This window comes from Globicephala melas, chromosome 21 (genome assembly GCF_963455315.2).
Source record: "Globicephala melas chromosome 21, mGloMel1.2, whole genome shotgun sequence".
Classification (NCBI taxonomy): Eukaryota; Metazoa; Chordata; class Mammalia; order Artiodactyla; family Delphinidae; genus Globicephala; species Globicephala melas.
This window is the reverse complement of record NC_083334.1, coordinates 31,870,679-31,940,885: the sequence shown is the minus strand read 5'-3', so window position 1 is coordinate 31,940,885 and position 70,207 is coordinate 31,870,679. Positions and strand designations below refer to the sequence as shown.

At 52.1% G+C, this 70,207-nt stretch overlaps 1 protein-coding gene across 1 annotated transcript; it reads left to right on the top strand.

Moving 5' to 3' along the window:
- Positions 1-17,158: 17,158 nt before the first annotated feature.
- Positions 17,159-61,205, top strand: SFRP1 (secreted frizzled related protein 1). Its single transcript, XM_030834028.3, has 3 exons — positions 17,159-17,833; positions 23,025-23,102; positions 57,848-61,205. The coding sequence occupies exons 1-3, from the start codon at positions 17,308-17,310 to the stop codon at positions 58,168-58,170; spliced, it is 927 nt and encodes a 308-aa protein (XP_030689888.1). The 5' UTR covers positions 17,159-17,307; the 3' UTR covers positions 58,171-61,205.
- Positions 61,206-70,207: the final 9,002 nt, after the last annotated feature.

The window sequence follows — 70,207 nt, the reverse complement described above, 5'->3', positions numbered from 1 at the left end:
CGCTACGGGAAAGCCAGGCAAGGAGGCAACTTGAGGCGTTGTTCACTACAGTGGTCCCGGTGCCTAGAACAATGCCGGTTTGCTAAAGGATTAGAGATGCTCAGGGCAGCAGAGCGAGCGGAGCAGAGGCTGGAGCGGTGCAGATCCAGGACTGGGCTTGGGGTTCTCACCTCCACGCTGTGGGTGACCCCGGGCAGGTCCGGCAGCCTCCCTGGGGCTGGACGGCGGCAGCCCTTCTTCCTGTGATCCCAGAGCCCTGGGTGTGGTGGGTACGTTTGCGGCTCTCAGGCTTGGCCAGCAGACGTGCCTTGGCAGCCGGTGCCGTGCGCGCAGCGCACAGGTGCGCCCGGGGCTGCAAGGCTCTTTATGGAGCCACTGGAGCAGGCTTCGTGAGTGAGGAGAGGAAAGGGGAACAAAGGGCAACCTCCCAATTATTAATAAGGCAGCAGCCCCGTCCATCTTAATGAGACAGGGCGGAAAAACAGCGTTTGGGCCGTCAGTACACAATGAGATACAATAGAGACCTTGCTTTCTTTTTCAAAAGGAGGACAGAGACACAGACAGAAGGGAACAAGGAGGCCAGATTGGAACGCCGATCGGAACGTGCACCTCCGCGCCCCTCGTGGAAGGAGGCCCCCGCGCTGCAGCAACAGCTGTCGGGAAAGTGCCAGGGGTCCTCTGCTGGGGCGGGATGAGGCAGCCTCTCTGGCAAGTGGGCGTGGAGCGGCACCCAGCCTAGCGAGGGCCTTCGATCCCTGGGTGCACGTGGCCCAGTGCGGACCAGTGGCACAGGACCTGTCACCTAACGCGGGGCTCGTTTTGATGCGTTAATCTTTTCAGTTAGTAGCCCCCTTCCTCCTACCCCTACGCCCCTGGCCACTGTGCCGTGTCAAAGGTTTTCTGAGCCCCGCACCTGGGTCCTTCTACTCGTCAGCTGAGTGACTTTGGGCAAATTTCTTAATGTCTCACCCTCAGTTTCGTCAGAACTAACTTACCTCCCAGACTTGCTGAGGTTCTACTGCGCTCATCTGTGTACAAATGATTGTCAAAGTTCTGACACAAAGAAGGCATTGAGTAGATCTTCACCGAGTCAGAATCTGAATCTCATCTCAGCTGGTGGACAGGCAAATGAGGTCTCCAGGAGGCTGGGCTACCTTGAGAGTGGATCTGCCTCGTGTTCGCGCTGATCGCTCCCCACCCAGCACAGAGTAGCTGAATGAACGACCAAAAGGCCAGAACTATAATAACTTCATCAAGACAAGAGGCTGATCGAGGGTTGGTCATGCCCCGAAAGGTGGGGAATCGTCCTTCCTTCTGGAGAATGTTCCCTGGAGTCTGGAGGCCCCGCCAGCCCTGGGGTTCCCTCCCCCTCTACAGCAGGTCCCCCAGGCTGCGAGGTCCATCTTGAGCACCGGCCGCGCTCTTCTCCTTCTGGTGGAAATTCTCCATCTGCAGGAGACTGTAGGAAGGAAGAAGGAAGGCAGCACACATGGGCGTCAGAACCCGGACAAGTGGGCGGCGCAGAGGCTGGCCAGGAGCCCAAAGCACTCAGGTGGGGCTGCAGAGAAGCTGGTCTCTCTAGCCACGTCTACTTAGGTCAAGGTGTCCTGGGTGGGATATGGAAAGCATTTCAATGTCGGGGGAAGGGGAGGGAAGAGGGGCAGTTGGGGGGTCTGGTGACAGGCTGCAGAGTGTCCCGGGGCTGTGCCCTGCAGGGGCCCTACAGGCAGGGCAGGACGTTCCTGGGGAGAACGGGCCCCAGCCCTCACACGCGGCTGTCCTCCACAGGAGCCAAGGCTAGATCCCAATTAGAGCCAGGATTCCTGCAGTGATGGCTGTGCGCTGCCAGCACCCTCATTAGCTTGGCAGGAAATCCCTCCAGCCTCGCAGGATCCCGCCACATGCCCAGACACGCTCCCTGATGTCCGAACCCCCGGCTCTCCGCCTCCCCTCTCTTGCTGGGTGACACCCCACGGGTGCAGCATTTCCTCAGAACAAACACCCCCAGGACTCCGCAGGAAACGCAGGTCCCCCGTGTGTGCAGGGCAGAGTTCTCACCAGCCCTCCCCTCCCGGGACACAGTCCAGTCCAAATGGGAAAGGAAAGGTGTGTTTTGCGTGGCAAGCTATTACAGGATGAATTCCTGCAGCCTGGAAAGGGCAGCTGTCAAATGCTCTCATGATATGACAGGCATATGACCTCCCAAGGCTCCCCTCTTGGCCCCTTCCCATGGGTGGGTTACCTTGGGCACAGCTTGTGCCATGCCTGGCAGTGGCCGGGAGGGTGGAGGGGACCGAGGCGAGTTTGCTGGGAGGGAGCTCAGAGGCCCCGCATCCCCCAGGGACCATTGCATGACCCCCGAGCCTGCTTCAAACCCTCCTCTGCTGCTGCCCAGAGTTAGAGCAGGTGGACGAAGCTCAGAGTCTCTTCCTTAGGGGATGCAGAACGCAACGGAAAGATATCCAGACTGGGCCTGGGATGCCCCGGGAGGGCAGGCAGTCCACACAAAGCAGACAGGGGTGGCGAGAGGTCTTGGGGGGCAGTGAGGAGGGCACGTGCACAGGAGTGAGCAAGGATGCACAGCAAGAACCTTGCACGTAGTAGGAGCTCATTAAATACCTGTTGATTGATCACTGGCCCCAGAGTTCTCACACCAGCCTTCACTTCTGTGTGGTCTGGAAGATGCAGATATGACTATGACTCTATATGCATCATGAACTGGACAATGGGGGCAATTATCCCCCATGTGAGCCATCACTCACCCCGTCCCACACGAAATCTTTTGCAATAATTACCTGACATTTCAAATGAAGCAGGATTTTTAAAAACCTATGTCATTGGGACTAATATTAGAGACTCACGTTGTTCCTTTTGCTGAGAAAAATAGTTATGCTGCTCTCTTTGCCTATCCTTTTTACTTTAAAGTTAATATCTATACTTTCACTTTTTGTTCCCCCAAAGTGATATATGATCATTGTAGACATTTTAGAAAATGACGAAAAGCCAAAAGAAGATAGTGTAAATCCCTTTTTTTTTTTTTTTTTTTTTGCGGTATGTGGGCCTCTCACCGTCGTGGCCTCTCCCGTTGCGGAGCACAGGCTCCAGACGCGCAGGCCCAGCAGCCATGGCTCACGGGCCCAGCCGCTCCACAGCATGTGGGATCTTCTCGGACCAGGGCACGAACCCGTGTCCCCTGCATCGACAGGCGGACTCCCAACCACTGCGCCACCAGGGAAGCCCTAAATCACTTTTGATTCCAACAACCAGAGACAATGAGCATTTCAGTGTAGTTATTTTCAGTTTTTTAGCCGTCTTTTTTCCTTCTTTCCTTCTCTCCCTCCTTTCTTTTTTTAAATTGAAGTATAGTTGATTGACAATATTGTGTTAGTTTCAGGTGTACAGCAAAGTGATTCGTTTTTTCTTCAGATTATATTCCATTATAGGTTATTACAAGATACTGGGTATAATTCTCTGTGCTCCACAGTAAATTTGTTGCTTATCTATTTTATGTACAGTACTTTGTATCACTCACTTCTTTCTCTTCTTTCCAGTCTTTCGGCAAAATTTGTTTTTTTTTGTTTTGTTTTGGTTTGGTTTTCTTGCGATACACGGACCTCTCACTGTTGTGGCCTCTCCCGTTGTGGAGCACAGGCTCCGGACGCGCAGGCTCAGCAGCCAGGGCTCACGGGCCCAGCCGCTCCACAGCATGTGGGATCTTTCCAGACCGGGCCACGAACCCGTGTCCCCTGCATCGGCAGGCGGACTCTCAACCATTGCGCCACCAGGGAAGCCCTCGGCAAAATTTGAATCATACTATAGATAGGTTTGTATCCTATATTCTCCTCATTCACTCATTCATTCATTCATCATTAGTTCATTTGTTCATTCAGCAAGTGTCTCCTTCTTGAGTGCTTTCTAGGGACCAAGGCACTGTTCTGTGAGATGCAGTTGTGAACAAAACTGATACGAATCTCTGCCCTTGGGAAGCGTTGGTGATGGTATAGAGGGAGACAGACAATAAAAGCAATGAGAAAAATATGTGGGTGTTAGAAGAGCATAAGAGGTGGGTAGGAAGTTGAAGCAGGAAAAGGGGGTGGTCGCTGTGGAGAGGCTGGATGCAATTTAAATAGAGAAGACCCCCCAGAGCAGCTGATGTCTGGGCTGAACTGGCAGGACATATTCCCTCCCGAGATGTCCCATTTTCAATACCTAAGCTTTGGGTGCTTGAAATGACTTTCTCAGGCGCACCAAAAAATCTAGGCAAAATTCTTGTATCTTCCATATTGATAAATGCAGTAGCGAAGAAGAAAAATGCCAAGGGAAGTGCTCAAAGCTTATGGCCGAGTCGTGCATCTTTCCTGGGGGGGATCAGAGCACGTCCACGGCAGAGAAGAGAAGGAGCTGGGAGAAGGCAGGGCTGGTGAGGGCGACACGGTAGCACCCAGTCCGCACTGCCGACCGGGTGGCTCTCTCATCTTCCCATTTGGACACAGTTGTTATAGGAATAAAAAAAGAAATCACATCAGTGGGGACTTCCCTGGGGGTCCACTGGCTAAGACTCCAAACTTCCAATGCAAGGTGCACGGGTTCGATCCCTGGTCAGGGTACTAAGATGCCGCATGCCGCGCAGCGCGGCCAAAAAATTACAAAAGACAAAAAAAAACAAAGTCACCTCAAAACAGCTGTATCTCTGGTGGTGCCTTTGCTGTTTTCACATTCATCTTTTCACACCGATCTTTTGCACACTGATCTTTGCTGGTTATAATCATCACTAATATTTGCCCTGGGCTTCTGGGTTTTCTGGTGTTTTCAGAGCTCCTAACGCAGTATGAGATGTAAAGTAAAGGAGGCATGGTCAGAGTTTTCTTTCTACATAAAATTTCAAGGTTTGAAGGGGTCTAGAGCCTAAATCGCCCAACTGCCTCACAAATTAAGGCCCCGAGGCTCAGAGAGACCGAGAGGTAAGTCCCTCTGCTTGGTCAGGCTGGAAAACTAGACTCCTAACATCACAGAGTTGATGTTATTACGGCCCCATTCCCTTCCAGAAGCCAAGCTGGTTTTCCCTAAATAAAACTCGCAATACTTAAGATTGTTCTGGAGTTAACCACTGGTACCAGGACTCTCAAATTAAACAGAGAATCTGCCTTGCCTGTGTTCAGGGTGGCAGCGTGGTCACCTGTCTCAGGAGCGGCGTGGCTCTGACCAGGATGGGGATGGGCTTGGCTGGCTGGTGTCAGCTGCTGGGCTCTTTCTTGGCCACTGGGATGCTTTGAGAGTGGGTCCCAGGAAGTAGCCTGGGCTGGTGCCCATTAGCCAACCCCTTCTGAAGCCCTGAATATGGACTTTGTCTGGCGGCCTCCATTCTGCTCCGAATGGACTAAAGCCAGTCATTTGGCAAAAATCAGCTCAGTGGCCGCCATTGTTCTTAAAGAGGCAGAGCTGAAAGGGCTGTGGGACTAATGTATTCTATTGTGCCCCTTGGGCTGGCCTCTGAGCGTGGGGAGAGGGCTGCATTCCACAGACGCCCCTCCCCCAGAGCTGGAGCTGCTCAGGCAGCCTTTGGGGCCATGGGTGCCTCACCTCCCACGGAAAATCGGGGGGGGAGGCACCCCATCTGGAACCCCTCGGGTGGAAAGAAAGGGTCTTGAGAGCAGCCAGGAGCCCAGGAAGCGAGCCAGGGATGGGAGTGGAAAGGTGGGGAGCTTCCACGGAGCCAGGCACATCGCCCTGGTGGTCCAGCCCTGTCTCCCTCACCCCTGCTCTGCAGGGCACAGTCACCAATCAAGCAGCCCCTTCTCCTCTGCAATCCATTTCCCATCAAGAACATTCCACCTCCGAGGACAAGAGGGGTCACCGGATTTGTTTTGAGCTGCCTACAGATCTCTGGTTCCAAGGTCAGTTATGCCCGAAGCAAGAGAAATATGATGTGTGAAAGATAAGGAGGGAAGGGCTTGGAGACGGAGAGCCTGGGCTGACACATTTATCATATATGCCCTTTTAAGCACAGAGAAGGGGTCTGTGTGAGTCTGGGGAGACTACCTCTGGTTCCCTGTGTTTTTGCAAAGCTGGGCCTCCATCCCAGGCTTCCCCTCACTTTGGAGGGCTAGAAAGGACCTCAGCCAGGGGAGGAAGGAGGCAAGGCAGGGTGTGGTCCGCTGGTTTAGGTCTTTCCTAACAAGACAGAGGTTTGGAAGTGTGATTCCTCTGGACTTCAGCACCACCTGGTTCTTCCTCCCTGCCACCCCCTTTAATCTTTTACAAGTGTACTTATTCTCGTGACAGCAACCATTCAACCTTTGGGGGCGGTATCACGAGGCTGAGAGCCTCCTTGTTTAGGATAGTCGGGGGTGGACAAAATGATGGCGTGGGGAGAGAGAGAGAGAGAGACTTGTCTCCCAGCTTGACAGAACGATGGACCTGAGGAAGATGGGGTCTCTGTGTGCTGCAAACCACAGTGGGGGTGAGGCGGGGTTCTGGGGGGCTTGATCTGGGGCCGAGTTCCTAGCATGTCCCTTGGTTTCCCTGAGTTGCTGGACAATAGGTGGGCAGATGCAGCTCCAGGGTAAAGCATGTTGTCCTGACAGAGTGTGACAACCCGTCACCCACGCTCTTCCCACCACCACTCCCCCCAACTTTGCTCTGCATACACTGGCCCCCTCAGCCGTCTCTGATGTGTGTCTTTCTTTCCCATCTCTGTGGTTTTAGGGATCTGGGGATACCTCTTAGAAGACCTCTCTTCCCCACAGGACCCAGCTCAGGCAAAGCTTATGTCAGGAGAAAAGAGAGGATGGAATTAACCCCCAATCTGAAATCCCCACTGATTATGAAGAGGCAATTTCCTTGCAGTGGAGATGGAAATAAAACCCCCAATCTGGGACTGTGGGTGAGTTAAAATTATGCAGGATGCAGAGCACTTCATCCTCCAGAAAGAGTATTTTATTCTCCTGTCAAGGCGCCAATGATGATGGCAATAAAGGAAAACATAAGTGATAGTGGTAAGGATTATGTGGCAATTCAGGAAGTGGTCGCTTATATATTTATGGACCAACGTGGCTGGAAAACTTTTCACACCCAAGGAGTTCATGCAGAACTTGGAAAGCACTCCAAGGCTGAGAGGCTATACTGGGGAAGTTGTTACTGATGGGGCTTACACTGTGTTTTAAGCAGTTTGGTTAATAGACTACAGTTAAAAATCAAGAACGAAGGGGTTTGATGGACAAATTATGCTTTCCTGGGGGGTTGGGGATTATGGCTTTCTTGCAACACTATAAGTGTTAGAAGGACCCATAAAAGGCCATGCTTGTCTAGCGACAGATATTAAATATGATACAGCTTGGAGCTGCTGGAAGATTACAGAAGCCTCCAGATGCACAGCTGCTTATATTGCAGCATGTGGGGAAGAAAGCGGGGTCTGTCTGCCCCTGGCTGCTGCAGTCAGCCTCAGAGGTGCCAAGGGGCAGCGCTTCTGTGCTTCCTGCCCTTTGCTTTGTAGCACCCCTGCAGCGCTGCTTCCTTTAAGAAAGAGAGTTGCCTGTCCGCCCTTTCGGCCCGTGAGCTCGATTTCATTGTTGAAGGATTGTCTGAATGCTCTGTCCTTGGGGTGGCTGACGAGCCTCTCTGTGACTTACTCTCCTCTTCTGAAAAGTGGGGATCCGTAAGCCCCTTCCAGTTGATTGCTATATCGCGAATGCAGAGCAATGTGGGTGCCCATGTGTGACAAATCCACTGACACCTAGAAATAGGTTGTTTTTGCAGCCATCGGAATTGAAACAGGAGGAAGACAAAGCAACTTCCTAGCCTTGGAGGAGTTTCTTAGGATGGTACTTCTCAGTCTTAAATATGCATAATATGCATGTTGGAACCTTGTTAAGATGCACATTCTGATTGAATACGTCCGGGGTGGGGCCTGAGATTCTGCATTTCTCACAAGATCCCAGAAGCTACTGATGCTGCTGGTCTGGGGACTACACTGTGAATAGTAATGTCCCAGGAGACAGTAAAAATTGGAATGTTCAGCCTTTGAGCTTCCTGTCTGCTGTGAGAGCCTCTAAATGAGAGACCTGTATCACTTAGGTTTGTTTCTATCTGTATGAATGAGAAAACCCAAATGATTTTGGATTTCAACAAGTGAGGCAGAGAGATTATAGGTCCCGCCCAACAGGAATTCCAGGGTAAGCCACTCAGGTCATTGCTTATGATCCAGGTTCTTTCCATCTTTCTGTCCCTCCACTCTAGTGTGTGGGCCTTTATCCTCATGCTTGTGGTCTCATGGTTGCAAGATGGCTGCTGTACTTCTTGGTATCACATCTGAATTCCAGGCAGGCAGAAGAGTGGAGGGAGGGTCAAGGTGCATGCCTTCTAAAGTTATCTGGATTTTTTTTCCCCCCACTGCCCAGCTTGTGGGATCTTAGTTCCCCAACCAGGGATCAAACCCAGGCCCCCTGCAGTGGAAGCATGGAGTCCTAACCACTGGACCACCGGGGAATTTCCTAAGGCTGTCTGTTTTAAAATGCTTTCCAGGGTGCCCCAGTTACCAACCTGCACTTACTTCTTACTGCTCAGAGCTGGGTCCTAGGACCCATCTCATTCAGGGATCCCGTGTCTACAACATGGCAGGCAGTGGGCTGAGTACGGAAGATACAAGGACCAAAAGGATATAGCTTCTGTCCTCAAGAAGCTTCTGGAGGAGCTCCAGACATGTAAACAAGCAAATAGTATTTGAGGAGGGCTGCTTGGGTAGCCATGGTGCACAGGGGCAGAGGACTGCCCTGGCCACTTCTAGCAGGGGGACCCTGGGGAGTGGCCAGCCAAGAGAAGATGGGGAGCTGAGTCTTGGGTACGGATTGGGAAGACAGCTGGCCTGATGCATTCTGGGAATGGTGCATCTTCTCACGCCTCTATGGGAACCGTCCCAGTGCTGGGATGAAGCTGGCACGCCTGTAGGGCTGCACAGGTGGTTTCTGTCTGGCATACAATCTGATCAGTTGTGCCATAATGGGTTTTAAAATTTTTAATATCCCCCCCTGGAAAGACCACATAACTCTCAAGGTGTTCAGACCCTGAAGAGGACCGTACACAGAACTCCTGCCTCACATCCTGGACCAGCTCTCACACAGCCCTCTTTCTCTCTCTCTCTCTCCCAGGTGTAGTGAGCCCCCCTTCTTTGCATGGCTCCCAGTCTTTTCTCCCCTAGAGCATTTCTTCTGGGCACCCACATGCTGCCTGCACAGAGCTCTGTAGTCTCCTTGGCAACCCAGGACAGACCGGGTCACCCTTCCTAGCAGCAGGTCCAAAGCCCCCACTTCTGACCCCTGCAGGCACCCGCTACTCCATCCCGCTCTTCCCTGGTTCCAGGACTCACAGGAAGACCCCTCATATACCTGTCCACGCTTCAGACCTATCTCTCCATCGCTCCCTCTTTCAAAACTGCACTGCTGGTGGCGGTCCCACCGCTCTGACGCTCCGGGTCTTCTTCTGAAAAATGGGAATAACGAGCTGCTGTGCCAGCTCAGGGGCTTCTTGTGAGGTCCAGAGGCGATAATGTGGGTAGACTGCAAACTGGGAAAGACTGAAGAATGGCAGCTCACTACTGGGGCTAGGGGCTAGGGACCGGGGGGCAGTGTGCCTGAGCTCAGGGGAGCAGGGCCTCTAGGACGCGGTGCGTTATTCAGGCGGAGGGAGACTAGGAGAGGAGACCCCCCCCAGCCGTGGATGGAGATCAGGGGATGAGCGCCTTCAAAGCGCATGTGTGGTCACCACACCTGACGAGTGCTCACTCATCCTCTCCCCGCACCTCGTTTATACCAAACCCATGAGAAAGGCGGCTCGCGGCTCCTTGGGGAATGTGTCCCCGTTGGCCTTCCCCATCCCATCCTCGGAAGTAATCCCAGCGATTTACGGGCCTCCGAAGCCTGTGTCACTTCACTTTCACTGCCTGGATCACCGGAGGGGGGCTTTCCTAAAGAACCATTTTCCCTGCTCTGTGATGTCCAAGCAAAGCCCGGGGCTCTGAGCCAGGACCTGGCATTAGGTCGCACCCTGCGGAGCCCTCTCCAGCTTCTCTTTGCCCCTTCTCCACTCCCAGGTGCTGTCAGAGGCTCTCAGGAACCCCGGCCTTCTGGGTACCAGACCCTGTTTTTTTTTTTTTTTTTTTTTTTGCGGTACGCGGGCCTCTCACTATTGTGGCCTCTCCCGTCGCGGAGCACAGGCTCCGGACGCGCAGGCTCAGCGGCCATGGCTCACGGGCCCAGCTGCTCCGCGGCATGTGGGATCTTCCCGGACCGGGACACGAACCCGTGTCCCCTGTATCGGCAGGCGGACTCCCAACCACTGCGCCACCAGGGAAGCCCCCAGACCCTGTTTTTAACAGGGTTGTGTTAGGGTCAGTGCCCACGCAGGATTTGCAGGAAGTTCTCTTCTCCTCCGGAAATCGGCCAGTACATTCACCAACTTGCCCACCTTCCATGCCCATCTGCAACTGAGCAGCCTACTTGGTGCAGGCCCTGGGGAGAGGTGAGTTGGATACGTGTCTGTCCCCAAGGCCGGATATGAGGATCAAAAGGATGCAGGAGAAAGGCTCAACCCGCCATTGCTGGCTCTGAGGATGGAGGAGGCGACCTGGAGCCAAGGTATGTGGGCAGCGTCCAGAAGCTGGAAACGGCGGAGAATCCCAGAGCCTCCAGGAGGGACGCAGCCCTGCTACCACCTTGATTGTAGCCCAGAGAGGCTTCTGACCTCCCAAGCTGTAAGATGATAATACATCTTACAACAGTCCCACACTCTGTTTACAGTCTTTGTATAAGGCGCTGAGGATCAGTTCCTCTGCAGAAGGAGAAAACCATGTGAGTTATTCATTCTTACTTACTGCCTTGGTTCTCAGGAAACACAGCGTAAAATCGACGCTCAAGGGCATACCTCTCTTAGCCTGGGTCTTTCACACATCTGCCTCTCTCTACTACATATTTATGCATTTATTGGGGAGTGCAGAGCCTTATTGAGCACTTACTGTATGCCTGGCACCATGCTAGATGCTGGGGATGCAAGGATAAAGGAGACAAAATAAGATCCTCCAAGAGCTCCCAGTTGTGTAAAAGACACCCCAAAGCAAGTAGTTATAAAAGGTCAACAGGAGGAGAGAGAGGTTAATCCGATTGGGGTGAAGGAGGGAGGTGATGGGCCGAGAGGGAGTCAGACAAACCTGCTGGGGAGAAGCAATGCTAGAAAGATGAACAGGTGGGTTTGCCACATAAAATACAGGATGCCGATTTCAATTTAAATTTCAGATATACAAGAAATAATGTATAGTATAAGTATATTCCATGCAATATTTGGGATATACTTACACTAAAAATCTTTTTTTTCTTGTTCATTTGAAATTCAAGTTTTACGGGGGCATCCTATAGTTTCATTGCTAAACCCGGGAAGTTTATGAGCTGGAGTTTGTACGAAGGTGAAGGAGGGTGTTACTGACAAAACAACATGTGTAAGAGGGAGGGACTGAAGGGACATTGGAGGGCAAGATCTTGATATTCTTCTGGAGTCTGGGCTTTTTCCTGTGGACAATCAAAAAGTCTGTGAGGGTTTTAATCAGAAAACCAGCCCATTAGAGATTTTAAAAAGTTATGTTAAAAATGTGTGTTTTCGTTCCTTCTTTTCTGGAAGGCGGTACATAAATTCTACAATGTATATATCTATAAATAAGGTAGTATATTCAAAATTGAATACAAATTGCCAAGCCCAGTTTGACAATGCCTCTTCTGGGGAGAGAGAGGTGGGTCTACCTGAGCAGTGGGGCAGGCAGGGGCTGTGTGTCCGTGGCCTTGAGGTAGATTAGGGTGGGCACTAATGCTTGGGTGGCCTAGGGAGGAGAAATTACAGGGAGCAGAATTTCCCTTCAGGAAAGGAAGAACATTCTCATGAAGTTGCCTGAACCTGGTGGCTGTGTCCCCAAGAAGTGAAAGGGTCCAGTGGTGGTGGCTTGGTGCTCAGCCAGCCCCCATCAAGAGTGGTGCAGAGGTTTGGGGACTTCCCTGGTGGTGCAGTGGTTAAGAATCCACCTGCCAATGCAGGGGACATGGGTTCAAGCCCTGGTCCGGGAAGATCCCACATGCGGCGGAGCAACTAAACCCGTGCACCACAAATACTGAGCCTGTGAGCCACAACTACTGAGCCTGCGCTCTAGAGCCTGCGAGCCACAGCTACTGAAGCCCGCGCGCCTAGAGCCCGTGCTCTGCAACAAGAGAAGCCACTGCAACGAGAAGCCCGCGCACCGCAACGAGGAGTAGCCCCTGCTTGCCGCAACTAGAGGAAGCCCGCGTGCAGCAGCGAAGACCAAGCACAGCCACAGATAAATAAATAAATAAATTTATTTTTAAAAAAATGGTGCAGAGGTTCACCAATACTGTATTGGACACTTAAGAATGCATTTGGAGGGTAGCTCTTATGTTAAGTGTTCTTAGCACAGTAAAAAATGAATAAAAAGAAAGATGCAGAGGGGTGTTTGCCTGGGAGGAGGTGGAGCTGGACTATGCCTTTAACTCCAAATATTTATGATTCTTCCCAGACATTCCCAATCCCCTGACCTGACAGCAGGTCAGGCCAATTCTTTTTTTTTTTTTTTTTTTTTCGGTACGCGGGCCTCTCACTGTTGTGGCTTCTCCTGTTGCGGAGCACAGGCTCCAGACGCGCAGGCTCAGTGGCCATGGCTCACGGGCCCAGCTGCTCCGCGGCATGTGGGATCTTCCTGGACCAGGGCATGAACCCGTGACCCCTGCATCGGCAGGCGGACTCCCAACCACTGCGCCACCAGGGAAGTCCCTAGGTCAGGCCAATTCTTGAGTCAGAGGGAATTGGGAACCTCCGGGCATTTGCACCTCCACAGAGGCGGAGCAGAAAAGCAGCTCATCCAAGTGAGAACATTTCTGTGCTTTGTGGTGTCTCGTATGGAATGCCATTTTAAACGTTGCAGACTGTAGAACACAGTTAGGACTGTGTGCCTCCCTGACACTGGATGTTGAGAATCCACATATTTTATTTCCTGAGGTAGCAGGGCAGGCATGAATAGCCCTGATTTACAGATGAGAACTCAGCGCAGAGAGTCAAGTGTGAGTCATCCAGCCTGTAAGGAGCAGAACTGGGGCCATACTCCATACATCCTGGGTCTGAACGCAGACCCATCACCACCCAGCCACAGGCAGGAGACCCTCCGCCCTGCACACTCGCTCCAGGATGATGGAGAGGACGCCGAGTGTACCTCTGGAGAGTGTCATCAAAATCACTGATGATATGACAGTGAAACAGAATGGGAGAAACCGGCCGGAAAGGTCCACCCCGCAACCCTTGTTTTTTCGGAAGAGGGCAGGATGGAGCTCTGTGTGCAGGCGCCGGGGAGGCCCTGCAGTGACCCTGCATAGCCTGACATTCAGCTTTCGGCGACCCGGGAGACTGAAGAATGCCTCCTTAAGCTGGGGCTATGAAGCAACAGGGAACACGCTTCCACGTTTTTTTGTTTTTTTTTTTTTTAATAAGTTTATTTATTTATTTTTGTCTGCATTGGCTCTTCGCTGCTGCGCGCGGGCTTTCTCTAGTTGCGGCGAGCGGGAGCTACTCTTTGTTGTGGTGCGCAGGCTTCTCATTGCGGTGGCTTCTCTTGTTGCGGAGCACGGACTCTGGGCACGCGGGCTCAGTAGCTGTGGCGCATGGGCCTAGTTGCTCTGCGGCATGTGGGATCCTCCCGGACCAGGGCTCGAACCCGTGTCCCCTGCATTGGCAGGCGGATTCTTAACCACTGTGCCACCAGGGAAGTCCCACTTGCACTTTTTTGAAACGAAAACCACAAGTTTAAAGGTGTATTTTGCCCCTGTTCATTCAAGAAGGAAAGATGTGCCTGGCTCACAACTCCCATACTGGAGACCCCTGGTTTCTGAGAGCTCTGTCATGTCAATAACATGTTTAAAGAACCTTTGTTCTAGAACTTTCTCCTCCACACACACACATTCTTGCCATTAGGGCAAGGGAGACTGGGCTTTGAAGTGCAAAGTTTTGACAATATGACAAAGCACCACACAAACCCAACAGCTGCATATGCACCTCTAAAATATGAAGTGTTCAGGCTGCTCTGCCTGGCGCTGTTCTGGGGGAGGGGGAGGGGGGGAGGAGGAGAAAGAAGAGATTGTGTTTATTCTTAAAAAGCAGTAGGTCAACTTAGGGTAAATATTCAGGTATCAAAAACAATGGCTAGGGCTTCCCTCGTGGCGCAGTGGTTGAGAGTCCGCCTGCCGACGCAGGGGACGCGGGTTCGTGCCCCGGTCCGGGAAGATCCCACATGCCGCGGAGCGGCTGGGCCTGTGAGCCATGGCCGCTGAGCCTGCGCGTCCGGAGCCTGTGCTCCGCAACGGGAGGGGCCACAGCAGTGAGAGGCCCACGTACCGGAAAAAAGAACACAAACAAAAACAATAGCTAAAGTGTTTAAAATTTATTAGATTAACAAACTTGCTCAATTATATTATTTGATTTAATTTAAAATTTATTAACTGATAGCTGTTCCACATATTATTTTAGAATTTATAATATTTGTACTGTTTCAGTAAATTTTCACCAGAGTTGTCTGCTCAGAGCTAATCATTTATTCAATTTTCCACTTACCCTCTGAATATCTGGATTTAGAAATCATTACATCTCTTGTTATATATGAGATGACCTTATAAAAATTAGTGCTAGCTTCCTCCTCAATTTCAAGAAAATCAAGACATTTTCTTTAAAAACATTTTAAAAGATTACCTGGGCAGTCACGCTCAGTGCAGTTCCAAACTCCATGGGCACTGATTGGTGGTGGGCAGTCATTCTCCAAAATCCTAGGCGTGAGTTAAAGTCTGTCAGTGGGACAGACCTGAGCCTTTCCTTTCCAGCTGGGCCTTGAGAGGAGCCAGAAATGTACTGAGTTTAGGATTCTGGGGTCTTACATCCACACTCCCTGTATTTCTCAGAACAGTCATGTCCCTGGCTTGCCCCAAGAGGCCTCTCGCTAAGGCCATTTGTGGGTGATCAATGAGAAACAGCAAGACCTAGGCTAGGCCCTCCCATGAACGGATTTGTGAGATTTACTCCAGACTCGAGACCCCCCCACCCCCACCCGGCCCCAGGACTGGTGGAGGTGTAGTCACTTGGACTAGTTTCCAGAATTTTCATGGTGGGCAGACCCAAGTCCTCCCACCATTTGGGGAAACAGTGCAAACATGAGTGAGAGCTGGGCAAAGCCTGGATCCAGAGGTGACAGGATGTTATCTGCTAACACAACTCTTTGCAATGAGTACGTAAACAGACACATTTGTCTTGGGACTGAGGGCCTGCCTGGAGGAGAGAAAAGGACCCCTACCAAACTGCATTTTTCTCTAACTGCCCCTTGAATCGAGTCACAGTTGCCTGGTTTCCTGAGGTCTATTCTGTGTCTGTGAAGAATGTCTTCCCCAGCTTCTGGGGCTGAGCATTACCAATTGTTTAGGGATTAACCCTTCGCCACCCAAAGTCTTGCTCTCCCGCCATCTCTTTGCCTCCACGCTGCCCCTCTCATGTTAATGCACCTTTCATTGGCTTAGAAATGACAGGGAAGGTGACCATTGGCAGTTGCTTCCTGTGTGCACAGTGGAATCACCATCTCGTTAGGGGCACCAGGGCTTTAAGAAAATAGCCTCGCTTCTTCAGAAACTCTAGTCGTTTGACTTGGAATGTGTCCATCAAGAAATTTGGTCTGCAGAATCTAAAGCAAGCTTCCCCAGAGCTTTACAAACAAGCTGGCCCAGCAAGGCAGCGCCTCCTCCGGTGTCTGCCTTGAGCCCGGAGCTCTGTGGCCATTTGCCACCTGGGGAGGTGCCACACTGCTCAGATGTGGTCTGCAGCGTTCTTGGCCGCCCTCCACCCCACATTTCAGGACACAAGCAGTGTGGAGACCCAGTTAACCTCAGGAACTGCTGTTGCTGTCTTCTGCCCCTGGGGTCAGTCGTGGTCACACTTCAGGTCCCTGAAGCTTGAGCCTCCCCCTCAGGGTCCCGTTTGAAACATACAAAGAATCCCCAGGAACTCTGAGGTGGCAGTGGCAGAGGGACTTCATTTCCCGGGGGGCTGGATGGGAAGGATGGGCTGTTTCTGCTAAGACTTCCCTCTTGCCTCCTGCTTTAACGGAACCCCTGGTTTTTGACTTGAAGTTCCTGGGCCAGCTCTGAATGTAGCATGTGTGCCTGAGTGATGGACTTGATATTTACACAAGCCACGCTGATAAGTGCACATGTGTTTTTAATGTTTTGGCTTTCTAGACCACAAACATGTCAATGTGCATATGCGTGCACACACAGACGTGCTCTTGGGCTGGGCCTTGAGTAGGGCTCTTTTTTTTCTTCTTCTTTTTCTTTTTTTAAACTGTTCTCGCAGAGTTAACACCTTTGTTAGCACCCTTTCCTGCCTCACTGCCTCCGGGTTGTCGGAGGGCCGTCATCCGGTTATCCCACCTGGAAAGGCGCTGCCTTTTTAAGCCAGCAAACAGCCCGACGACACCTTCGCCTGGCCCTTGCGGGAGCGGAGCCCCACGGGCTGGGGATTGAAAAGCAGACCTCCTTTGCCACAGCCTTCCTGAGCCCCGGTCTGTCGGAAACAGCCCATCTTCGTCTGCAGACACAGAGAACAACACCGAGGAGGTGGACTGCTGCATAAAGTTAGGGAAAACTGTTTGAAAAAAAAAAAAAGTCTTGATTATCTCATGGATTTGCAAGTACTGTTAAGGTTCCTTACTTTCCTGCCATCTGACTCAAGTTAACAGCAGCATTAAACATCGTCTTTACCCACCGCACGCTTCTCTTCGTCCCCAGTCTCTCTTCCTTTTTTTTTTCTTCTTTTTCTCGTTTCCCCCCCTTCTTCCTTCCTTTATTTATTTTTTTGGTTTTGTTTTTTAAGGGGTGTTGACCCGCGCTGAGTTCTAGGGAGCCGACCCCTCCCGCCCGCGAGCCGATTGGCCGGCCACGCGGGTGACTGACGGGCGGGCCCGGAGCGCTCGCGGCGGCCGGCGCTGATTGGCCGGCGCGGCTCGGAGGGCTCGGCCGCGGGAGCGCCGGACACTCGGGTCCCGCCGCCTCGGGAGCCGGGCCGCACTCGGGCCGCGCGCTCGCCTCCCCGCGCGAGCTCCCCAGGGTCGCCCCGCCAGCGCCTGGCGCGGGTGCGGACGGCGCCTTTTGTGCCCGGGGGCTCCTGGAAGTTCGCGGCGGGACGCGCGCGGGGAGGCGGCCGAGAACGCCCCGCGTCGCAGGGGCCGGGGCGCCGAGCATGGGCGGCGGGCGCTGGGCCGCGGCGGGCGCGCTGCTGGCGCTGGCCGCCGGGCTGCTGGCCGCGGGCTCGGCCAGCGAGTACGACTACGTGAGCTTCCAGTCGGACGTCGGCGCGTACCAGAGCGGGCGTTTCTACACCAAGCCGCCGCAGTGCGTGGACATCCCGGTGGACCTGCGGCTGTGCCACACCGTGGGCTACAAGAGGATGGTGCTGCCCAACCTGCTGGAGCACGAGACCATGGCCGAGGTGAAGCAGCAGGCCAGCAGCTGGGTGCCCCTGCTCAACAAGAACTGCCACATCGGCACCCAGGTCTTCCTCTGTTCGCTCTTCGCGCCCGTCTGCCTGGACCGGCCCATCTACCCGTGCCGCTGGCTCTGCGAGGCCGTGCGAGACTCGTGCGAGCCCGTCATGCAGTTCTTCGGCTTCTACTGGCCCGAGATGCTCAAGTGCGACAAGTTCCCCGAGGGCGACGTCTGCATCGCCATGACCCCGCCCAACGCCACCGAGGCCTCCAAGCCCCAAGGTGAGGCGGGGGGTTCCCGGGGCTGTCCGCGCTGCGCCCCGGGACTGGGGACGTGCTCTCGGCCGTGCCTGACCGCCTTGAGAGCTACCGGCCCGTCCGAGGTGGTGCCTGGCGGGGCGAGCCCCGCGCGCACCCGGTCCGGGTCCTGGAGCCGCTGTCCTGGGATCCAGTCAACGGTGAAACAAAGCCTTAGCTCTGGCTCCCAGAAGAGCGCTTCTGTCCCTTGCGAGGGAACCGAGTGCCTATCGGAGTTTTGAACCCCCCAGACGGGATGCGCCGGGGGGGGGGGAAAAAAAGCCTAAACCCCAAATCTGGGAAGCTCAGAAAGGCCGAGCAAATGCTAAGGTGCAGCTTTGTTTATTTGCTTAGGTTTCAGGAGGATTTTTTTTTTTTTTTTAACGCTTTCCTTAGCTAGTCATTCAGCCAAGTAGCTCCAGGACTGGTTCAGAACTGGCCGAGAAAAAAAGTTCAGAAGTTGCGAGGCTTTCTGTTTCTCTACCCCTTTCAGTTAACAGCTTCGGGAAGGTTTGGGCGGGGGCGGGATGGAAAGGCTCTTCTCCCTCATTCTTGCATACCCCCTGCTTCTCTCATTTACACAAATCCTCAGGTAATTAGAAAGATAAAATTGTCATTAGCTCATGGCTCAGCTCCCCTTGGGGAGCGAGGCTCCGCAGATTGGAGGCTTTCCTAACAGCCCCAGGGATGAGCCGGAGGTACATCTCTGAAACCCCTTCCACTTAAAGGGCAGTTCTTGGTGGGGGTGGGGGGAGGAAAAACCATCCTGGGGAGGCAACAAAACAGAACGAAACAAGTTAACAAGCAAATAAACCAAAACAAAACCCCACAGAACAAACAAGCCAACGAAAACAACCCAGCACTGTGGCCTGACTTTTAGAGGAGTGAATTCAACCCCAAATTCTTCGGAAGCGGAGTTGAGGCTCAAAGAGGTAGAGGTCCATACCCAGGGCGCCGAGCAGAGCGGTCCGCATCCCAGGGGCTTTTGAGGAACGGGTTTAGGGTGGGGGGAACCTGCTCATGGCTGACTCAGTTCATCTCCAAGGGATGCCAAAGCACAAAGGTCCCCCGAGGGGCGTACTCCCCAGAGTGAGGGCGGGGTAGTCCCGGGAAAGGGCACCCGGAACTTTGAATGCCTTGGCTTATTCCAGGGAAGGAGGAGGTGGTCCAGAGGGGCGGGTGTGGGGTGGCAGGTCTGGCGGGTGGGCAGGGCAGCGGCCCGCCTGCGGGGGCAAGGTCTGGGTCCCGCTGCTCCCCTTTCCTGGGGGTCTGCACAGAGTTCACCTTCGGGGAGGCGCAGCCCTTTGAGAACGGGAGCCGAGCCGTTACCTGGAGCGGACAAAGCGCTTTGTGTTCTGTCCGCGTGGAACCCACGGGATTTTCCTTCTCCCCGTCGGCACTGCCGGCGGGCAGACTAGCCCAGCCCTGCCCCCGGAGGCCGCGGCCAGCTCTGCTGGGGCTGAGTCCACCCCCCAAGTGCCCCTTTCTGGTACAATCAGCGACAGAACACTTCTGAGGGGGAAGCCCTTCTGACGGGAAGGTAGGGGTGCTGGCTGGGCTGCCTACTTGTGAAGGGACGAGCATCCTCCACCTCGATGCCCCAAAGGCAGGGGTGGTGGGGTGGTGGTAGGGAGACCAAACCCGTGCCCTCTTCTTGGAGGCTTTGACTCCTTGGCTGTGTCCCACTGGGCTGCTCCTGAAGTCTGCCCTTTGCACCATCTCCTCTCCTCCCTCCATCCCAGGAGTGCTCAGGTCGTCACCCTCCTGAGACCAGCTGCACACAGAGAACAGTTATGAAGGGACCAGTCCCGTGTGGGACTTGGGACCCGGTTGTCCCCACCGAGTCTTTGGTGACAGGCTCTGGGGGAGGCTCCGCTCCTGCCCAGGACTGCGGGCCCTCAGTGGGAGGGACCCCCTATAGGAGTCAGTCCTCTGGGGCCGAGAGGCCACTGACTGTCAGCTGAGCCTGGAGGTGGGAGGGCTGTGTGTGTGTGTGTGTGTGTGTGTGTGTGTGTGTAGGGCAGGTGGAGACTGGTCCTCGTAACCTTACGGCTGGTGGCTCCAGCATCAGAACTGGTACTTTTGGAGGAGACCAAGTATACATGCCCTACTTTTATTCTTTATTTCTTTTTATTCTGTAAACTTAAAATGGAATTTTCAAAGCAGCGGCATATCTCTGCATGCCGCAGGCTGGTTTCTGTTCACATACTTGGACAAGCACCGTTTGGGGGTATTGGGCAGGCCTTTGGGGCCGCATGTTATCAAAGATAAACTTGATAATGAGACTGAGTCAAAAGACACCCCCCCACACCCCCAAAGGCTTCAGCCCAAGCTGCTTCAGCATCTGTTATGGGAGAGGAAAAGTGTTTGTTTGTTTGTTTTCAGGAAAGTTATTTCTAAATCTTGCCCTTGCATTAGACCTGTATATTCCCAGGCTGATAAATTGTCGTTCCTCCTCCCAGCCAGGTTTTACTGATTCAAGCTCTGCGAACGAGCACATACCTTTAGTTTTATTTTGTTGTTGATTAGGCATGTTGTGCGTTAAAACAGCCTGGCTGTTTTAGTCACAGATTGCAGAGGCCACGGGGCACTCATCCTTCCCGGGAGCCTTCCTTAGGGTCCCTTCCCTGTATTGAAGAGCTGGCCAGGGAAGACCTGCTCTGTGTGTGTGTGGGGTGTGTGTGTGTGTGCCGTGTACATGTGTGTGTGTGCCGTGTGTGTGTGTGTGCCGTGTGTGTGTGTGTGCTGTGTGTGCGTGTCTGTGTGTGCTGTGTTCTCTGTGTGTATGTGTGTGTGTGCTGTGTGGGGGTGTGTGCCGTGTGCATGTGTGTGTGTGTGCTGTGTGTGTGTGTGTGTGTGCTGTGTGGGGATGTGTGTGCCGTGTGCATGTGTGTGTGTGCCGTGTGTGTGTGTGTGCTGTGTGTGCGTGTGTGTGTGTGCTGTGTTCTCTGTGTGTATGTGTGTGTGTGCTGTGTGGGGGTGTGTGCCGTGTGCATTGATTTTTAAAAATCCACTTACTCTTGATTCCAGTGTTGGACTTTCCCGTCCTCTCCCTTAACTACTGATGAAACACAAAACCTTTTGGGTTTTGGTTCTTTTGCTTTAAACATTATTTTAAATACACCTTAAAACAGCCATTTAGTTCTGCCGCTCGATGGATGACTGGGTGGATTTCCGCTGCTCGGGCCGCTCGCAGGGCCCCCCAGCACGATCCGGAGAGGCCGCAGATTAACAGCGCCCTACACAGTCTAGAGCTGCTCCCCAGTCGGCTGTGGGTGGGGGCAAGCCATGCGAAGGCGCAGAACTCACTGCAGCCAGCTCCTGCCCGGCTGGGAGACGCTGAGGGCCAAACGTAGCTGAGCCCGGGCCGCCAGTCGGGTCGGGGAACTCAGAGCGTCTAGACAAGGTGATGTGAGCGAACCAGGGGAATCCGGTGTTTGTATTCAGATAGTCCTGCCCTGCAGGTTGTTTGGTCAAGGTCACATTCATAGAACTTTGCAACGTGATAACTTCCACTGAAAAAAAATAACCCAAACAAGGAAAGCCCCAAAGCACAGTCCACACTCCCGAAGTAGATACCACGGTCCTTCCCACATTGCGGGATTTCCTTTCCGTTTTTCTCCCCGTGGAAGCAAGAACCATGATGCAAAATTCTGGGTGAGTTTTTCCCTTTTGTCAGAAACACAACCTCTGGAATCCGATCTTAAGTTCTGGCTGAAAAGCACATTTTCAGCATCCGGGCCAAAATATAGCCCCATGGTCTCCTGCTCGGGGCGTGACTGTGGTTCTTGCTGCAGGACTCTGGATGGAGGGCGGCCCTGGGCACAAAGTAAAGGTGGGACAGGGATCTGTCAGTAAAGACTAAGGTGTACGGCCTCTGCTGCGCCTCGCAGCGACCCTGCTTGGAAGTGGGGCAGGGGGGTCGCGCATCACTTCCCCAGAGCTGGGGACCAGCTGCGTCCTGGGGGCGGCACTGGCCCCGGAGGGCTGTACAGCTCCCTTCTCATCCACCGTGGGAGGCTCTGCCTGTTTCTCTGAGCCATAGAAGTGCTCGAAGGTGAAGGAGATGCCGCCAGAGGAGCCACGAAGACGGAGGGGTTGGAAGAGGATGAAGAGCCTGAGTCGGAGCGCCCTGTCCTCCCTGGGGGTGACTGCTCCCCCCCCCCAGCGTGGCCGGGCATGGCCTCCACCAGTGCTGCCGAGGTGGAGGACCCTTAGAATGTGCTCGTGCTTTCCCGCATCATGGATAAAACTCCAAGTTGTCTGATAGATGATGGAGGTGACGGTGGGATGGCGGCGGTGGTGCCAAGCCGCCTTCCCTTCTGGCGATCCCACTGGGCCGCTCTCTCCCTGCCCTTCCACGGAGCCCCCTTACCTCCCAGGGGTCTCTCCAGCATCAGCAGCATTTGGCTGGGAGGACCCGCTGGCCCTGGCCTCCGAGGCCTCCCCCTCCCCCGGGGCCTCAGCTGCCCCCGGTGGCCCCCATCCCTGCAGCACACACACCTCCTCTTCAAAGCCTTTCACAGTGTGAAAACGCCTCCAGAGGGTCTCTCCCATGTCTCGCCAAGTCCTTCCCTTGGGCAGCAGGGCTGGTGCCGTTCCCAGCCCCCACCAGCTTCTCCTGCTTCCCGCCCCTGGCAGGAGCTTGCTGCAATAGCCCTTCTGGGGAGGGGTGTTCAGGGCCTGTGGTTGGAGTTTGTGAGTCGGGCTGATTTTCTTTCTTGGCTCCTGGAGAGCTGGTTGGACGGATCGGCCGTCTTTTGGGGAGTTTGGGAACAGGAAGTGGGCAGGAATCAGAGGGGGGTATTTCAAGGAGAGGGGAGAAAGAACCGGGGGCAAACAACTGGGGTAGAAGTGTTTGGTTACAAGTCAGCTTCTCCTAGGGACCCACCACATCCATCAAGCCACGACTCAGGACCCGCCCCATCCAGCCCCACATCATGTTGGTTTTCATAGTTGTACCATATTCAACAGCTCTAGTCCCCAGATTTTCAAGAAACTATGCGTCTGTTTTGGTCTCCAGGACTCGTCTTTTCTCAAGTTGCCCTATCAGGAATTCCAGAAGACCTTTAACTCCTTCCAGCCTGGTCCCTGGGCTGATCCGGGCCCCAGGGGCAGGTTCTCCCCGCGTTCCACCGCAGTCACTCAGCTCCTGTTCTCCCCTTGCCCTTCCTAGGCACGACGGTGTGTCCTCCCTGTGACAACGAGCTGAAATCTGAAGCCATAATCGAGCATCTCTGTGCCAGCGAGTTTGGTAAGAAAGCGCCCCTGGCCGCCTCCGGGAGGTTGGGCATCCCTGGCTGCTCCCATTCTGCATCCGTGGTGCAGAGCCTGTGGGAGCATCTTTTTGGAGATGTGTATTCTCTCCCTCCATCCTCCCCGGACGGCTGCTGTTCTCAGGCAGATGGAAGGCCAGATAGGATGGGGAACCGGCCGGTTTTTATGAAAGTCAAACTTGGCTTCTGTTCTTCCGTGTGTGGGATCACTCGGCGGGTTTGGGGGGACCTTCTCGAGGAGTGGAGGGAGGCAGGCTTGGGGAGAGCTGTAGAGGAGCTGGGGGAAAGCAGGCGGCTTGGGCTGGCCTCTCGGCACAGCTCTTCTTCCATCCACCCCTAGGTGTCAGCACCACTCTGCCCAGGATCTGGGAGGGGAGTCTCCATGCGCTTAGGGCATTGCCGGGGCGGGCGGGTAGTGGGTGCGGCGGCTCTCAGGTCCTTCCAGGCCAGGAAACTGACAATCCCACAGTGAGGGGTTTTCCTTCCCTTCTTCGCAAATCACTCCGGGCTAAAAGGCAATTCTGGATGAGCACTTGCAGCCCTAGGAGAAGGGCTGGATGTGGCCCCGGGGGCTGATCTCAGGGAGCCTCTCAGGGACAGTCCCCGGTAGTCTGCCCCGCAGAAGACCGAGCTTCACACACCGTGGGCGGCTGTCCTCCGGAAAAGTAGACGTGAACTGCATCCTTTTGAAGGGCCGACTCCCTCCAGCCTCTATTGTATATGGATGCTGAGAAGTGCCTGCTGCCAGGCCTGCTTTGCCAAGGACAGGTTCTCACGATTCTGGCCATTGTGTCCCCGAGGCTGGATTTCTTACAGAATTCCTCCCAGGGAAAGCATGATGGTAGGTAACGTGAGTGTTTACGTCCATCCAGGGCTACCTACTCCAGGTTTTCACTAACCAAGCATAATAAAGTACGTGAAAGGGCCTCGTGCTGGCAAAGTGCCGTGTTGGAGAGCTGCACACGTGTATGTGCGCACTTGTAAGCTGAAGGAAATGGTACATGTGACAGGTGTAGTCTCAGGTATTTGTCATTGTGACTGAAGGCGGGAAGTGGCGAATTCTGACCCTTTGCCACGGAGAGCTTCTTGAGAATGCACACGTTTTTTAGTGCCTTATTTCTGCATTAAGTATCTCTCCCTGCCTTCTTGGTTCTTGGTGAATGACCGCTGGGACGATTTCGTCTCCCAAGCATTCCACTGCTTGTGTTTGAGTCACATCCTTTGTTCTGGTTGCCATTTTAAATGAACTCAGATAAATTGTAGAGGGACCTGCAGCAATGTTCCCAAACTCTGATGACCCTTCCGTCTGACGGCGGTGACACTTGCTTGTTGACGCTCACACCCTTGCTCCATCAAGGGGAGCCCAACGCCCGGCGAGGCTGGCAAGGTCTCTGCGGCAGAGTCTGCGCGGCCCCAGCCTGTCCGAGTCACAAGCTTTCCTTCCGCAAACGGCGCGAGATTCCTTCCCAAAGAGGCATTTGGGCATCGAGAAAAAGGCCAGAAATAAAATCTCTCAGAAGTCCTGATGAGAAGCCTTTTGCTGCGTGATTGGGGGGGGTGGGGGGGTGGCAGGAAGAATCTGCTCGGATGTGGCTGTTATCCCGAAGCATCCTTCCTTGCGGGGGGCCGGAGGCAGTGTGGATAATACTCAGGGGCCACATGTAGATGTCACTGACCCTCTTCCGATAGTGTAAATCACCACACTCACTTTTAGAAGTAGACTCCCTGACGTTTCAGCAACTCCAGGCAATCGTATTAGAGCCCACTCTGAAAGGTAATATATTAGCTGATGTTCTACGTTCAGATGACTTCTCCCGGGATGACTTCTCCCGGGACTGCGTGTGCGGAGGACGCGACTCAGATTCAGTGTGTCCAGTCATTGACTGAGCCACGCGTCCAGTCGGTCACTCAACATTTCTTGAGTGCAGAGCTCTGTGCTAGATACCGTGTCCTCAAATACGGACCTAGAATAGACGAAAATTTCATTAAAGAAATTTCTTCACCTCGACCAAACACGAATCGGTGATTTCCTAGAGAATCGTGGTGTCATAGAACTCACCGCCTGAAGGGGGCGCCGTGGAGACTCCAGGCGAAGGATGTTCGGCAGCCGTGAGAAGAGAATCTGCACCTTCTCGTTCAGATTCTCAGTAACCCACCAATCTGCTTTTGTTGGGGGCTTTAGTGGCAACTCGTTAAACTAGAGCCGTTCGCTAGACATAGGCTGAAGAAGCAAACCTTGGGAAAGAATTTGAGTGTGAAGGTTGACCTTTGGGTGAAGGGGAAAGGTGTGGAGGGGGCTGCGGTAAGCCTACTGGGGAGGGACATCCTCTCCCCGCGGCAGTGGCTCCCTGCGTGCAGGCGCCAGGGGTGTATCTTATTTTAATAACCAGTCAGGGCCTGGGCAATCTGATTGGCTGTTTGGGACTGTGTTCCTTTCACCGGGAGATTATCTCCTTCTTGAGTTCCTAGAACTTTTGAATTCTCCTGGATCCTCCAGGTCATCCTATCAAGTCCACTTATTTCACAAATAAGGCGTCTGACTTGCCCCACTGGAGTTCTTTTACTCGCTGTCATGCTGCCTTCCCCCCTTAGGAGAAGATGAACAGCCGCTGGGCTCCCTCCTGGAGGCATTTATCTCCTCCTTGCTTGGGTGTCCTGGACGCCAGGCTTCTTTATCTGAATGCAGGAGAGACTTTTATGGGTTTTCTGCGTGTCATGGTCTCATAAGGCAGTAAATAGGATTTTTTTTTCCTCTCTCTCTCTCTCTCTGCAGGGGCTGAGCTCAGCTCTGCCCTTCTCGGCACCCTGGAGAATGCAGCCTTGTTGAGAAACTTGTTTCCTAGCTCAGCTCATTTCAAGTAAGGGAGGTAGTCAGCCACGCTGATGGGATTCAGTTAAGAGACAAAGAAATGCAGCAGGGCAAGCTGACACACAACAGAGAAGAAAAAGAATGCTTTACTCCCTACTCCAGGGATCAAACTTTGCTTTAAGCGGCCCTGACATCCCCTGTGGGAAGACATCAGGTTGTTGGAAGGCTCCCTGGGAACTCCAGGAACAAGGGGTGCTTTCCTTCTGGGTCAGCACGCCCTCGCCCTCTCCTGCCAGTGCGTCCTCAGACCCCTGCCGCCCCCGTAGAGCTGGGCCTGCCCGGTCTATCACCGGCTCCCCGGGCGGCACAATTTTTTAAAAAATTATTTATTTATTTTTGGCCGTGTTGGGTCTTCGTTGCTGCGCGTGGGCTTTCTCCTAGTTGCAGTGAGCGGGGGCTACTCTTCTATGCGGTGCGCGGGCTTCTCATTGTGGTGGCTTCTCTTGTTGCAGAGCACGGGCTCTAGGCGCGTGGGCTTCAGTAGTTGTGGCACGAGGGCTCAGTAGTTGTGGCGCACGGGCTTAGTTGCTCCGCAACATGTGGGATCTTCCTGGACCAGGGCTCGACCCCGTGTCCCCTGCATTGGCAGGCGAGTTCTTAACCACTGCGCCGGGCGGTGCATTTTTAACTCTCTGGCAGGTCTGCTTGGTTCTCTCCACCCCTGCACTGTACCTCCTCAGTTCAGAGCACATATTCTGCCCCCAGCAGGGAAAAGCCTCAGTAGAAACACCTGTGGGCTGATGCTCAGGAATGCAGCTGGATCAGCCTGGATCAAGCACCAGATGTGTGACGGCCAGAAGTTAGACGGTGCAAAGTCTGTGGATTCAACATGGCGGCCAGGCTGCCTGCTGGGCTTCAATGAGAACACCGGCCCTGCTGCTTGTTTTCTCGCTGCTTTTCCTGCTCCATGACAGCAGGGTGCTGCTGTTCTCCCTTCGACGGGTCAATATATTATTTGCAAGCTGCCACACTAATAATCCTGCTGTTAACAACTCAGCAACTCTTTCCTTCAGCTCAGCTTATCCCAGGGATGGGGGATCTGATTTATAATGGCTGTGCGGTTAGGATCCTGCCTCTGGCCACTCTCTAGCTTCTGGATCTGTAAACACCCTTGAGCTTTCCTGGTAGAAATGTGTGGGATAATATACTTCTGCTAAGACAGTTCAGAGCTTCCTCTTGTACTGGCTTCTCCTCTTTTTTTTTTTTTTTGAGAGTTCAGGTTCTCCTTTTTTTTTTGAGTTCAAGTGGCCACTTCTTTAGCCCAGTATTTTCTGGTTGTGGAAAAAGATTTCTTGGCCCCTAGGAATTTTCCTTGCCTTCTGGAAGTATTTTTTTCCCCGTTTATATGTTTCCTCATAAAGAGTAAAACTGTACACTGCAACACTAAACTGAGTCAAAGAGGAAAGAGAAAAAAATTGGCTCTCACCATTAGTGTTTGGGAGTATTTCCCAGAAGAAGCATTCTCGGCGGTTTCTGGACCTTCACTAATTTGTTCTCACTCTGGCTCACTCTGCTTTCAAGGTGTTTTGGCTGGGCTGCTGTTTGGAGGTGCATTGTTTGATTTCTTGCATAAAGGAGGCTCAGCCTTTCCAAACTAAACCTTGGGTTTCCTCCCACAGAGGAGGAGACGGTAGCTGCCAGCATGGTAATTGCAACATCTGTAAGCTGCTTGAGAGCAGAATCTGTCTCTGATACCATATTTTACCTAACGGTAAGACACCCATTGATCGCGGGATACACCATCCATCACGGGAGATGCCCCGCCCACAGAGAAAACATACTTCACATTAAAATGTGAAGAGAATCTGTGTCTTAGAATGAACAAAACAAGGCCTGTGTGTAGTTAAATCGTCCTTGATATGGTGTCTTATCCGCGGTAGGCATAAAATAAAAGTTCGTTGGACATGTGTGTGAATGATAGTGTGTGGGCAAGGTAGGGAGATGGAAATTCGCCTTTTTTTTTTTTTTTTTGAGTGGTTTAATTTCCAGTTTATTTTCTGTTAAAGTAACTACAACCTGGTTTTATGTTGCATCATCTTAAAATTCACAAAGATGAATAATATAGGAATTTTTAAATCCAAAAATATTATAATAGTACGCATGTGAGTACAAATCCTAGATTTTCTACAGTGTGCATGGAAATGCCTTTCCTTAATGTTCACAGTTGTTAAATGGGAACAAGTACATTTATATCACAAGATTAGGTTGTATTTAAGTGAGAAAAACAATGTAAAAATTATGTAATATTAAAATGTTCCCAGATGACTAGCAATTGGGATAATTTAGACTTACTTTTTAACTTATTGTACGGGTCGCCTTTATTTGACCTAACCATTGTATATCCTCCTTTTTCACTATTATCCCATTCCACTAGTACTTATGGAAAACCGGTGAATAGACGATATTATTCTGGCAGTAGACGCACCTTGTAGGCAAAAAGTAACAGAGCATTGGTTTTATTTTGTTTTCCAGTTTTCTTTCTTTTTTTTTTTTTTAATGAAGTATAGTTGATTTACAATGTTGTGTTAATTTTGGCTGTACAGCAAAATGATCCCGTTATATATATACATCTTTTAATATTCTTTTCCATTATGGTTTATTATAGGATATTAAATATAGCTCTCTGTGCTGTACAGTAGGACCTTGTTGTTTATGGCTTTCCTTTTTTGTAAAAGGAGAAAACGTCTTTCCAAACGAGTATGTGTAACTTGTTTATTAAATTCGAGGGAAACTGCATCCCTGTTTTGGGTGACTGAGTGTATATGTTAAAAAAAAAAAAAAAAAGCCCTAATATCTAGAAATCTAGTTCAGTCAAAGTAAAATTAAATAGACAGAGGAAGGAACTGTAACCCCGGGGTGGAGTTGGTAGGCTGAAAACAACTGGTTTTTATTGTCAGTGAAGGTCTCTAAAATACACAGCCCATCCACAGATCTGGAAATAGTTGGAAGGAGCTGTATGGCATTTCCCATTCAGGGAAACACGGGGTCAGAGCTTTAGGTGCCCTGGAAATGCCACTCCCAGCTCGTGGCCTGTGGCCCATCCTAAATCCTTTGCCCGTGATGGGGGGGGCTTGTTCCGTGCAGAGACCACTGCTGAACCCTTGAGGGCCTTTGAAGCCCTCCCATGGGCTGGGTGGGTCATGGTGGCGATTCCACGGCCTCCCAGTGGAGAGCTGGGGGCCTGGCTGGGGGAATCGAGCCCCGGGCAGTTCGGGCCGAGATCCCATGGGGACCACTCCGCGCTCTGAAGCCATGTTGAGGCTCCGCGAGGAAACGCTGGGAAAGGAGCCAGGTTCCCCTCTGGTGAGCACTCTGCGCATGTAACTCTCTCTTGGCTGTGCCCGGCAGGACGATTCTTAGATAAGGCAAATGTCAGTAGGAGCACTTTGCTTTAGCATATTTGGCCCTGAGAAAGGACCCAGAAACCCAGGATCCACGGGTGGAGGCGGCTCCCCTGGAGCTGAGTTCATCTCTCCCTCTGCCCCTGTACGTACGCCGGGCAACACTGGGAAATCTCAGAACCTCTCCAGGCCTCGGTTTCCCTGCGAGGTGACACTAATACCCAGCATCGGTTTTAGTGAGGAGCAGATGAGCTGGTGTAAGGAACCCAGCCCTGGGCCCCGCACACCCGCTGGACTCACTACCTGTTCATCCTGGGGGTCTTGGCAAGGACGGGTGGCCCAGCCCTCTGTTCCCAGCAGACGAGGCCTCCCTTCTCTAGAGGAGCAGGATGCGCAGCTCCAAGGCTCTCAGTTGACACCTCTCCCGAGCCGAATCCTGTTTCCAGCCCTTCCCTGTCTCACATCCTGCTGGAATCGTTGCTTTCTTTGACCCAAGACACGTGGCGGGGTGGGGGGGGCATGTGACTGCTCCCTCTTTGTCGATGAGTCCAGCTCCGAAGAGGTTATTCCTTGGGACGGTCAGTTGCCAGACCGCTGGGTTTGGGTGCCCTTTGACGCGCCCTCCAACCTGCCATTCCGTGATTCTCCTGTTGAGTGGCCCCGCCTCACTGCCTTCCCCTCCTTTTTAAAAAAAAACTTATTGTGATGAAATATACATGACATAAGATGCACTTTTTTTTTTTTTTTTTTTTTTTTGCGGTGCGCGGGCCTCTCACTGCTGGGGCCTCTCCCGTTGCGGAGCACAGGCTCCGGACGCACAGGCTCAGCGGCCATGGCTCACGGGCCCAGCCGCTCCGCGGCATGTGAAATCCTCCCTGACCGGGGCACGAACCTGTGTCCCCTGCATCGGCAGGCGGACTCTCAACCACTGCGCCACCAGGGAAGCCCAGATGTACCCTTTCAATCCTTTTTAGGTGTATAGCTCAGTGGCATTAAGTGCATTCACACTGTTGTGCCGCCATCGGCACCATCCATCTTTGGCGATTTTTCTTCATCCCAAACTGAAACCCTGCACCCAAACGCTAACTGCCCTCCTCCTTCCCCCCAGTTCCCAGGAACCGCCACTGTACTCTCTGTCTCTGACTTTGACTATTCCAGGTACCGCGTGTAAGTGGAAGCCTGCACTGTTTGTCCTTTTGTGTCTGGCTTATTTCACTTAGCATCATGTCCTCCTTATCATTTGATGTGTATATAAACGGTCATGGAGAAGGGAAGCCAAGGGAAGGGTTTACCCTCAAGTTCACCTCTGTTCCCTGGAGCCTTTCTGGGGGTGGGTGGAGAAGGAGGGGCGTAGAGATGAGCTGAAACAAGGGGGGCTGCTCGCGCATTTCTCTGGGTGCTGCTTTGCTCCTCCGTACCCCTTTGTCATTCTGAAGATCTGCTGAGCTGGATGGGACCTCAAAGATCAGCCAGTGCAGGACGCTCAGCTTACAGATGGAGGAAAATAAGACTCAGATAAAGGAGTTAGTCATCAGATTGCCCAAGGCCACTCTCTGCCTGGCATCCCTTACCGGTTTTGTTCCCAGCAGCTCTTAGCTGGGTAGCCAGTCTGGATTCCACACCCTTCTTCCTTCATGTCCCCTCATGCCCATCACGTTCCCATCCTGCCAGGAATGGGAGACGAGGCTCTCTGGGAAGGGGCACTGGATGCTCTCAGAGTTTGCCGGGTATAAATGGACTGATGCCTGTGCCTGACACAGGGAAAGAGCCCGGCGATCGTTGGTTTCTTTGTGGAGGGGCAGGCGGTGCTGTTGCATAGAAAGAACATAGGCTTCAGGCCAGACAGACTTGGATGAAATCCCACCCTTATAAGCTGAGCGGCCATGAGAAAGTCTCTTAACCTCTCTGAGCCTGTCTCTGTCACCTGTGGATGGTGATTCCTGTGTGACTGTGTTGGGAGGAGAATTGGGTCAGTCAAGCATGTTCAGTTCCTGGAACATGGCGCCTGCTCCAGCCATAACCATTATTATCTCTTCTTATTGGAAAGAATTGTTTCAGGATGGAAATTGGCCTCGGTAGGAGGATGCAAGCACTAATAAAACCAGCTTGCTTGGCACAAAATGTTAGGAAATGGAATGGAATGTCCTGATGAATTTCTGGTTAGTAGAGGATTAAACTGGAGAAATATTTTACAAACCCCACTGGGGAAAACTTTAAAAGGTTGATGCGGCTTCAAGGTGCTGAAGTTCACAAAACCAAAACCAAACCAAAAGCAACCCTATAAATACCAGAAGTTAGACAGTCCGGGCTTTAGTGAAATGACACCCTAAAGTCACCGTAAAAACTGGAAGTCATCGGACAGTGATGACCGCAGAATACGTAGCGCTTGGATTGAGTATTTGCTGATTCTAGGACACGCCCACTGAACTTTGTTCTTTTGTTTTTGAGTGATTTTCAGAAATCTTATTCCTGATATGAGTTTTTCTGCTCATAATTTATCGGGTCTAAGAGAGACCTTAGAGGCGTCCGTGTTGTCCCCTCCTCCCAAGCACTGTCTCTGGGGCAGTTTTCACGTTTTTTCCAGCAGCTGTGATATCTGTGATATGCACTCCCGTGAGCCAAAGAAATAGGCCATATTCAGAAGCAAGTGAGCGTTTAAGTATTGGCAGGTTTCTTCCAGTTTTTCAGAAATGAGCCAGCAGCTCCAATCTGTATTTATTTTTCAAAGGAGAGCAAATGGCCAAAGAGATGTCAGGCCCTCGCCCTGCCCCAGCCTGCGTGGAGCAGCCAATTAAACGTGCATTAGCTTTGGAAGGCTTCTCAAAGCCCTATAGATTGCACTTGAAATCTTTGTTTAGTCTTTCAGGAACACTGTCACATGGATGATTTATCAAAGAAAGTTGTTTATCTGCCAGTAAAATAAACTCTGGGCCTGTTCAGACGAAGATTTCCCGTGAATTTCTACCAAGGTAAACACTGGGAACTGGCAGATTGCAAATTCTGTGTGAAAGCCAGACGCATACAATAAATATTTGAGCTACAGATCTGCTGTGTCAGAGGCCCGGCCTGTCACCAGCACTGTCACTCCCGCCGTGCCCCGGAGGACCTGGCCCTGCAGCCGGGCCGGTGGGCTGCCAGGCCCAAGGACTGCCCCTGCTGCGTGGGCCTCCCTGGGCTCGAGTGCCACTGAGTGTGGCACAGGGAACTTCCTGGTTCAGAGGGGGCAAGCCTCAGTCCGGCTTCCCTCTGCATCACACCGACAGCCCGTCCAAAAGTGGCCACCTTAGTTTTCTTTGCAAATAGACATTTGTTGAACCAAATTGGCAGGAGGCTGGGGTGTGTTGAATGATTTGGGAGCTGGGGCCGGGGCATGGTGGTCGGGGGTGAAATCACCTTGAAGATTCTGCTGAGTTTGAAGGATGGGGGCAGAGGGCTGAGATGCTTTCCCAGGGTCTCTGGCTCTGCTCGTTGGGGGTTGTGAGAGCTCCATTTAGGAATAAAGGGGGAAGATCCAGCCCTGTGAGGGCGGCACAGGCACGTGTGCCCAGGACCTGTCTGAGGGAGGGAGGGAATGAACGGATGAATGGTGATGATGGAATGAGAGGAAACGGAGCCTTCTAGGTCTTTCTGAGGGAGACAGTACAGCGGCTATCTAGAGTGGCTTTTCAGGGAGGGGCTGCTGGGTTATATACTGCTTGTTCCCAGACAGCCCTGGAGTCTGGAGTTTCTGGGTCACCCTGGTCTTGGGGTCCTCATGGAAGGCTGCGTTTGAAGGGGTTTGTGGGTACCACCTCTTATTTAGGCACCATCCTGGGTCCTGCTCATCCTGATTTCCTCGGTGGGTCAGGGAGGGGAAGCAAGGACCCTAGAAGAGATGATGTCACCTGCGAGGGCTTTGGGGGTCGGGGTCAGGGCTCACGTTTGAGGATGGAGAGGAAACGGTGCTGGTCTTTCACGGCTGGGGGAGCCGTGGGTGTGTAACGCCCTAGGGATTTATGTGCAGGTACTGGATGCTTGCTGGCCTGCGGGTATTTAGGGGAATAAAGGAGTATTTCTTCAGGGCAGGAATTAAGGGAAATCCTTTACAACAGATTCTGAAAGGATGGCTGTGAGTTGGAAAGAGATGCCGAAATAGGACTTTGACAGAGGGAAAAATTAGGAACCAGCTTCCCTAAACGACGCTCTGTCTCATTCAGGCAGGAGAACCAGGAGGGATTTTCTTCCGTCAGCATTTTCCCTGGGACGTTTCCTCTGGGAGTTCCTCAGACGTGCTCTCTGCTCTTTGTGAGCCCTTTAAAAATGAGTTCACACTGGTGTGTCTCTCACTGCAAATCCAGCTGGCTTCTGGAGACGGCTTTAGGGCTGAAGGAAGTCCCCACCGCCGTGGCTATGGCCGCAGAGCTAGAATCGGGGCCTGGAATAAGCACGTGAAACCCTTCAGGCTCCACTGGGGCCTCTTGGACCCAGGTCTGTGTCTGTGGCAGGGACGGCCTGTGCTCCTTCCTGTGGTCTCAGCTCCACATCAAGTCCTGAACAGATCTGAGGGCCTGGAGGATGAGGCAGGCCGGAGCCAGGCTTGTCAGTCCCTGTTCTCTTGCTTTAGTGCCGGGTTCCAGCTCTCAGGCCTGTAGGAGGGCAGGGTCTCCCGCGGGGGTTGGATACATCCAGGGCGGCTCCCTAGAGGAGATGAAGGTTAATGGAGAAATTCAAGGAAGGCATCCTGGTGTCAGGAGGTGAGGGCTGGGAAAGGAGTTAAGACTCAAAACAAATAGTACTTAAAAAAAATTTTTTTTTAATTTATTTTATTGAAGTATAGTTGATTTACAATGTTGTGTTAATTTCTGCTGGACAGCAAAGGGACTCAGTTGTACATATATATACGTTCTTTTTCATATTCCTTTCCATTATGGCTTATCACAGGATATTGAATACAGTTCCCTGTGCTCTACAGTAGGACCTTGTTGTCCATCCATTCTCTATATAATAGTTTGCATCTGCTAATCCCAAACTCCCACTCCATCCCTCCCTCACCCCCTCCCCCTTGGCAACCGCGAGTCTGTTCTCTGTGTCTGTGAGTCTGTTTCTGTTTCATGGATACGTTCATTTGTGTCATATTTTAGATTCCACATATAAGCGAGATCATATGGTATCAAATAATACTTCTTAAGTTGACAAAACCCGATTCAGGTAAATCTGCACAGGTAGAGGTCATCTGTTGGTTCAGGCAGCTGACTCGGCGTCCTGTTAGGACTCGCTTCGGCCGAAACCCAGGGACTCAAGGGCTGAGTTGAGGTGTGAGGAAGGAGGTGGTCTTTCTGATTCCAGGTTCCCCGCTGGTAGGATGCTGGGGCCCCAGAAGGAGCAACAGCCGGAGTGAGCAGGTGTGTTACAGGGGTGACCCAACCAGCATGTCTGTGGGTCCGAGTCAGGGATCCTGCCAGCGGGGCATGGCTGCAGGGGGAGTGTGGCAGTCTGCCCTGGGCGACTGAGCCTACGAAGACAGCCTCTAACTTCATGTCAACTACAGCGGCTTCCACGAAAGGGAGGGGGCTGCCTAGAGAGAGTCACGGCCTGGCCTTTGTTCTGAGATGCGGAGGCTCGGATGCCCACAGCGTGCCAGGTGCCGCTAGCACCCAGCCTCTAGGGTGACAGCTCCTTTACGCTTGGCATGCATTCGTTTAAAAACAGGCATATGACGTGTGCGTGTGTTTTCTTTTGAAAAGTCTAACGATCGCAGAAGGTGGGCAGTCTTGCACAGATCTGATCCTACAGACGATTGTTGGGCTTCTGCTGAGGACACGGCCCTGCTTATACTTTAAGCTACGTATGCTGACTTTGGGATCGACAGACATCCAGAGACAGGAGTGTTTGTACTGTTTCTTCCCAGAGCCTGGGAGGAGGGGGGTCCGCACAGTCAAAGCCAAAGAGAGCGGCTGTCTCCTCTCTGCAGGTGCTCTGCCCTTGGCGAGGAAGGTCAGACCTCAGGCAGAAGATAGCTTTTACCTGTGCACATCAGGGGAGCTTTGTAGTGGGGGCAGTTCCGTCCATCCTTTTGTGTGCAGCCTTTCCAACTGCATTCTCAGTGAGAAGGCCTGCACTGAGCTGCCTTGAGGGGGCGAGTGGCCCACGTTATCAGGCCTCCATCCAGACGCGGTGGAGGTGGAGGGGGGTGTGGTGTGTTCGGGGGGCGGGGTTCTCTAGGTGACCTCATAGGAAGACCAGGGCCCCTCACTCTCCCTCTTCCTGGAGCCAGCTTGAGGCCAAAGCTTCATCTGGGGGCTTCCCCATGGAGCTTCTGTTCTGCCTCTCGGGACCTGGCACCCGCCAGTTCTGTGCCAGTCCATATGGTGTTCCCTGCCCTTGAGAGGGAAGTGAGTGGTTGACCCAGTCCCGCATTTGCGTTAGAGATGTCATAAATGCCGGCGGAATTGAAGGCTGTATCGCGTGCAGACTCAGGAGCAGTGAGTGCGCACGACAGCGGTCGTGCTTTCTACCTTCAGAAGGCTTACGGTCTGGAGGAGACAGAGGGGAGAAAGCAGGCAAGTATAAGATCACGTCGTCAATGCTGAAATCCCTGTAACAGGTAAGCACTGGGGCCATGGGAGCACAGGAGAGGGAGCAGGTCTTCCTGGGGAGGGGTCGGGACAGCTCCAGAGAGGAGGCGCCTTGTGCTGTCCACTGAAGGATTGGTTGGAGTTTCTCACCAAAAAGATGGACATAGGAAGAATATTCTAAGTGGTAGACCCCTCAGAGACCAGGACACATAGGCATGACGTCCTCTGTATATGGGGGAGTGGTGATTCTCTTTGTGGACGGCTTATAAGGCGTATGGGGGCGGGTATCTAGAAATGAGATTGACAGCGTAGTCAAAAGTCAGCTCAGGGCCTTGAATGCCATGCTGAAGAAAGGAACATTTGTCTTGTTGGCACTGAGGGGCCAGGAGCCTATTTTAAAGTGAAGGGCTTGGGTGGAGAGCAGAGAGAGGAGGGGGGAGGGGGAGGAGGGAGAGGAGGAAGGGAGGAGGGGAGAAGAGGAAGGGGAGGAGGGACTGGGGTAGGGTGAGGATGAGGGGAGGGGAGGGGGGAGGAAGAGGGGGAGGAGGGAGAGGAGGGAGAGGAGGGGAGAAGGGGAGGAGGAGGAGAGGGAGGGGCTAGGGGAGGGTTAGGAGGAGGAGGAGGGGAGGAGGGGCTGGGGAGGGGGAGGAGGAGAGGGAGGGGGAAGAGGAGGGAGAGGAGGAGGGAGGAGGGGCTGGGGGAGGGGGAGGGGGAAGAGGAGGAGGGGAGCGAGAAGGAGGAGGAGGAGAGGGGAAGGAGGGAGAGGAGGGGAGTAGAAGGGGAGGAGGAGGAGGAGGGAGAGGAGGGACTGGGGAGGGGGAGGGGAGGAGGGAGATGGGAGGAAGAGGGGGAGGAGGGGGAGGAGGGAGAGGAGAGGGAGGAGGGGCTGGGGAGGGGAGAGGGAAGGGGGAGGAAGAGGGGGAGGAGGAAAACTGAAGGAGGAGGTGCTCATTCATCCAAAGCAATGATGTGCAGAGCCTCAGGTGTCAGGGGTGAGAGGTTTGGGACAGGAGGGCCTGTGGGCTCAGGGCAGCGCCGGCCGGTGCCGGGCCACCCACTGGAAGGCGCCGCTGTCGGCCGTTCTGATGAGGTTGGCACGCGGCTCGGGCAGCTGGGCAGGCCATCTGCTGCGGTCAGGGCCCCGGGAGACCTCCGTTGGGGTGCGCGGGGCAGGAGCCCGAGAGTGTCATCAGCCCACACGCGGGCCACCGCCGAGCCGGTCATTCCCGAGAGCGGCGGTCATTAGGAGCCGAGCCGATGTAAACTGCGCACTTGCTCTCCAGACCTCGTTAGCGGCCGGGCGGGCGGCACGCTTGGCGCCCGTGGAGCCAGGCCTGTGATGGTGGGGCTGAGTCACCCCAGGGGTCTGGGGCCTCCTGGAGGGGGAGGCAAGAGGGGCTGTGGCCACACGGGGGCGGGGGCGGGGGCGGGGGAGGCCTCGGCTGGGGTGCGAGTGTGGTTTGTGTGTGTGCGCGCGTCTGAGCGTGTGTGGGTAGGTCTGAGCGCGGTGATCTGTGCACAGCGTGTCTGCCTGGTGAGCGTGGGTGCCAGTCACCCCTCCGGGGGCTGAGTTTCCACGGCCGAGGTCAGGGGCCTCCTCCTTTCCCCGTCGCTCCAGAGAGACGCCTTCCAGAACCCGCCACCGATTCCCCAGACTCCGGAGGGCTCTGGAGCCTGGCAGGGATTTCTGGGTGGCAGGCGCGCCCAGGGCCATCTCTGCGGGTCGGCGAGCCCTCCTCCAGTCCCCGTGTTTTGTTTATTCCTCCAGATGCCAACCGGGCTGATTCTGTTAGGCTTCAGCGTTTGCAGCAAGTCCATTTAGAGCTGCTGCTTCTCTGGGCGAGAGCCACCTCCTCGGCAGATCCCAGCGGTTCGCAGGGGTTGTTGGGAAGGGCATGGTGTAATCCCTGGGATATGAAAAATCCATCCGGAGAAACAGGCACGGCCTGAGGTGTCATACAGGCCTGAGTTCAAGGCCTGGTCCCACCACCTACTGTGTCAGCTTGGGCAAGCCGCTTCACTGCTCCATGACTCAGTTTACCCACCTGTACACAAAACGCAACAATAAAACAAACTTAAAAACTTCTGTGCGAGGAGATAAAGTGGGATGTGACAGACAATCGCCCCAATCCTGGAGTCCTGCGATGTGACCCAGCGCTGCCACTCGGCCAGTCGGTGACGTCTCTGAGCCTGTTTCCTTAAGCAAGTTGAAGGGGTCACCCTGGGTGACCTCTAAGGCTCCTTGCAGCTCTGAAATCTTATGGTTTTGCTCCGCAAAACTCTGTGACTTGGTTTCTTGATAAATCTCTCTGCTGGCACCTCCCCGCTTGCTGGGGACCTGGGTCTCCATCTCAGGCGCGTGTGGAAGAGCTGAGCAGTGAGCGGGAGGCCGTTGCGGAGGAGCTGGGTTGCGGTGCAGCTGTGGGACCCGCAGCCTGGGAGCGGCACTGGTCCACGGCAGGTCCGCATCCCCTGACGGGGCCTGGCTGGCTGCTGGGCACCCCGACCTCAGCCCCTCTCCTGGACGTGTCCCCCCATGCTTCCTCAGAAACCCAGGGACAGTGGGGACCCTCTCCACCTGTGCGGGGAAGACAGCCTGATGGGAGACCAATTTGCAGGCACGGTGCGGGTGATTTCCAAGGAGGACTTTCCAAACCTCAGAACCGATTTTGTATTCCAGCCCCATGATTTGTCAGCCACGAGACTCTGGCCAGCTCCAGTTCTCTGGGCCTCAGTTTTCTCACCTGCCAAATCGGGATAATTGTGTATACTTCTCAGAACTGGTGGATAGACCCCATGAGATTGTACCGATGTGTCCTGCAAAGGACACACTGCAAATCCACCCCAAGCCCGTGACCTTGGCCGCGGTCCCACGTGCCATCTTACAGCTCTGCTGGGCAACCCCGCATGGCCGCTCTTCCCTAAAGCATTTCTAACCTAAGACACACACTTGGCTTTCCTTAAAAAAGAAAAAATAAAATGAATGCATTTTACAGATAGACCAGATCTGAACCAGGATACTTAATGGTGATGCTTTTCTCAGAGGAGCTTCACAGTAATTTTTGAGGTTATTAAAATACACACAGACTTCACCCCCCAGACATCTCTGGGGTCACAAGGGGAGCAAATCTTACCTGAAGACTAAAGTTCAAAGCATCAGGTGGAGAGGACACTCAGAACGTCTGGGACGGAGACTTTGCGTCAGTCTTGTCCCCGAGAGGGGCCAGTGGCCATGGCAAGCCGGGTGCAGACAGGGCACCTCTGGGAGCCTCTGTCCCTCAGTGGCAAGTGACCTGGGGCTTTTACTGACACCCTCTGCACTGATGCCGGCGTGTGGAATGAGCACCCAACATCCCTTTGGCCCGTGGTAGCCAATGCTGGATACTTCGTGTGGGCAGCAGCTTGAAGTGTCAGCAGGTAGGTTGTGAGCATCACACCTAGGTGCTACAGGGTCAAAGTTGGGTGTTTCCCGCTTTCTCTGGGGCCTGGTGATTCCCTTCCCACTTCCTCCTTCAAACGACAAGGCTGTGTTTGCCTCTCAGGACCACAAGTGCCAGGAGGACAGTGGCTGAGAGAACTGGGACTGGCTTGTCCAGCCAAGGGAAGTCGTGTGCTGTGTAGCTCAGGTAGAACCCGGCTTGCTGAGGAAACAAAACCTTGACCGACAAGGTGGTGGGGTCCCCCCTCCCCAGGGAGCCGTTCACAGACGGGATGGCCTCTTGCCTGCGGACCCGAGAGGGCTGCATCTGGCAGGAAGCAGGAGGATGACTTCTCCGGTCCTTCCAGCCCCACAGAGTCCGTGGTCCTCAGGGCACCTGCTGGCGGCACTCCTGCTGGTGGCTTCCCCAGGAAGGTGGCTGTGTCGGAGGGCGAACCTTCCTTCTTGGGAGGACCTCGCCTGATTTTCCAGAGGAAGGTGGAGGGACAGGCTGCGGCCTGGTCAAGTCACCCAGCAACCTGGGATGCCAGCCTCGAGTCCCCGCCCTCACGCGTAGACCCTTCAGGAGGGAAAGGCCGGCTCCGGTGTGCACAGTAGAACCTCGAAGCTGGTCCGAGTTGCGTGTCTTTGTGGCGAAGACCAGACGGCTTGGAGCCCCTGACTCCCGGGGACTGGTCCTCTGGTTGCCAGGGAGGAGGCCGACAGACTGGAATGAAGTGCAGGCCCGGGCGGGCCTCCCTCCTGCCCTTTCCTTCGTGCAGGCGGGACATCTGGTCCACCCCCCGCTCCGGGTATCAGCTTTCCTGGGGACTTGGCTTTCCCAGTTGTGTAACTGTGTGTGTGAGGGTGTGTGTGCGAGGCGCTGGGGGCAGCGGAGCCCGGGACCGGCTTCTCTGGAAGGACGGGGCTCCGTGGCTGGTGTGGGTTTGCTCGTGACTGACAGCTCTTCGCCTGCAGCCTTCTTTCCTTACAGACCTAATGTGTCTTCTGGCAGGTTTCCTTGTTCGAATTACTCAGGCCCCGCAGAGCACCGGTGCTTTCCTTTTCTTCTGCTCACCACCCCCATCTTGGTCCCCCCTTCCCGAGCGGGTTGGGGAGTGGAATCCGGTCTGGACCAGCTGAGAACTCTCTGTGCTCCTGCCTGGCCCCGGGGCCTTAGAATGAGGAACCCCAGCCAGAGCTGAGAAGCTTCCTGTTCCTCCCTGGGAGCCCTCAGCGTGGAAATTCCAGGCGGGCCTACACCCCAAAAAGCTCTGGCTCAGGAAACCGACACGCAGCTCCTTGTGCAGTGGCCTGGAGGGTCCCTGGCATTCCCCCGGGTCTGGCTGTCACGGGGGTGTGAGGCCTGAGAGCCCATTTCCCGGGCGGCTCTCTAATGAGGGTACGCATGGGAGTGCAGCCTGCCGTCCAAGCTGCTGACTCACCCCCAAAGGCCCCCAGAGGAAGGCAGGTCTGGGACTCACGAGGACAGGCCCCAGGATGGCTCAGTAAGAGTTTCCAGGACCGGAGGGGATGGCGTGCTGGGCCGCAGCCTGCTGTTCTGCCTGATGGGTGGTCCTGGGTCAGAGTGAGGGGCCAGGTTCTCCTTGAAGTGGTGGGGGGACTGGCAGAGGGACCTCTGGCCCCGGCTTTCCTCCTCCACTGCAGCCACGTTTCTTGGAGGAAGTGGCAGATGTGAGAGCGAGCCGGGGTTGTCCTCAGCCCGGCTGCAGCTTGGTTTTCCAGTTTGGGGCATCTTGTTCTGGCCTTGGAGCAGGGGGAGGGTTGTTCGCATTCGGAGAGGAGGGAAGGGGACTGTGTGATTACATGCGGTGGGAGCCCGAGGGGCTGGGGGTCCTCTTTCTGAGACGGAGTGTGTGTTGAAGGACAGTGCTTGGGGATCGAGGCGGGGGGCAGCGGGGGTCCTGGTTCCAGCTCTTGATGACCCGGGTCCTTGTTTCCTCTCAGCCCCGTTCACTGATCTCTGGAAGAAGGCTTTGGCTGGATGGCCTCTTAAATCCCACGTCGCTGTCAGCATGTGCTGTGTCCTAACGTGGTGTTCTTTAAACACACACACCACGAAGCAGAACCTTTCTTCAAAGGAAATCTCACCCTGAGCTTCATCATAGAAACTGGTCCACGGGGGCCTCTACGCTGGAGGAGGGGGGTCTGGACCTGGGTTGGCCTGGCCACTTCTTACTCGCGGTGCATGACTGACCCTTACTCTTTTAAGAGGTTCCTGGGCGTGTGGAAGGCTGTCTGACCTCAAGGAAGAGGGGCTGTGATTATCCGATGAGACACTCGCTGTATACTTTCTTCCTGGACGGACATCGGGGCCTTTACCCAGTGTCCCCTGGCCTGTCCCCTGTGGGTATGGACGATGACATTGCCGCCCACAGCGTGTGGCCCTGCCAGCCTGCACTTGCTGGGGTCCACCTGCTCACCAAAGGCGGGGTGCTCTCCAGGGGACACTCTGGGGAGACTCTGCTCCAGGGCCCTCTCCTGGCTTCTGTTGGCCGCCGGCAATCCCGGCATCCCTTGACTCATGGCTCCAGTCTCCGCTCTGTCTCCACGTGGCTCTTCTCTGGTGTCTGTGTTCTTTCTACTCTTCTTGTAAGGATACCAGTCGTTGGGTTTGGGATCCACCAAATCCAGTGTGGCCTCATCCTAACTAATTGCGTCTGAAAAGACTGCATTTCCAAGTAAGGTCATATTCTGGGGGTCCAGGTGCATGTGAATTTGGGGGCACGCTACTGAACTCTCCGTTACTCACTAGCTGTTGTCTTTTGGAAAACTGTAGCCTAAATCCTCTTGTCTTACAAGGTGAATGATAGTTGTACCGACTTTACCAGGTCTCTGTAAGGCCCTTAAGGATGATGCCTGACACTTGCGGTCAGTACCGGGGTCCCTAAGGTGGACTTGGGGGGTGGCAGCAGAGGGCGGTGGTCGTCAAAGGCGTGATGGAGTCGCAGACAAAGAAAGCCGGCTTCACGCGGTGAGTACCAATGCGCGAATCGTGGAAGGCATTTGTAAGGGATAAAAAGCCTTGTTGGTCTGGAGCACCTGGCCTGGCAGAGAAAATTCTAGATGTGAGATGGTGGCCCGCTGAGTGCCGTGTCACACACAGCAGGGCCTGGCTCCTGGTGGCCCCTGGGAAGCAGGGAGCAGCTCCGAATACAGCCTGGCTCTGTTGTTTAGCTGCTGGGGGCAGCGGTGTTACAAGGCTGATTTCTAATATTATAGGTGAGCTTGGGAATAGAACCGCCGAAAAGCAAGAACCTCAAGGTGCAGCGTCTAGAGCATCAGAGGTGAGAGGATGTCTCCCGTCAGCCAAGCCAGGGAAAGTCAGCTGCAGATGTGGGGCAAGGTCGGCTCCCAAGGCACCTTTGGAACAGGTTCTAAAGGGTGGCGGGAGCGATCGTGGAGCCCCCCTCTGTGCCCCTGGCCTGCAGTGCCCCGAGGGTCTCCAGCAGCTCCACCCGAAACCCTCCAGCTGGATGGGTTTGCCCCAGCAGCTCATCTGAAGCGCTTTAGAAAATAAGGACCCTTTAAAAACCGTTTATTTGTTGAACGTGAGGCAGGAGAACGTGAGGCACAAAATCTGCATTCACAGGAGGGAGGAACTTTGGAGAAATCGCGACTGGGGGAGATCGGAACTCAGAACGCCAGAGAACGGCCAGCAGCGTTGCCCGGGGGCCTGGGTCTTGAAACCGCATCTTTCCTCACTGGCCAGCAAATGAAATTCTTCATACAGAGGGTGTGTCAGCCCCTCAGGCTACCAGGAGTAATTAGTCACGCATGCAGGCCGTGTTAAGGATGGTTTCACTGCAAACCCTCAATTTACGACAAATTGGCACTGTAGCTGTTGGGTGTACGGTGTCTATACGTCTGTCCACCAAAGATCAAAACGGGTGCTGACAGGTGACAAGGTGCCTCCTACGTAGTACCAGCTTATCTGCGATGGCTGGGTGGTGGCCGCGAGCTCGAGCATTCTGGGTCCTGAAGTGTCTGTGCTGGTGCCGGAGCTCTGATCGTAGGCCGGGTGACATTCGTCTTCCACCATCCCTGGTCAGTGGCGGTGACATCAGTCCCCGATGCCTGGCGCGTGAGCAGGGCGGTGACCTCCGTTCTTGGGCAGATCCGGGGGGACCCGCCCAGCTTCCCGACTCCTCCTGCTTCGTCCCAGCTCTGGGGGGACAACTGGGGGCAAGCGAGTGTGTGGGCTCAGAGGGTCAGCCCTCTTGACCTCTGCCAGTGAAGGGCACGCCTGGCCAGGGAGCCGGATGCTGGGGAGCAGACTGAGCCAGAGCCATCGCCCGGAACCCCGGGGTCCTGACTGTCTTCAGCAGGAAGGGATGCACCGCACACGGGGCGTCCTGGGGCCCATTAACCAAAATCTGTCGGTTCCGGAGCCAGGAGCTTGGTAAACACGTCGGAAGTACTGGCCGCCTGAGTGGTAGGCGTGCCTTGGCAGTTGGCGCGCACCCCAGGATGTGGTGAGACACCTGCTGCCCAAGAAGCTCTGTCCCCGTCATCCGAGTCCTTGCCCATCCACCAGCTTCCCCAGGGGTCTCCTCTGGGCCAACTCGGCCCCGGGGCGCAGCGGCTTCCGCAGCCATGGGGAAGTTTGTTTGTTGATGTATTGATTTTTGTTTCCATCTCTTTTTAATAAGTAGTTTTCCTGAAGAAGCAGAAAAGAGCCCCAAGGGGGGCACCCAGATCTGCCCCCTTACCTGTGTGTGGGGCTCCAGGTGGGTGGAGAGAAAGAAAGGAGACCCAGTGAAGTCAGGATCTGGAAGCAGGACTCGGGACCCCCAGCTCGGGGCCGACACCACGGGCCACGTTGCGCGCCTGCTTGCTGAGCTCGGCGGGAGCAAGGAGCCTGGACAGTAGAGAGGAGGCCAGCTTTCAATGTATTGTATCTGTTGTTTTATACAGTTTTGAAAGGTTCCTTTCCATTTACAAAATATTAGCTACATTCCCTGTGTTGTATAAGACATCCTTGAGCCTATCTTCCCCCCAACAGTTTGTACCACCCCCTTCCCCATCCCCCATCATGCCCTCCCCATTGGTAACCACGAGTTTGTTCCTATATCTGTGAGTCTGCTTCTTTTTTGTTATATTCAGTAGTTAGTTGTATTTTTTAGATTTTAAGTGATATCGTACAGTATTTGTCTTTCTCTGACTAATTTCACTTAGCATAATGCCCTCCAAGTCCATCCATGCTGCAAATGGCAAATTTTCATTCTTTTTCATGGCTGAGTAGTATTCCATTGTGTCTGTAGTATTCCATTGTGTGTGTGTGTGTGTGTGTGTGTGTGTGTGTGTGTGTGTGTACACCACATCTCCTTTATCCATTCATCTGGGTGATTTAGGTTGCTTCCACGTCTTGGCTATTGTAAATAATGCTGCTATGAACATTGGGGTACATGTATCTTTTCAACACACATAGTGTTTTTGTTTTTGTGGATATATGTCCAGGAGTAGGATGGCTGGGTCCTACGTTAGTTCTATTTTTCGTTTTTTGAGAAACCTCCATCCTCCGTAGCAGCTGCACCAATTTACATCCCCACCAACCGTGTAGGAGGGTTCCCTTTTCGAGAGGAGGCCAGCTCAGAGCTAGGACCGGGTGCCGACTGCCATTAACTTTTCAGATTCTTGGCTTCATCCAGACCTACCTGAGGCCACGACAGACTTCACCTTTGGGAGACCAGCATTCCTCTCCATCCTGATTGCATTACGTTGTAATCCAAGGGGACACACGTCTGTCTCTGGTGGGGCAGTGCCGGGCGGGTGGCAGGAGAACGTGTGTGCTCTTGCCCCTCGCTGGGGCTTTGGGGTGAAGCCGGGTGCTGCCCCACCTGATGGACGGGGAAGGTGTGCACGGCGGGCTGCGCTCAGGCTGACGCTCAGCGCCTCCCAGGCCGGGGTCAGGCAGGCTGCTAGGGTGCCTGGGCCTTCTGCCCTCCCTGCTCTTTATACAAAGCCTAGAAAGACTGAAAAAAAGAAACAGAAACATTCAAGTGCAGTCAGCTGGGTAGCTACGTGGTCAGGATCTCGGACGGGCAGGAATAAGCTTCACGGCGGGCGAGGGGTGGGCTCAGGTCTAGGGCCAGCCTCTGTTTCTGCCTGTGCATCCTGTGATGGTTAGAATGAACGATTTTGGACATAGGCTGCTTTTTGCCTTCTTTTGAACTTGGTACTTGAGAGACATCTGTGACGAAGCAGAGAGGTACTTCCCTTTCCGAATCCTTTTATACCTCGAACGTCCTTGGGAGGGAAAGGGGGACAGTGACTCCCGAGTGAGGGCGCTGCCTGCCCCCAGGCCGCGTCGGCGGAGGAGGCCCTAGGACACGGGTCTCCTGTTCTGCTTATTATTCCCGGCGGCGCTGGCACTACCGGGCCTCGCTGTCCTCACTGCACTGAGGGAACGGGACGTAGGACGTAGGGCTGTGGCAAAGGCTCCTTCCAGCCCGATGGTTCTGTATCCACCGGACTCTGCTTCCCCAGCCAGGGCCGTGGAAGTGTGGGCAGCCCCGCGGTCAGACAGGGTGCGGACCCTCTGACCTCTGCACCTGCCTGGTAGCTTTGGCAGCCAGGAGAGGGAGAAGAAGGGCCTCCGTTGCCCTCTCCTCCGCCAGGCCACTCGTCACCACCTCCATGCCAGCCACACCTGTGAAGCATGCACCTCCCCGTTACACACGGGCCACCTGCTCGTTAGGGTGGCTACATACCCTGTTTGCTCAGGAAGGTCCCCGTTTATTCCTGTGGTCCCAGCATAAAAACGAATGGCCCTCAGGAAGGTCCCCGTTTACTCCTGTGGGCCCAGCATAAAAACGAATGGCCCTCTTTCTGTCTCCGAAGTGTCCTGGTTTGCAGGCTCAGTTGTATTCCTTTCGCTTCCCTGCCCGTGACCAGGGCTTTTCCCTGCTGGCTGCCCCAGGAAGCTTCAGGGGGTAGCAAGGAATTTGATTTTTTGTTTGTTTGGGAAATCTGGTCGAATGCACACAGGATTAATCGATGTTTAATTTGGTGTCGTGGGCTTTCTGTGAAGACCCGCTGAACACCTGCTGGAAGAGTCATGAACTGTAAGCTGTAAACTTCTTATTTACCCAGAGTACAACAAGACTTACTTCTCTTTGGGATACTTTTTTTTCTCACTATAAAAATTATAAAACCTGGAAAATAAAGGGAAACACAATAAAGAACTTAGACATCAGCCGTTCTCAGAGCCCAGAGGCAGCGACTGCCGATGTTTTGGAGTATTTCTCTCCTCTGCGTCTTTGATGTGCACAATTTTGCATAGAGATTGCTTCCCAAATAAATTTACGTGGTAGACTTTTACACCCCTAAAATTGCTCTGCAGTTTTCCTCACCCTAGGCCTTTCAAAGGCAGAGATTTTTTTTTTACTTACTGTTTCAACGTATCAGTGTCCTCTTTTTTTTTTTTTAATTGAAGTAAAGTTGATTTACAATGTTGTGTTAGTTTCTGAAATGTTCTCTTAATTATAGGTACCATGCAAGGGTTTCACAGGCATACCTCTGTTAGGGACAGTGATTGGGGTCGGTTTGTCGGAGAACATTCTCTGTGTGTTAGGGAAGAATTAGTGAGACCCAGCCTGCAGCGGCCACCGGCCCAGGCCTCACATGAGGCCTGGGTCCCCTGGACCTTAGCTGAGCACTGTCCGTGCTTCAGGCGGTAGATGGTGGTGGCCTCACCTCCACTCCTCCTGGCACAGTGTCCCCTCGAGATCCGTGGAACCTCGGCCAGTCTCTTGAGCCATCCTGCCTTAGCCTCCCGATCAGCAAGCCAGTTATCAGGGTTGGTTGCTAGAGAATTCGGTGAGTTAACATGTAAAGGCACCTACACCAGGGCCTGATCTGCCAAGTAGCCGTTGGCCATCGTTGTTGCTGCTGAAGCAGAGGTTTGAGCGAATGATGCCCGTCTCACCAGTGAGGCTGTGAACTTCAGGGCAGACTGTGCTGTTTACATCTCTTCGTTCGCTTGTGTATCCGTGTTAGCTGAGCTCAGGGATGTGTGGGACACCCACTAGTCCAGGGACAGGGGTGGGTAGGTGGGCCAGGCCTGCAGGCTCACGGTGGGAGGGTGCTGAGAAAGCACACTCACGGGTAATTACCACCTGTGCTGAGTCCATATGCAGATGGCGGGGTGGGACCTGGAAGGTCAGGGCTGGAGAAGATCACCTTCAGGGAGAAGATGATCTGTAGTTTGGCCGGAAGGATGGGTAGGAAAAGCATAAATTTTGTCTGGAGCACACCCTCTGCTCAGAGGGATCAACTATGAGAACAGTGAAGGGAGGAGATCTGAGGTGTGCCTGCCGCCGCTTCTCAAGGCCTGACTCATAGCTGCTTCGGGGATCTCCCAGCCGAGGGGTCAGGGCACTGCCAGGCCTCTTCTCCCATCCGTCAGATGGGATAGTGTGAAGACCTGCCTGCCGCCGTGCTGGGAGATGATTTCTGGGAGCTGTCTTTGAGTTTAGACAACTCCACAGTCAGGGCCAGGCTCTTGTGCCATTGTGTTCTCTGTGGGCTTGGGCTGTGACCACTGTCAGCAGGGTCCCCGGGCGCCGTGAGCCGGCGAGGGCACCCGGTACCATCTGAGATAGAGGCTACTTTCCCTTGGATAATCTATACTGAGTTTCAAGACAGAGAAAGGAAGTATGAAGACTTAGACAGATTGCCCGTGCTGGAATGGAAATTGAGATTCACTGGTCCAAATGGCTACATGAAGACCCAGAGAAGTAAAATGATTTGTACAAAAGTTAGTGATGGAATCCCAACCAGGAGCTGGAGTTGGCTGATTCTGGACTTAGAGTCCTTTACTCTGAAAGATGCTGCCTCTCGCTAACAAAGCCTTGGTTTTCTTGATTTTGCAAGATTCCACCTCTGCGGGGTAGGGGCCCCAGAGACCTCAGCGATTCTGAAAATGGCACTAGAACAGCTTGCCCAAGGTCAGCTGGGTCTTGGACCTGCCCGTGCTGACTTCAGCCTGAGTTTTAATGAGTTTGGAGGGCTGCCCTGGGCTTCCAGTAAGTTTAAACACCATCCAAGAAAGCGTCCTCAGAATGCGTCACTGTGAATAACCAAGGTGACAGACCAAAAAGCCCGCCCTCAAACCCTTTGGACCAGTGGTTCTCAAGTGTGGTCCCCAGACCAGCAGCATTAGAGTCACTTGGGAACGTGTTAGAAATGCACATTCTCAGGCTCCATCCCATTACTGCTGAAGCAGAAACTCTGGGGGCAGGCTGGCAATCTGCATTTTTTTTTTTTTTTTGCGGTACGCGGGCCTCTCACTGTTGTGGCCTCTCCCGTTGTGGAGCACAGGCTCCGGACGCACAGGCTCAGCGGCCATGGCTCACGGGCCAAGCCGCTCTGCGTCATGTGGGATCCTCCAGGACCGGGGCACGAACCCGTGTCCCCTGCATCGGCAGGCGGACTCCCAACCACTGCGCCACCAGGGAAGCCCCCCAATCTGCATTTTAACAAGTCCTCCAGGAGATCCTGAGGACCCCTCTCCGGAGCATCTCTCAGAGCCAGGGCTAGCTCATGGCTTTTCCGATTCTTGGTTCTGAAACCCACTCCCCATCGTCTTCTTTCCAAGAGACCATTGCGCACTCCAACGTGCCGTGTGGCGTGAACACTGCGGGGTGGAATGGAAAACTAGTGAGCCCTCCGGCAGGAGGACTGTTTGCCTTGGCCGGTTGGCCCGGACTTGGAGCCAAGGTTCCATTAATCCTTTTGAGTGACTTTATTTAAGCAAGTCTCCTATTCTTCTCTGCCGACTGCTTGGGGAGGCATGGGGGAGGGATGCGGTCCTTACTGGGAGGAGAGGGGCCCAAGCCCCTGCTGCCTGGGCCGCGGTGCACACGTCGTCCCTAATAAACCCACGCCAGGCAGCCCTTTGCTCTCGAAGTGGGGTTTCCATTTTGCACCATTAGCTTCGATCAGTGGGGATTTAATACAAGCCACGAAATCAAGCGCTTAGGCAGCGGGATTCCGATGGCTGACACCGCCGCCGCCGTGCTGCGTGCGTGAGTACTTGTAAGTGGGTTGGGAGGGCACAGAGCTGCAAATTCCACCCTCCCGCCTGACCATCCCCCCACCTCCCCAAGATGTCTGGGATCCAGAAAACAGGACAATTTCAGTTAAATAATTTGTCTCAAATAAGTCACTCAGGAGCATTTTTTACATCTGCTGTTTTCTTGTAAATGAGGAAAAAAGAAAAGCTGCTTTCAATCTTTTTGTTTGTTTGTTTTGTTTTGATTTTTCTTTGTTTTCCCTTCTCTCTCTGTAGCGTCTGTCCTGTAGCCAGTAGATGCCTGTAAGTATGCAGCACGTGGTTTGTGGTCGGGGAGAGAGTCCGAGTTATTGTACCAAGCGCGAGCCCCTTTCTTTGCTAAAGGAATTAATGATGCAAACACTGGCCCCTGCTGGGAACGGAGGTCTGTTGAGCTGCCTTTGCAGGGCCTTTGTCAGCAGGACTCATTTGGATCCCAGTGCCTGCAAGCCAGCCTGTGCCGTGCCCAGACCCTCTGCTGAGTGTTGGAAGCGGCGGCAGTTTCTCCCAGCCCCGCCCTTACCCAGCGCTGTTACCAAATCTCATTTGCACAGTTGGCTTTGGGGATGGCGCTTTCTGCCTCAGGGTCGCCCACCCAAGAGATTTGTGAAAACGGGGCTGGGACGTAGAAAAGCAGGTCCTCTCTGTCTGACTGCTTAGTGAGGTCTTGCTATCTGAACAGGCTCTTTCACCAGGAGGCAGGGTGGGAGGAGGGGTGTAAGCTGAACCCCCAGGGCTGATGCTCCAGGCGCCCACCTGTGGGCTCTTCCTGGTCCTGGGGTCTGGGAACAGGCCACTCAGTAAAGAGTTTGTCCATCTGCTGCACAGATCATGTGTTTGGGAACTTCAGCCCTGTCTGTCAGAGAAAGTAATTTAGGAAAGCAAGCAAGTCAGGAGTCAGACTGTGTGGTGGGTTACCTGCCCCAGGATGATTTTTTTTTTTTTTTTCTTTTGCGGTACGCGGGCCTCTCACTGCTGTGGCCTCTCCCGTTGCGGAGCACAGGCTCCGGACGCGCAGGCTCAGCGGCCATGGCTCACGGGCCCAGCCGCTCCGCGGCACGTGGGATCCTCCCGGACCGGGGCACGAACCCGCGTCCCCTGCATCGGCAGGTGGACTCCCAACCACTGCGCCGCCAGGGAAGCCCCTAGGATGATTTTTTATTAGCACCTATTGGAGATAGTATATCTGACTGCTGGTCACTTGTCCCCAGAATCTGCAGGGATCCCATGCTTTCCTGCTCCTTTCTTGGAGGAACTGTGGCTGGGCTGAGAGGCAGGGAGCTGTGGGCACCTCCAGCCTCGGGCAGCCTATTCAGCTGAACCAGGTTTGACGTCCCTTTGCATTCAAAGTAAATAATCCGAATTCTAACCTAATTGGTTTTTTATCTGAAAAATGATCGGCTTGACAAGCTCTATAGGCTACCCCGTGCTCCCAAATAAACAGTGGAAAAGGCAGAATTCTTAAACAAAACCCTTCCTGAGAAGCCCTAACGCCAAGCTGCTCCTGCTGGACGGGGAGTGAAGGGCAGGAAATGTAATCTTTGTGTTTCTGTTAAGAGCTCCCATTTTGTGATTCACTGACATTTTATATACATTTCAGTTCTTTACTAGACAGCAAGCTTTTTTAAAATCTAAGGTTTTTGCTTCAGAATAAATGCAATTTAAAACGTCAAATAGTATTAAAAGGCTTTTAACAAAAAACTGCAGGCCTCTGCCCCATGCCTTCCAACCACTAATTTCCACAACCCAGAGGTAATAATTTTCAGCTATTTTAGCTATTTCTTATGATAGATAGCAAAATCGAGTAAATAAATACCATACTTAATTTTAATTTTGATTTTCAGACATTGCTTATTGATTTTCTATTATTGAAGACAAAGATCTGTCTCACTTTTGTTTCTTAATTTTAATTTTTACATAGTTTTAATTTTTAGTTAAATTCTTCGTTTTAATTTTTAGACACTATTTATTGCTTTTCTATGATTGACGATAAAGACATCTGTCTTATACCCTATTCCCTCTTCTCCCCATTCTTTTCAATATAGTTATATCACACTTCCGCTTAAATTGACATTCAGCGTTTAATTTTTGTAATTATGTCAATATTATCTGCAGCTGAGCCGTGTAGTGTACTGCATTTGTATTTCCTTTATTATACACCATTTTGTTTTCCCTTGAGATAGTAGTTGCCTCGTTTTATTTTCCTGGCTCCTCGTGTTTGTGTTTCGAATTCCGCCCCAGACCTTCCTGCAGATGTACATCTATCCCTCTGTCCTCCTGTTTCAGTCTGGACTGATTGAGCTTTGCGCCGGCCACACAGTTGTTTGGAGGAACCATTCTAAGACTTCCATTGCTTTTATCTTATGTGAGAGCTTTAGTTTCCTGATCCTGGGTCTTGTGCTGCATTTTGGGGGCAGCTTCTTAAGAACAGATACATGGAAGATTTTTTTTTTAACCATTAAATGCCTGAAGTTGTCTTTATTCTCCTGTCCCACATTGACTGGCTCAGTATTGAATTTGGAAATTGTTTTGGCTTCTAGTGTTGCTCTTGACCAATCCAGGACCATTCTGATGCCTGGTCCTCTGCAGCAGATGTAGCCTCGCTTTGTCTCTGGAGGATTTTGTAAGTTCTTTTTACCTCTGGTGTTTCTAAATGCTGATTCATTGACCCGGGCACTGTGTAATCTGAGAACTTGCATTCTTCATTTCTGGAAAATTTTTCTTGCATTATTTCTTTGGTATTTTCTCTCATTTGTCTTCTTGGTTTTCTCTTATTCAGATGTTGAACCTCCTGGTTGGGTTCTCTCTTTTATCTTTCTCTCTCCTGTTTCCACCTCTTTGTTGTTTTGTTCCAAGCTTATCTTAAAGCACGTGTGTTGCATTCTTTATTTCTGCTCTTACCTTTTAAAACTTCAAATACTCTTGGTTCTCTGAACATTCCTTTTAACAGCATTCTGTGCTGGTTTCATGAACACAGTATCTTCCATTATCTTTGTAAACAGTTTTCTTCTGTGCCATAGCTTGTTTCTGTTATCTCTGATTTCTTTTTTTCTGTGTGTTCCGTGCGTTTTGGTCTCTTGTTCACATGTAGAGTCTTTCCTTTAAAAGCCTGCTGACCTTGACTGGCCGCTGGAGCTCAAGAGTAAAGCACTAAATTGGAGCTCTTTGCGTGTGTGCATGGCCTGTGATTTGTTGGGCCTCATTTTGGAATTTTGTTAGGGGGAGCTGTAGGTCTTCTCTTTGGGGCTACTAGTTTCTTTAGATAGAAACCCTACAATCCTCTGACTGGGGGTATTGCTGTAGTGTTCTAAGACCTGAGGGTCTCGCTCTTCACTGTGCAGACTTCCATTTAACCCTTTGGTGTCGGGGCAGCTCCCCCCTACTCCGTCCTCCTGTGAGGCTGGTGTCCGCAAGCCCAGTCTGTCTGGGTTCAGACCTTCTGTACGGAATAAACGTCTTGGCTGCCTCTGGAGTTGGTGAGGGACAGTCATCTGGACTTATGGCCAGGCTGGTGGATCTGGGTGCCCTGATGCAGACTCCTCAGTTCCTATATTTAATACAGTCTCTGTCGTCGAGTGCAGAAGCGCCCAATGGCCCCAGTTCACGAGCACGTCTGGGTCCTGCCGTGTGGACCTGCTGCTTTCTTACTGTCAGCTCCCTCTGTTAGCAGCTGGGTTTCAGCTTTTCTCTTCTCATCAAGCCAGGACCCACCATCCATTTGCTTCCTATTTTACTAAATGTGATGTCCTTGTTTCTTTACCATTTTCTTGCATGTGTTTATAACTTTTTTTAAACTATAATTTTAGAGGGGTGGAAATGATTGTGTGCTCAATCTACTATGTTTGGCTAGAAGTGGCCAGCGATGACTCTTCACAAACATTCCAGACGTTTGGTGGTTGTCAGGATGGAAAACCTTTTCACTTCCCATTGGTTTGGAGCTCTCTGGGAGTCTCCCTGACCCCCTGGGATTGTGGCTCCCACAGGTCGTCAGCAACCCCCCCACTGCCAAGGCTGGCAAGCTGGTCCCACGCTCGTTCTTAAGCTCCTGCAGCGTTGGGGATGAAGGAGCATTTCTTCCACTTGAAGCGCCTTCCCGCTGTGCTTTCCGAGACGCTGAGCTACCTAGTTTTCCATCTGTGCCTCTGATGACTTTGCAGGGACTCCCCAGTGGAGGTTCCTCCTTCTCTTCTCGTCTCTGTACTTTATTCTTCACTGCAACCGTTATCTGTAATCAGAGGAGTCACAAAGCTGGGGACTGACTCAGCCTCTTCGGCACCTTCCCCATCTCAGGCCCTTTCTTGCACTCCTGCAGCGATTCCACACTGTCGATCGTATAGATGCCTGGCGCTTGGCCAACAGTGGCCGCTCGTCCAGGCTCCCTGTCTGGGTATTTGGAAGGATGGCGGCCCCATTAGCATAAGCAGGTCAGGAGAAAAAGATGGTTTTGAAGAGAGTGTGGGTTTGGGATGAGTGTAACAAGCTTCCTCTGCTCGTTTCAGCCTCAGAAAATGGCCAGGCTTTGTGGGGAGGCTACCAAGGGGGTGTCATTTGTGGGCAAAAAATATGGTTTCGGTGACTGCAAGTGGGATGAAACTTTCAGGGTCTAACCTGAATAGAAGGGGTTATTTATTTTAAGGTTGCGGAGAAAGACCCAGACAGCCCCTGTGACCTTAAGTTTTGAGTTTTCAAAGTTTCTGGTCTCTGCATCCTCGCTGGCCCTGACCAGCAAGGTGAAAGGCAGGAGTCATATCCTACTGTTGGAGGGCGTTCAGTTGCTGCTAAGAAAAACCGCAGAGAAGGGTTTTGTTTCTTGTTTTGTTTTGTTTTAGTTCAGGGCCTGGCTGTCACGGGTAGCTGAGATCAAGGGCCTGAGGCAGGTGTAGAGTCATCACCCTGTGGGAGACAGGCTTGGGAGGGGGCAGAGAAGGACGGGGACAGGGTGGGCGCAGCAGTCTGCCTGGGATTGCCCAGCACGGGCCCTCTGCATGCCCGACCGGCCAGGCCGGCAGGCAGACTGCACTCCACGCTTTACAGCCTCCAGGATCTCAGATCCAGGTTCTGTGGCCACCCAGTTAGAACCCAGGACCTGGGACTCCAGCAGCGCCCCAGTCGTGAGCCCAGCTGCTGCACCAGCACCGGTTGCAGCGCAGACACAGTCCCTGGGCGAGCGAAATCCCTGGGGTCCAGGCTGTCTGCATAGTGGAGGCCGGGTGGGGGAAAAGGAAGTGGTCAGTCTCCCCCCACCCCGTCCCAGCAGCCCCTGGGTGTATGTGGTGGGAGGCTGCACACATACCCACAAGGCAGGGGGAAGTCGACTTGGGATGGCTAATCGCCTATCCAAACATTGCTGGTAATCTGCATCCCTGAAATAAAGCCCTGAAAGATGGAAAGATGTTAGTAATTTCTGGCCACATGTGCCTCCTTCTTCCCTGCTCTCCCTACCTCAAAAAGAGAAAGGAGCCAAATGGCAAGAAACGAAGAGTCTAATGCAGAACACATTTCCATCGTTTGCTTTTCCCTCTCCCCGCCATGCTCCCACCTATGTAAACTAAATTCCTTGACACGGTCATGGCAAAGGAACATTAATTTTTGATTTGAGTTGTGATTAAAAGCAACACAATCAAAAGAGGGAAATAGTTTCCACTGAAGCAATAGCATCTGAAACCCCGTCATGGTATAGTAGGAACCAGCGTGGTCTTTGGGGTCAGGGATGGGTTCTATAGTCCTGAGTCTCTTTTCACAAAGTGTGGCCTCGTGTTGTTCCTTAGCCTGAGTCCTTCTCCTTGATCGTCGTCAGTAATAACAGCAGTTGCTGTGCATTAAGTCAGGAGAGCCGCACAGAGAGCACCTGTCCTGTGCTTGGCACACAGTGGGTTCTCCAAAAAACATGATGGCTCACTTCTCTGCAGAAAAGGGGCTGCCCAGTTGTCACTGGAAAAGCATTCGTCCCCGCCAGTGATGTAATTGATCCCAGCTTTAGACCTTGGGTCACGTGACACGTCGGGGCACTTCTCGGAGGGTGTCTTCACCGCCTCGCCTTCCTGCAGTCCCTGGCCGCCTTCCTTGGGTCAGTCGGTTCTCGCAGTGCGGAGGGCGGGCAGAGATGGAGCCCTGATCTGCCCAGGCCTGGGCAGGGAGTCTCCTCTGGCTCAACCCCCCGGACACATTTCTAGATGAGCGAACTATAGACTGGCCCAGGTGAAGTCTTTTCTCAGGTGGCCCACCGGGTACAAGGATGGTAAGCCGACAAGGGGAGCTGAGCTGGGGTGGGAGAGGGAGGGCTGCTTGGGCAGGTCTGGGCGGAGGTCCCAGAGGGGTGGTCTCTGCTGGTTCCTAGTTGCGGCTTTCCCACCTGCTGGTCCCCCTGCCTCTGCCCTCAGGGTGGGAGTGGGTGCAGGAATCGAGCAAGATCAGAGGTGCTGGGTGGTGGCTGGTTCCGTGGGGCGGGGGGCAGTAAAGAGAGGAGCTCACTGGGAAACTGTGCTCAGTGCACTCCCGTGGGCAGGGGGGCTGGGCCAGCCTGCGAGGTCAGGGCTAACCACCTGCTGCTTGGGCCAGTCCCCCAAACCTCCGCCACCCTTGGGGGCTGCGGGCCTGGGGTATCTGTTACCGGGGGCTCGGTGGCTGCAGAGCTGGGACTCCTTCTGTAAGCAGAAGGGATGGGAGTGCATTTGATTTCCTGATTTTGACACATCCACTGAAGCTTTGTTCCTAGGATTTCTCCCAATTCTTGGGGTGGCCAAGAGTGTGCTTTCTAATCAGCTAAAGAATAAATAATAAAGCCTTCGCTCTTGCGGTGTTCCCTTTAAACCAGGAGGAACTCTTACCATTTCGTAAGTAAAGTCATTTTGAAATGTGGGTAAACCTGGGAAGAGAGCCCGAGCCCTTTTCCCGTATTGTCTTGGTCCATTTAATCAGCACTTGAAATGTCAGCTTCATTATAAAGAATTTTGCAACTCGGCCTGGACAGCACGGTGATTATAAGTGCACACTCAGTCCGTGGGTTTAGTTTAGGGTCAGTGACTCTGGGCAAGTAAAGGTAACCATTACGCCTCAGTTTTCTCATCTGTTCAATGGGGGAAATAATTGCACCTTCCTCGTGGAGGTGTCAGGTTTCACTGAGGAAGTGCATGGAAAATACTCAGCGCTCTTGAGGGCATCCAGATGCTCTCCTAGTCATTAGCTACTGTTCTGTAGCTCGATTCAAGTCTTTCCTCATGGAATGTGGGTGGAAGCTTTGAGTTATTCAAAAGAGAGGGCTTGGTGATTTGGAATTCACAAGAATTCAAGGGATGGACACATCATCTGGTGACCAGAATCTAGAAATGATTTCCAACTCCTTTGGAACTCTCCAGGGCTGGCGAGGCTTCCAGGGGAGTTGACTGTTATAAGGACGCTGTGTTTGTGTTTCTGGTGCATTTCCGATGACTAGAACGCCTCCACGCTAATTTGTCCTCACCAATTAACCCCATGAAGCCAGCACTAGAGTGTGTGGTCCACACACTAACCCTGAAACACTGTTGACTCAGGCTCTGTAGAGACAAAGAGGCCAGAAGGCAGAGCTGGCAGAGGGCTGGCTTTCCCTCTCTTCGGGGAGCCGTGCTGAGAATGGAAGAAGCCCAGGTACCATGTGAGATTTAAGGAATCACCACCTGGATTTATCCATCAGGCCCTCACCAGGACTTGCTCGAATGGGTCGAGAGGTCAAAGTCGGGTTTGGTCCTGTGGGTCTACACGGTGGGTAGGCTAGCCCATTAGTGGCGCCATCTAGTGGTTGATGAGTGGTGGACAGCACGTCAATGGTACCTGCTGTCTTAACGCCCTGGAGGCCCAGTGGTTGGAACCCTGGTTTCTCTGATGACAAAGTTGGACGCTGACGTTTGGTGCAGTCAGCTTTCCCTTGCTGACTGCACACACACAGGTTCTGTCTGTCTTCTTTCCAGAACCCAACTGACAAAGAATTTTAGGTCCTTTGGATATTTTTAAAAAACGTAAACCAATAACTTTCTCCTTAAAACAAACAAACGAACAAAACAGGGTAAGTTTTTTCTTTGAGTGCTGATGTTGGTAGCATTGGATTATGTGGACTTGATTGGATTAGATGATCCCCTTCTTCTCTTAAAGCATCGTATGATAGTCTGAGTCCTGGAGTTTTAAACAAGAGACACATGATTTGGTTTTGAACTTTTATCTGAGACTCTCACGGCATCCTGTGACAACCATTGAGATACCATCAGATACTGCAAAACCAGGGGGCAGGATTGGTACGTGAAGGTGAGCTGAGACCTTGGTCCTTATCTATAGAATAGACAGATAGGGCCTCCCTCTTTTAGGTGATCTTTGCCTTTTATGTCTCCTGCTCTTCTGCCCGCGGGTGGGTTGTGGTTTCTGATGAAAAGCCGTGTTCTAAAACTCTCTCTCTCCCTTCTCTCCTCTTCCCCTCTCTGTCCTCCCCCTCTCTAGCCCTGAGGATGAAAATCAAAGAAGTGAAAAAGGAAAACGGCGACAAGAAGATTGTTCCCAAGAAGAAGAAGCCCCTGAAGCTGGGGCCCATCAAGAAGAAGGAGTTGAAGAAGCTGGTCCTATACCTGAAGAATGGGGCTGACTGCCCCTGTCACCAGCTGGACAACCTCAGCCACCACTTCCTCATCATGGGCCGCAAGGTCAAGAGCCAGTACCTGCTGACGGCCATCCATAAGTGGGACAAGAAAAACAAAGAATTCAAAAACTTCATGAAGAAGATGAAGAATCACGAATGTCCCACTTTCCAGTCGGTCTTTAAGTGATTCTCGCGGGGTGGGTTAGGGGGGAGAGGACACCCCTGGACCCTCGGCAGTTCACACCCCCGATCCTTCGAGGTGGAGGGCATCGTAATCCAGCTACTTTGCCCTTGCAGCATTTCCCACCCCTCCCTCCGTCCCCATGCTCCAGACCCCAGTATAGCCGATATTTAAAGCCGCATGCCCAGATGAGGAAACCCATTTAGATCAGGAAGCTTCTGAAGACCTACAGTGTGGAGCAGCACGTCCCCAGGGGAAGGGAGGTGCAGCATCATCTCGATCAGAGACACAGTCACTACAAAAGAAAACGCTGCCGGTAAAGAAAGGGGGTGGGCAGCAAGGGAGAGGCGGCAGCAAACGTTAGGTTCTGCCACTCTCTTTGTGTCGTTACAGATCGCTTATGGATCTGTCCGCTAATCTACGCCTTTGGAACTAGAAAATTCTAACTCTTGGTAAGATGCACGGCTTTCAGTTCCAGAGGAGTTTCTCTTTCTGTCCGTCGTGGACAGAAACAGACACACACCACACTCAGAGAGTGACAGTGCACAGGAGAAATAGTAAGAACAAAGGGAGGGGCCTGCATTGCTTGGCCCTGTGGCCATGTGTCATCTCTGATATGAACCAGCCAGTCTCAGATGACCTGGAGGTGGTTACCGTCAGCCTCGGGTTTGATCTCACCTCCTGACACGTGAAGGGCGGCAGGGGCCCGCCTTGGTGTGACAGAGGTGATGATTCGTAGACTGAGAAGGCAACGGTGGTTTTCAAAAAACAGAGTTAAAGGAGAAAAACAGAAAAAATTGAGAACAGTCGAGCAAGTTGCTAGTCTAGGGTGAATTGTCATTGGGCAAAGAGCTTAGTATTCTAATTCCCTTGTTTGTTCATTTCACATTGTTTTAAAGCGACCAACAGACCCACTTACTTTTCAAGGTTTTAAAAAAAAATCTCCACTGAGCATTTGAAAGGTGTGGTAAGACTGGGGTCTCTTGGTGCCTCCGAGGCAACTTTCTAGCTGAGTGGCTGTCTCTCTGAGCATTTCCAGTGGGAGGTGGATTCTCCTGGTAGTGTAGCTGTGGGTCCTCCTTCCTGAGGGGTTCTGGCTTGCCCTGGCCCGAACACAACGCTAATCAAAACTCACAGTATATCCCATTCCTGTCTTTCCTGTGAAGAAATGGATTCCTTTGAACTTGATTGCCTAGAGAGCCGAGAAATTCAGAATAGCCTGCCTGCCTGTCCTCTGCACTAAAAAAAAATGTTTGTTTGGCTTTGCTTTTTTCATTTCTGCAGAGGGAAAGCTAAGCTACAAGGGTCCCAGTCCAAGGAGGGAGTTTAAAAGGCAAAGCAGCTACGGTTTTCCCCCAAGGGCCCTAAGATAATTCTCAAAGCCATTGTGTTTAATGAGTGATGTACATAAACCCATTCACGGAAGCAACTTGACTTCTGTTGTTCAATGTATAGGAAGTAATTCCTCCCAAATTAATTTCTCCCTCAAGCCTGATTCTTAATTCTCTGTAACACCTCGAGGATTTAACGATTGTCCCTCTGGGCAAATGTTTATACCCAATCCAATGCTTCAGTGGGGCTGGAAGGCGTCACCCGCATGGCCTCTGCCTGACACAGAAACAGTGGAAGATTCTGTTAACTTCCCAAAACTCCAGTCTGAAAGCCAGCCTGCCGACTTCAGTACGTTCTTGAGGGTTATCCTGATCTAATGAACCCCTGACAATTAGTGACCCATCATTTAATACTTTTTTTTTTTGGTTCTCTCTGACCTTTAATCATAAAGTGTTGGGGATCTTAAGTGATTCGCCTGTAATTTTGGATGATTTTTTAAAAATGTGTATATATATTAGTTAATTAGAGATATTCTGCTTTCCTGTTGTCAACTGAAATTCAGAGCAATTTCATGAGCCTATGGTCTTGACTGATTAACTCAAGAGTTCTGTGCTCGTTTGCATCTGCTTGTTTGGACAGAGTGGGTCAGGCAACAAGGCCTCTGTCCAGGGCGACAGAGGGAAAGGCTTTGTGTGGGCCATAGCAGTTACCCCAGGAAGGTTATACATGAACAGGTGGACTCTCTAAATGGGAATTCTCGGGTAGGAAGCAGTAAGAGAGTTCAAAATAAGTTGGAAATGTGAATTGCAATTGTAGAGTCCAGCCACAGAGTCCCGGGACTGAGTTTCACCGTGGACTTGGGACAGCCTTGACTATCACACATCAACCATTGCAGGGCAAAGGGAGGCTCTGGGCCCAAAGCCGCCTTTGATCACAAACCTTTGTTTTTCTCAACAAAGGATGTAACAAAAACGATATGCAGACTCATTGGCTTCCTCATTGGTTTCCAAAAGAGGTCTGTGTGTGATTTGGTCATTATTGCTAGTGCAAAGGTTGTATTCGTGAAGGTTTAAAATCATCATTCTGGGTGGAATCCAGTGAGGTCATGGGCAGAACTCAGCTAAATCTTTGAAGAATATTAGTACTTATCTTAGAAGATAGAAAGTGAGGTGAGAATTCCAAGAACACTTTATTTTTAGAGCATCCTGTGTCACACTTGGCTTTGGGTGTCGGTGAATTAGCACTGAGGGCTCCCTAAGGCACCTGGGTCTGTAAATTACAGAAACCCCGTTGCCCAAACCTAGAGTCTGTCTTTCTCATCAGACTCCAAGTAACTAATGGCTTTGCTGTAACCCGTGGATGTGTTGGGCTCAGGCGTTCTGTTTTAGGAGAGACTGTCATGGCATAATGGGCTGGCCCTCCTGACCTTTCACCAGCAGATGCACAGGACACAGACGAGATTCCTGTTTCCTCTAGTTCCTCCACGTAGCACTCCTCTTATAGAGTCTAAATTTCTTACAAAAGCTTTGAATACTGTGAAAATGTTTTACATTCCATTTCATTTGTGTGTTGTTTTTTTAACTGCATTTTACCAGATGTTTTGATGTTATCACTTATGTTAATAGTAATTCCCATATGTGTTCATTTTATTTTCATGCCTTCCTGCCATGTATCAATATTCACTCAACTAAAATCACTCAATTAATCAACGGTAATGTGCATGGTGACTTCTTCCCGCCAGTGATGCACCATTCGCCCTCCTCCACTGCACACATACCCCTCTCTTGATTTTTTTCGGGTCCCAGTTTAACAGCTTTCAAATGGTAACGGGGCATGGTGGGCCAGAGGAGTACCTGGGGTGCCCTGCAGACACCCTCACCCCATCCCACATACACCACCTGCTCCCATGAATCATTTCCAGAAGTTTCCCCCGGCTGTGTGTTTCAGATCAGAGAGAAAGTTAAATACTTGCTCTCCAAGAATGTATTTTTCAAACTGCCTGCGTTTCTTTTCCATGTTTTTGGTTTCAGATGATCTTTCCCCTCCAGCCAATTCTATGTTAAAATTCCAACTAAAATCTGAAAACTCTTTGGGACCTGGAGTCTGAGACCCACATGAGCCATAGAGGAGACCATGTCTGCCCCTTTAATTTACAGATGGGAAGCCAGATGTGAGATGGCTAGGGTTTCCCAAGGAGGGTGGGGCTCCCAGGTCACTGGCGTTGCTGGAACCAGAACCCAGAGCTCCCAAGTCCCAGTCCTATGGGATCAAGGTCTGAATTACAGCTGAGCCTCCCTCTGGACCCAGACTGTGTCACTTGGCGAGCCCAAGCTCTCTGATAGGAGGCTATAGGCTGCTATAGGCTTCTTGCCTAAGGAATTCCTCGCTGTGATTTTTAATTCTGTGAGCGATGACACTGACAACTTCAGTTCATGTCTTTCCCTGACTAACAAGGCACTTCCAAACCTCAGACAACTGGCAGTCTCACCCAGAAGTGAGCAAATACTCCAAGTGACCCCAGACCACACCTAAGCACAGAGACATCATTTTTAAGGCGTGGTATGAGGACTTGTAAAAATTCCACTAAGTCGTGCTCTGGTATCAAAAGATTTTCCCATACTAGTGGACCTGTACCTGGAATGCCAGCCCAGCCAAGGAAAATACTGGCATTTCCTTTTTATTCCTCTGTGGTTAATAAGAAGGAAAATCTCTTTTAGGCTGGGCGTGGATATCATTGTCACCCCTCTGAACCCTACCACCACGACCCATATGTTCTCACTGCCCTTTTGCATTTTTAAAAATCAAATCAGTATAACTGAGTCATTTTGCTGTATCGCAGAGACTGGCACAACATTGTAAATCAACTATACTTCATTAAAAAATTAAAATTAAAAAAATTAAAAAGTTAAAATAGAATTATCAAAAAAAAAAATCAAATCACCAAAAAGATGATGAAGTGTGTTCAAAGGCATCCTGGCTTCAGCAGCTGGCGTCGCCCTGGAGTTTGGGTTGTTCCAAGTGTCAGGACTGCCAGAGCCTCGTGACTAAGAGAGGGTTGGCAGGGCTGCGAACAGCAGCCTTACCCTCAGGCTCCATAGCGCTCACACCTCTTGAAGGAACTGTACAGGTGCAGAAACTCCAACTCAGGGGCAGAAAGAGATCAGGGTCACAGTGTTATCCAAGTTAGGTGGGTCTTATTTCCAAGGCAACCGCGGATCCAGAAGTGCTAGCAATTCACTTTCTCTCTGGAGGAAGAGAAATCCGTACCAACGATCCAACAGTACTTAAAGGAAATAGGGAGGCTCATTCTTAAATTGTAGCATGTGTCCCCGAGGGGAGCTTGCTAACGTGCAGTTTCTGTCTTCCACTCCCAGAGATTTAGATTCGGGAGGTTTGCCATGGGGCCTTAGAATCTCAACTTTGAGGGAGTGCTCTAGGTTTTCCAGATGCCAGCAGTCCTCTGGGTCTACTTTGCATGACATTCTAGTAGGACATACGTGGTGGCTTGGGAATGAGAGGCAGACGATTATTTTGGTATCTCTTTTCCCTACTCACACACTTCATACTGCTGCAGCCCTTTCTGAAGTTCTGTTATTCTTAACTAGGTATTGATTAACAGAGGTAAGTTAGATACACGAGGGAGAGGATGAACCTAACTCTTTACTGCCAGGTACATCCTGCTCTCCAAGGAGTACTTCTCAACCTCTAAGATGCATATAAGTCACCTGGAGACCGAGTTAAAATGCAGGTTCTGATTGGATAGAGCTGAGGGTGGGTTGGAATTCTGCATTTCTGATTGGCTCCCGGGTGAGGGGCGGAGCTGGCGCTGCCGGTCCTCGGAGGCTCTAAGCAGCCCATAGAAGAAGGGCTGCCCGCTCAGCAGTGTCCTGGCTCCCTGCACTACTAATGTCACCTCTGGGTCCCCACGCAGCGCCCCTCTCCCCGGAACTCAAAATATGAACCATGCTTTGGGGTGGAAAGAAAATCAAACTGTGGGAGAGTCGCAGTTCGAAACCCAAAGCTGGGGGCCCATCCTCTCCATCCACTCGTTAGGGTTCTTTGTCCTAGCTCTCCAGGGTTGATTCTTCCCCAGACTCCTTTCCCTTTTTTTTTTCCTTCCTCAGCAAACTATTAGCCATCCAGACCTGTCCTGTCCAGGTCTGCCTTTGGACCTCCCCGCCATCCCTCCCCCCAGCCCCGCCCACTGGGGGGGCCTTGGAGTTCACCTCTCGATGGTGTTCCCCTCCACCGCCAAACAGAATCAGAATCTGACAACAGAACGGGGGCTTTTCATGTTCCGATGTTCACATCTGGGCAGCTTCAAGCGCAGGTTATGGGAGAGGCCACGAAAAGAGGGGTGGCGGGGGGAATGAAGTATTTGGAGGGGAAATCCCACCTCTTTGATAAATTGAGGACAGCCTGCCGAGCAAGGCTGCTTTACCCGGGGAACAGGCGTGAGGAATTTCTGTCAGCAAAGGCCGAGGAAGGCTGCTCTTTGTAGGTTTGGAGAAGACGGGAGCCAGAACAAGCTCCGAATAGCACCCGAGAGTGCCTGTGTCTTTATAGATCTGTGGACTATTTAGATAAGCGGGGGCTGTACTTAATCACGGAGAGAGTTGTTTGCTTAAATAAAGGGAGGGAAGGTTGCATGTGTATGTTTAAGGAGAGACAGAGGAGATGGGAGGTAGGAGAAAGGATCCAGCAATTTTTCCACAGCTGAAACCCCACCACGTGGCTTTAATTAGGATGACCTTCCCGTCACCTGAGCACCAGAGTTGGTGGATAGGGCGGGCGCGAAGGATTCGGAATTCTCACGGTCCTGTCCTCGGCATTTCAGCTAAGCTCTGCTGTAGGCATCCACGAGATGCAAGCAATGGTTTTACCTTCTCTCTTCCCTGGATTTCCTGAGTCCTGGGCCCTGAAACTGAGCACACCGCAGAAGCCTGTCCATCAGCTAGCCAGGTGGGATCCTGGGCTAGGGCTGCTCTGAGATTCCTTGGATGTCAGGACTTAGAGATAAATAAAGCCATCAAACCCCAGAAGTGCACATTTGATTTCCTTTCAAAAAAAAAAAAAAAAAAGAGAGAGAGAGAGAATTAGAAAGAAAAGAGGAGATGCTGCTGCAGTGTTTTGTACATGATCCCACCTCTGTTGCGCTTTTTAATAATTCACACCAGCATCACCGTCACTGTTTGTACCTGGGAATGGATTGGGGGTGGGAGGGGCTTTAAGGGCCTCGGTTTCCAGTTTTGCTGTTGAGTCCTCTGGAGACTTTGTAATGACCAGATCTGGGTAATTTTGCCTCTTTGCCTAGAAGATTTAGCCCATCAGCTGAAGGAATAAAGGCATCGCATGCCAAAACCCAAGTGTGTGTTTCACAGTGTGACCCAGAGACAGCCAGGGTGGGTTCCACAGAACTGACTGGATTCCTGGGGGGTCAGCACTCCCTCCAGAGGCCGGCAGCTGAGAGCACGGGAAATCCAAGTCTGGCTGCCCATCCCGCAGGTTACTCAGTGACTTCTAGCAACAGTAGCTCCCCTCCGGCATGCAAATCAGGCCCTGACCTGGGCCAGGCCTGGGGGAGGCCTCAAGGCCCCTGCAGAGAAGGAAGAGGCGTGGGAAGACGCAGCGTGGAGCCGGCTAGAGGAAAATTGCACCCCAGTCTGCAAACGGCAATTAATGGCAGCAGGAAGCCTCTCTAGCTCTGCCTCTGACTTGCCAGCCACTGTCACAGCTAAACTCTCCGAGCCCTCTCCTAATTCTTCAGAGCTGACTCCTTACTTTTGGACGTCTCCTCTCTTCAGGCTGTTTACGAGGTGGGGGCTGGAGAGGGGTGATGAAGGCTTCCCACGATGTAGGGACAGTTGAGATGGACAGCCGGACCCAGAGACTTACTTTTATTTCCGTTTAGTGAGTTGGAAGGAAAAGAACTCACCTTTAAAACCTTAAGAACTAGCTCGACTGTGCTGTGACTCTTGATGAAAAAAAGGACAGCTCGTGGTCAGTGAGGCTCCTAGCAAAATATTTGCGTCCTAGACCCTCCTCGCTGTGATCCGACCTCCAAGCCTGAGCTCTGCACTGGGGACCATTCTTCTCGGGTCTGAACGCTTCCAATCAGGACTCCACTGAACCTACAGCAGGTCCAGAAAAATCCTCCCCTCTTTTCTGACTCACTGTTTCCTCCTCTCCTGGTGGATGGAAATGTGTTTGTTCAGGAGAAGTGGTTTCAACTGCAGGGGAAAGAGATCCAGTTTTAAATCAAGTCAAATGAAATTCATGTGTTTCAGAAGCCCCCCACCACACACACAGTCACACACGTGCCTGAGGACAGACAGCTCCGCCCCAGAAGGACCGTTTTCTCAAAGTGCAAACAGCTCCGGGTCTCAATTTGTTGCTATCGTTTTTATAATCACTGTTATGTGTTGGGATGATTGTGAGTGGCGCTGGGAATGTTTGTTCTCATGTAATTGCTTGTTTCCTACTGAAATTTCCATGTCAGACCCTTTCACTGTTCTCATTATCACTTGCCTCCTATTCTACCTGCCTGCCCCTCGGGGAGGCCATCACGGGCGGGAGCGGTGGGAATTGTTGGTATCCATCATGAAGCCGGTGTCCCCCAGCCCTCCCCAGGCAGGCCGTCAGGCAGCTGTCACCCACCAGCACAGGAATTCAAGGCTGTGAGCCCCTGCTCTGTCCTGACCATCTGGGGTCCTGGGTGCTGAGCCAAACCTGGGGACAAGGGAGACGTGACAAGGGCCTGGCCTGCCACCTGATTTGGGATTAGGCTAAATGCACCCCGACCAAGTATTTCGGAGGAATGTGACCCCTGTGTTTCTCACTGTGTGCTTAACTCATTAAAATGTTGATTTACAAAGGGTGGGTGATATCCAAACAAACCTCAGGGCCTCTATTCCAAGCCAACCATTTTTTTTCCTTATGACTTTTTGTGAGGAGGGTAGGTGGGAAAAAGGAATCAAGGATCTTCACTTTGAACTGGGAAGCGACGTTCCATTAGGCGTGAAACTTGACCGAGGGGCAGGAATGCCGACCTTTGGAAGCCCCCGATTCTCTAGTGGAAAAGCCAGGCGTCTCTAGACCTGATCAGAACCACCTGGACTTGCTCATGGCCCAGTAACTGTCTAGGCAGCATAAAGCATTTGAACTTGACCTGTGCTGGAAACGAGCCAGAGTCCATGAAAAGAGAGGCCAGCGTCTGTTCATGGGATAAACACTTAACCGCAAGAGCGTTCGAAATTCCGGGATGAACGTTTCGCACTTTTCTCTTCTTCACCTGAAATTCCAGCGACCACCTCCCATGGACACTAATTTACTCCTTCGAAAAGCCCAACCCTTCCAGGAATTTAGGGTGCATTTTCTTATGGATTACTTACAAAGCCTGTTTGGAATGGGGCAAAAGGAGGATGACATTATACATTTAGCCAATGGAGAGGTTGTGAAGAAAAGGGAACCCTCCTACACTGTTGGTGGGGATGTAAATTGGTGCAGCCACTATGGAAAACCGTATAGAGGTTCCTTAAAAAACTAAAAATAGAGTTACCATATGATCCAGCAATTCCACTCCTGGGCATATATCTGGAGAAAACTCTAATTCAGAAAGATACATGCACCCCAATGTTCATAGAGGCACTATTTACGATAGCCAAGACCTGGAAGCAGCTTAAATGTCCATTGACAGATGAATGGATAAAGAAGATGTGGTAGATATATGTATATGGATATTACTCAGCCATAAAAAAGCATGAAATAATGCCATTGGCAGCAACAGACGGACTTAGAGATTAGCATACTAAGTCAGACAGACCAAGGCAAATGTGAATGCTATCACTTATTTGTGGAATCTAAAATATGATACAAATGAACCTATTTACGAAATAGAAGCAGACTCACAGACACAGAAAACAAACTTATGGTTACCAAAGGGGAAAGGGGGTGGGGGAGGGATAAATTAGGAGTATGGGATTAGCAGATACAAGCTACTATACATAAAAGAGATAAACAACAAAAGTCCCACTGTATTCAATATCCTGTAATAAACCATAACGGAAAAGAATATGAAGAAGAATATATATGTATATGTGTGTGCATATATATATATATATATATATATATATATATATATATATCCGAATCACCCTGTTGCACAGCAGAAACTAACACAGCATTGTAAATCAACTATGGTTCAGTAAAAAGAATTCAGCTGGGAGTGCCTTCTTGGGCCGCCCAAACTTCTTTAGAAAGCTATGTGCTTTTGTCCATTTCTCATTTCTTTCAGCAGAGGAACTTAAAAACTATTACTCTCAACACAGTGGTTGAGAGTCCACCTGCCGATGCAGGGGACATGGGTTCGTGCCCCAGTCCAGGAGGATCCCACATGCCCCGGAGCGAATGGGCCCGTGAGCCATGGTCGCTGAGCCTGCGCGTCCGGAGCCTGTGCTCCGCAACAGGAGAGGCCACAACAGTGAGAGGCCTGCGTACCGCAGAAAAACACAACAACAACAACAACAAAAAACAATTACCCGTGAACTGGTGTGCGGAGAACACATCTCTTTGCAGGGTGTGGATGTGTATGGAAGGCGTGTGTGTGTGTGTGTGAGTGTCAGAGCGTGCAGGAGCTGATGTTGGGACGTGTGTGCTTGCCTTGGTGTTGGTGTCTGTGTGTGTAACGTGGCTCTACTACCAGACCGCGGGGGGGGGGTCCCCTCCTCACAGGCCCCTCTTCTTTGAGCACCCACCACGCCTGATATATAATGGAACGTTAGGTGGTGCGGTGACAAGTCTCTCTCATATGGGTCTCTCTTGTTCCTGGGATGTCTTTTAATCCCTTCAACCTGTTTGTAGCACATGAGGTCTAATACTAATGTAATATACATTATACCATGCGTTACACATGGTAATAAGTTATACCCGCATTATACCTGTGTGATACTAGTTTTGGGTCACCCCCCTCCACTGCCTTGCACATGGCCTGTACTCAGGTAACTTGTCCACATGGGTAACTTGTTTTTATGGTTAAGAAACAAGAGGGATGGGTGGAAACAACAGGACTTCCAAATCTGCAGATGGGGGCATGTGTGAGGCCTCCCAGGAGGGAGGAAAGTGAGTGGAAGGGTGAAGAGGGTGGGCAGTGTGGCAGTAGCTTTGCTGTCCCTGCCCTGGAGCCCTTCCTCACCTCCTGTGGCACCATTGGGTTGAAAGTGTCTTCAATTAAACGAGCTTTTCTTTTTCCATTATGAGAGGAAGGTGGTGAGTTCATGCCAGTAGACTGGAATGTATTAAAGGCTGGTCTGGCCTCACAGAAGGTGACCTTCAGCTGCTGGCGTACCGAGGGAATTAGGGAACGCTGGCTCGCCAGTATTTCTTTGGCAGAGGACTCGGCAACTGACACCGATCAGAGTTAGGACTCATAAAGCACAGAGCCAAGACCTGAATGCTCAGCGCTTTCTTCTAAGATGCTTTCAGCTCCTTATCTTTCAGAGCAGTTAAATGTTCGCATTCACTCCCCTGGGGACCCTTTATTGATTTTTAGGGTGGTCCCGTCGGATGCAAGTCATGAAGATCTGAACTGGCCAGAAAACCTGGGATATTTTCTCCTAAATAAGTGGCTCATTTTGGATCTTGTATGTGAAGTTAATTCTTTAAGATTCCTTGCTGTACGACGGGAAAATGTGTACCCAGAAGGCAGGGACAAAAAAACACCCAGCGTCGAAACAAAACCCCACCAGCAACAACAAAACAAAGAAGCCAAAACCCAAACCCCTAAGTTTAGCATAGGTCTGAAAAAAAAAAAAAAAAAGATTTCTTATAACCTCGTACAAACTCTGACTCGGAAAGTAACAGAAAGGGAAGGTCAGCTCCTGTCCTGGTCCACACTTGCTCATTGTGGCCACTGAGATCCAGGCCACCCATTATCAGCACAGGGTTTTATCTTGTTCTCTCACTTAAAGGCATCTTGAGAAGAGCCATGGTATTGAAATTGGCTAAAATACTCTTCTTACAGGAAACAAAAGAAAAAAATGGATGAATTGGATTACATCAAAATTAAAAACTTCTGTGCATCAAAGGACACAATCAGAAGAGTGAAAAGGCAACCCATGCAATGGAAGAATTTGCAAATCATGCATGTGATAAGGGTTTAAGACGCAGAATGTATAAAGAACACATACAACTCAACAACAACAACATAAAGCACTTGAGTAAGAAATGGGCAAGGGACTTGAATAAGCATGTCTCTGAAGAAGATATACAAATAAGCACATGCAAAGATTCTCAACATCACTAATCATTAGGGAAATTCAAATCAAAACCACAACAAGATACCACCTCACATCCATTAGAATAGCTACTATCAAAGCACAGAAAATAACAAGCATTGGCGAGGATGTGGAGAAATTGGAACCTTTGTGCACCGCTAGAGAGAGGGAACCATAGCACAGCTGCTGTGGGAAATAATATGGCAGTTCCTCAAAAAATGAAAAATAGAATTACCATGTGATCCATGCAATTTCACTTCTGGGTATGTACTCAAAAGAACAAGAGGTTGGGCTTCCCTGGTGGCGCAGTGGTTGAGAGTCCGCCTGCCGATGCAGGGGACGCGGGTTCGTGCCCCGGTCCGGGAAGATCCCACACGCCGCGGAGCGGCTGGGCCCGTGAGCCATGGCCGCTGAGCCTGCGAATCCGGAGGCTGTGCTCC

Bases quoted from the DNA above. Each gene is read 5' to 3' on its own strand.
- SFRP1 (XM_030834028.3), top strand. From the start codon at position 17,308: ATGGGCGGCGGGCGCTGGGCCGCGGCGGGCGCGCTGCTGGCGCTGGCC. The intron at 17,834-23,024 runs GTGAGGCGGGGG...TGCCCTTCCTAG, and splicing joins CGAGGCCTCCAAGCCCCAAG to GCACGACGGTGTGTCCTCCC. The intron at 23,103-57,847 runs GTAAGAAAGCGC...CCCCCTCTCTAG, and splicing joins TCTCTGTGCCAGCGAGTTTG to CCCTGAGGATGAAAATCAAA.